Source organism: Pinus tabuliformis, chromosome 9 (assembly GCF_031772625.1).
Source record: "Pinus tabuliformis cultivar Carrire ecotype Pingquan chromosome 9, CPIR1, whole genome shotgun sequence".
Lineage (NCBI taxonomy): Eukaryota > Viridiplantae > Streptophyta > Pinopsida > Pinales > Pinaceae > Pinus > Pinus tabuliformis.
Genome location: NC_142307.1, coordinates 877,863,298 through 877,935,386, shown reverse-complemented (window position 1 = coordinate 877,935,386; position 72,089 = coordinate 877,863,298). Strand labels below are relative to the sequence as shown.

Genomic DNA, 72,089 nt, shown 5'->3' with positions numbered 1-72,089 from the left:
AAAATAGACAGATACATTCAGAATATTCACGTTTAGTGCAAATATGTAAAATGCAAAAGGGCAACCCTTACACTACAAGGTGGGTCAGTGCATCTCAAGAACTGAACCAATAAGAAGCAACCCTTGTAGCCACCAAGGAAAAGACATTGTTTTCAAACAAAAGATCAAGCAGTGTACGCATATTGCCTCATGATCTCAATAGAACAGGAGCTCTAGTAAAGCACATGTCCACATAATAGACTATCATTACAACACATTATCAAAAATAATACTCTCGTATTGTTCTGTTGATGAAAATTTCCATATAACAAAGTTCTGAATAGGATAAATTTACTTTCCGATTTAAAAATGGTTTATGAATGGAGCCTTCCATAACTTATTACTTAAATAGGAAAATGAAAAAAACAATGGCATCTCATCAATGACCCACTATATCAATTTGTACTCTGCCAAGTGAATGAAACAACACTAAAAATTATGGGCGTATGCTTTCTTCTCAATGAACCCGATTACAGAGGGCATTATGCATTAAAAAGATGTGAAATTTAAACAATATAGAAAGGCATAAACGATTTACAGTGTGCCACAACAGAAAAGCTAAGATTAGTGACATGAACATGTCATCAGATTAAATACTTCAGAATGTGAAGAACACATAAGTCAACTGCCATACTTTGTTATTAAAAACATAAAAACAACAAACCAACGAGGCTACAAGTACTTGAAGTTTGATCATAACACTTCTGAATCCTTTGTATTGACATATGTTGACTCTCTTTTATTAGGAATTCCTGTGTATTGCCATATATTTACTTTCTCATCTACCAATACACCATCAGATGAGGAATCCCAAGCACAATCAGAGAGAGGGCCTTTCATCTACAAGGATGCCACAAGATAAGGAATTCCAAGCACAATCGAGGAGAGGGCAAGCAGGCATGAACACCTCATAATACCTCTTGGGATGACAAGTTGGCCGAAGAATCATAGTATATTGAATCTTATATTTTACCATCGACTAATCTTCACAACTAATGTGGAATTGTGGAATTGTAGAAACTCTTCCAAGAAACCACAAAATAAGTATCTGTCACACATCGATTAAAAAGGGTACACTGAACAAAAAGACATAATCTAGTTTAGTGCATCTAGTGTCCACATATATAATAGACAAATTTGTTGTATTGAGGTGGTGTATAGTTGGAAAATATAATAATTCAAGTCATTTTGCAACTATCAAGTATCATACAACATCAATATAACAGTAAGGTAAGCTAGTAAATATAACATTAAAATGGGTTGACTGGTATGTTTTAATCAATACCACCATCCATAGTAAGAACCATTTTAATCAAAACCAGGGCTTTTCTCTTGGATCAACGCTTTTCTCTCAGCTTTCAATTAGAAATAGATTTCATGTTGAAAATAGATTTTCAAAAAGTGGTTGACCAAATTGCAACTTATCCAAAATCAATGTTCAGAATAAATTCAATACAAGATGCATGTGTGTCCTCGGAGGGTAGAGATCCTAACAAGGTCTCCCACGAATCTATAAACATGATATTATTTTAGTCTCTGTCATGCATCTCCATGAAAGAAATAAAGAAATTACTAAGCAGAAACAATATAAATAGAATAATAGTGTTGTACTTCAATATGGTCTCAACTGGTAGCTAAATGTAACGTAGTTGCACCTCGGCTATTTTTGCACCAAATAACCACATTGAGAGGATGGTGGTTGACTTCCTTAACAACTCTGTTAAGATCTGCGAGCATCTTCCTTTTAATTCCTTGCGTTTTTAGCTCTATAAAGATCTGCTCGCTTTTTCCTCTTGATCCCCTAGATTTCAGGTGAAAACAGAAAACAGAGATCACATTTCCTTCTCATCACCCCTTCTAAGTGACTCTTCTCTTCTCCCATTCCTCCAAATTCTCCTTGCCAATGGAAAACTAGGTCTTGGTAGAGTTTGAGCATTGGAAACAAGAGGATGGGCCAATATTTGTCTATCCAATGGGCAAAGTGCCTGGGCTGGGATTCAAACCCTCGGACGTGATTCCAGGATTCTCAGGTTTCCTCCAATTTCTCCTTCCTAATGGAAAAGTAGGGCTAATTAGAGTTTGGGCATTGCCCAGATTGGTCTATCCAACGGGCAAAGTGGCTGAAGTGGAATTGAAAACCTGGGATGTTTGCTTCTCCTTCTTGATCCCCTAGTTTTCAGGTGAAAACAGAAAACATAGATGATGCCGACATTTCCTTCTTAGCACCCCTTCTCAGTGACCCTCTTCTCTTCTTCTCCCATTCCTCCAAATTTCTGCTTGATAATAGAAAACGAGGGGTTGATTGGGTTTGAGCAATGGACACGAGAGGATAGGCCAATATTGGTCAATCCAAAAGACAAAATGTCTGGGGTGAATATCAAACCAAAGACGTGACTCTAGGATTTTCAGGTTTCCTCCAAATTCCTCACCGCTAATGGAATACTTGGGTTTCACATTGCTAATGTCAGGATTCTCAGGTGATTCTCAGGTTTCCTCCAAATTTCTCCTTGCCAGGATTGCAGCATAGGCCCAGATTGGTCATTCTAATGGGCAAAGTGACTGGAGTGGAACTGAAACCCTGGAACATTGTCCCAGGATTCTCAGGTAAAGCATATATACTGGAATGGGGGACGAGATTTGAACCTGAACTAATTGTGATGCTTATACACTGGAATGCGAGAGGAGATCTGAACCTGAGCTAATTGTCATGTTTAATATACTGGAATAGGGGCAGACATTTGAACCTGAGCTAATTGAGATAAACTGTCACATATCTACCACAAAACCACAGCCTAATCTTGCCCAATAAAACCAATCATCTAGTTAAGTAGCCTAATTGCACAATCTTTGTTTATAGAAAGATTTCTAAAAAATAAATAAAAGATAATGAACTTTCTCTACGTAGCAAAATTGCTTTGTCACCAAAGCCTGGAACAAAGATTAAGAGGTTAGGAAATCCACAATACATTTTATTAAAAAGACATTTTCCATTCGGCTAGAAAAATGTCCATAAAAACCTAAAGAAAGAAGAAATGAGAACCAATCCAACTGTGTATTATACATAATTAATTTACTGTAAATTTCTCACATAGAATCTATCCTGCTAGACTTAAATTAACAACTAACAGCAATCAGTAGACTTCTAATCATTGATAATGATGATTCCAACCTGTGTCTAGAAGAGGGGAGATCTACATAGAGGGCAATTGTAGTTCTCATAGTCGATCCACTTATCCAAACACTCCATATGGAAAACATGGCCACATTTAGCTAGCCGGCTAGAAGAGGGGAGATCTACATAGAGGGCAACTGAGTAACCATCTCACTCATTTTTTAACGATTCGAGAATGAACCGTATGATGGTTTACCCTCCGGAATAGAGCACATCATATTTTCCATTAAACTTAAAACATATGTACATAAATCACATTCCAGTGCAAAACAAATACATATACGTGACTCCAGGATTTTCAGGTTTCCTCCAAATTCCTCACTGCTAATGGAATACTTGGGTTTCACATTGCTAATGTCAGGATTCTCAGGTTTCCTCCAAATTTCTCCTTGCCAGGATTGCAGCATAGGCCCAGATTGGTCATTCCAACGGGAAAAGTGACTGGAGTGGAATTGAAACCCTGGAACATTGTCCCAGGATTCTCAGGTAAAGCATATATACTGGAATGGGGGACGAGATTTGAACCTGAACTAATTGTGATGCTTATACACCGGAATGCGAGAGGAGATCTGAACCTGAGCTAATTGTCATGCTTAATATACTGGAATAGGGGAGGACATTTGAACCTGAGCTAATTGAGATAAACTGTCACATATCTACCACAAAATCACAGCCTAATCTTGCCCAATAAAACCAATTGTCTAGATAAGTAGCCTAATTGCAAAATCTTTGTTTATAAAAATATTTCTAAAAAGTAAATAAAAGATAATGACCTTTCTCTACGTAGCAAAATTGCTTTGTCACCAAAGTCTGGAACAAAGATTAAGAGGTTAGGAAATCCACAATACATTTTATTAAAAAGACATTTTCCATTCGGCCAGCAAAATGTCCATAAAAACCTAAAGAAAGAAGAAATGAGAACCAATCTAACTGTCTATTATACATAATTAATTTACTGTAAATTTCTCACATAGAATCTATCCTGTTAGACTTAAATTAACAACTAACAGCAATCAGTAGACTTCTAATCATTGATAATGATGATTCCAACCTGTGTCTAGAAGAGGGGAGATCTACATAGAGGGAAACTGTAGTTCTCATAGTCGATCCACTTATCCAAACACTCCATATGGAAAACATGGCCACATTTAGCTAGCCGGCTAGAAGAGGGGAGATCTACACAGAGGGCAACTGAGTAACCTTCTCACTCATTTTTTAACGATTCGAGAACAAACCGTACGAGGGTTTACCCTTCGAAACAGAGCACAGCATATTTTCCATTAAACTTAAAACATATGTACATAAATCACATTCCAATGCAAAACAAATACATATACGTGACTCCAGGATTTTCAGGTTTCCTCCAAATTCCTCACTGCTAATGGAATACTTGGGTTTCACATTGCTAATGTCAGGATTCTCATGTGATTCTCAGGTTTCCTCCAAATTTTTCCTTGCCAGGATTGCAGCATAGGCCCAGATTGGTCATTCCAACAGGCAAAGTGACTGGAGTGGAAAAGAAACCCTGGAACGTTGTCCCAGGATTCTCAGGTAAAGCATATATACTGGAATGGGGGACGAGATTTGAACCTGAACTAATTGTGATGCTTATACACTGGAATGCGAGAGGAGATCTGAACCTAAGCCAATTGTCATGCTTAATATACTGGAATAGGGGAGGACATTTGAACCTGAGCTAATTGAGATAAACTGTCACATATCTACCACAAAATCATAGCCTAATCTTGCCCAATAAAACCAATCGTCTAGATAAGTAGCCTAATTGCACAATCTTTGTTTATAAAAAGATTTCTAAAAAATAAATAAAAGATAATGACCTTTCTCTACGTAGCAAAATTGCTTTGTCACCAAAGTCCGGAACAAAGATTAAGAGGTCAGGAAATCCACAATACATTTTATTAAAAAGACATTTTCCATTCTGCCAGCAAAATGTCCATAAAAACCTAAAGAAAGAATAAATGAGAACCAATCCAACTGTCTATTATACATAATTAATTTACTGTAAATTTCTGACATAGAATCTATCCTGCTGGACTTAAATTAACAACTAACAGCAATCAGTAGACTTCTAATCATTGATAATGATGATTCCAACCTGTGTTTAGAAGAGGGGAGATCTACACAGAGGCAACTGTAGTTCTTATAGTCGATCCACTTATCCAAACACTCCATATGGAAAACATGGCCACATTTAGCTAGTAGGCTAGAAGAGGGGAGATCTACATAGAGGGCAACTGAGTAACCATCTCACTCATTTTTTAATGATTCGAGAACTAACCGTACGAGGGTTTACCCTCCGGAACAGAGCACAACATATTTTCCATTAAACTTAAAACATATGTACATAAATCACATTCCAATGCAAAAAAAATACATATACGTGACTCCAGGATTTTCAGGTTTCCTCCAAATTCCTCACTACTAATGGAATACTTGGGTTTCACATTGCTAATGTTAGGATTCTCAGGTGATTCTCAGGTTTCCTCCAAATTTCTCCTTGCCAGGATTGCAGCATAGGCCCAGATTGTTCATTCCAACGGGCAAAGTGACTGGAGTGGAATTGAAACCTCTCCTCGAGCTCCGCGACCCTGCTGGTTGATGTGCTCTGGCTGGTAACAGCCTTGGGCTGTTTCTCTGTCTTTGTCCATGGATCGCTGGAGGATCAAATTTGCGCTGCACATTCGCTATCCGAATATCTCCCCTCGAGCTCCGCGACCCTGCTGGATGATGTGCTCTGGCTGGTAACAGCCCTGGGCTATTTCTCTGTCTCTGGCTCCGTCCATGGATCGTTGGAGGATCAAATTTGCGCTACTCAAGCGGTTACATAATCGAATAACTCAACATGGCTCAATCGTCTAACATATCATCTAATGGTGCAAAGTCATGACATGTAGGCAGAGAGCAAAGTTGATTTCAGAGGGAACACCTTACGGCGTAAAAATACTAAATTAAAAGAAATCTCAAATGACATTTTTTTCCTTTTTCCTAAATTAAATTTATAATAACTATTAACCATTGTTATTGTTCTTATTTAATTAACTTAAGCAACATTTTACGGCAATCACAAATGTAAGTCTACGAGGTAACCAATGGAATGCATCTTTTAACTCTTTTTTGTTAAATGGTTTCGTGAAGATTGTGATTCGTATGAGAGCATTTTTTGGTTTTCTCATTCATGAATCTATAAATTGTAAAATTCCTTTGTATTGATAATTTAATTTAAATTATTTTTTAAATATTTTTCATTAAATTCACTTAATTTTGTAATTTTTTTAATTATTAAAATTATATTTATTATTAAATTTATTTTTAAAATTTTTTAATTATTAAAATTTATATTTATCATTAATTTTATTTTTTTAATTAAGTTTTAAATGATGTAGATTGTTTTAGAATTAGGCAAAAAATTTAATGACAATGTTCTATTATGTATAAAAAAAAATTGTGAGCTTGGTAGTATTTCTTTTTTCTATTAATTTCCTATAAGCAAATAGTAAGATATGTTTATCAAAATATGTTTGGTGATCTCAACCTGTCCGAAGGAAACCAGGTCTATTGGCCACCGATCAGTGTCAAAAGCTGTCCAAAATTGAAACAATTTGATTCTTATCATCTAAGCTACGTTTGTTGTTATATCTACTATATACTTAATGTTTGTAAAGTAAATGTTATTCAACATAATATCAAAATTTAATTGTTTGTCTCGTTGCTTCAGTCATCTGATGATTCTTCACACTTGACCAAGGCGCTTCACTCTACAACAGTGTCTAGATTTGCTTTTCCATTCTCTTTAAGCAGAGGTTTTGGTGATATTGCTGCATTTGCACTGACTGGATTTCCTGTTGGATATCTTTTAAGCTTGGTTCCTCTTGTCTGTCCCCCTTTGGCTCTTCTTTGTCCTTATAAGTTATCATTTCCCTGCCTAGAAGATTTTTCATTACCCATTATTGTTGTATGGTTTGCCTGAATCGTGTTTTGTGACCTCGAGTATGGCCTGGGTCATTAATTATTGGCTCCCAATCTGCTCTTGGGATTTCTTCATTTTCCATGTTAGCATTTAATTTTGCTTCCCATGATGCTATGACTGCCTTTACTTCTGTTGGGGTTCCTACATGGTAGGCATGCATTAAATTCTACATGCTCTCCTCTCTCGTTCTTCTTTCTCTCTTTCTCTATGGTTTGCTCGCTGATGCCTCCGAGCCCTTCATTTTCTGGTTTGCCTTCTTTCCTACTCTTCTGTCACATTTTCATCCTTGTTACCCTCCTGCTTTTACCATCTTTTCCTTCCTCTATTTCCTACGGTCCCTGCACTCCTGCAACCTTACTTGTTTTAGTTGCCGGAGCTTCGAATACTGGAGAGCACCGAACTTAATACTACCTATAATGTGAACCAATAATAAATCATTAAAGCTAGTAATAATTTTAATTTGCCATTCCTTTTTTATCTGAGTTTCAACATTATCACTTTTGGTTTTCTTCTCAGCCACCCTATTGCCCCCAGATTGCAACCACTCAGTTATTGCCTCTCGCCTCATCTCTATGCCCCCCATGATTCTCATTCCCTAGGTTCTCCACAGGTGTCCCCCTCCTCTCTTATGATCTAGCGGGCTAGGGGTTATCTTACTGTTTTTAGGGGAGTGTATATTTTTCAGCCATTCTGCTACAGGGACAGACCCCTTATTAGATTTTCGAGGTTGTAGCTTCCCTAGAATTCCATCACTAACCGGTTTCCTCACTAATTGCTCTTTCTCCGACCTTGCAAAGCCCTTTTGGTCTGGAATTGTCCCTTCTCTAACCCACTTAACCTTTTTCCTGTCCCAGTGATATGAGTATCTCACCCGACAACAGGCAATCCTCACCAGGCTTGTTTGCCAATTCCAGTTCCTTGCTCTCTCCCCTCCCTGTTCCAGGAGGCAACAACTCCCCCGAAAGCTCTCAAAGGCCTCTAAGATTTTTTTCAGCTCAGTTCTGTAACCATTTCTAATGACAGGCATCCTTATTTTCGCCCTAGGTTTTGGCTTCCTTCCAAGCCTCTCATAGGTCTCGAATTCCCCCCCCCCCCCACAATCCAGGAATACCATCCAATTATACCCAAACACAATTAATATTAAATTATACTTGTTTACACAAAATTTTCCATTTCTTTCCACGACTAAGAAACCAAACATCCTTATTTTAATCCAGGACTATCTAGGCTCCTCACAGGGCTCATTTTTTTGCCCCCACCCTTCTAGGAATACTATCAATTTAGACCCATGCAATATTAACAAGCAATTATACTTGAATTCACAACATTTTTCATTTCTTTCCACTGCTAAGAGACTATGCATTCTTTTCTTAACACAAAACCAACATTTTCCTATTTCATTCAACCCCTGTCTCCTTATTTTCCAAACTCTCCTCCAATTGCATGACATTTTTACCAGATCAACACAGAGGGGAGCTTCGGTTACATACTGATTGATGCTACCGAATTCCAGTTGCTAGTCATCACACCCCTTCTCTCAGCGTTCACCAGCTTCTCTGTCTGCTCGTTCTCCCTCAGCTCAATGCATGCATTCTTGCAGTTGCCTTGCCACCTTTCTTTCCTAATTACTCACCCACCTACCTATTCTCATTACCAAGGCGCCCTCCACTTGTCGCTTTTCCATGTCCTCCTCGCCTTCCTTCGTGTCAACTCCTCGGTTGATGCGCCCACTACCCCTCCATTTGCTGTCCTCCATCATATTCTTACACTTTCCGGTTGCCCTAGCTGTCTCCTGTTTTCCATCTACATTCGCTGTCTGTTCGGCCCTCCTTCCACCTGTCCTTCCCTTATTCCATCTGGCTCCCATTTCCCTACACACCCCGATTGGGGATTCTTTCCTTTCTCCCTCTCTTTTCTTAGAGTTTCCATGAGACTATTCATTCCTTTTGTTTGATTTATTTCGTCTCCTGGTATATCCAGGTCCCTTCCGAGTTTGCCACATCCCCAATTTGCTAAGAAGTCTACTGTCACGTTTTCAGATCGTCGGACATGTGTCGGGATGATGTAGTCTATCCCTTGTATTAGGCTTCCTATTTCCTGAACTAATCTTGCCGTTCTCCAATTTTGGCTTATCTTTTCCCATTGGGTTCCTTGCTGGAGTTTTTTCAATATGTCTATCACCAATGTTGAGTCTCCTTCCACCACCATCTTCTGGAATTTTTCTCTTCGAGCAATTTCTAATCCTTGTTTAAGCGCATAGAGTTCCGCTTCATTGTTGCTCGCTATTCCATAATCCATTGCAAACAACTAGACGATTTTGCCCAGGTGGTCACTGAATACTCCTCCTGAGCCTGCTGCTCCCAGATCTCCTTTGGCTACACCGTCAAAGTTTAGTTTTATGAAATCCGTCGGGGGAAACACAAAGAAGGCTAAGGATTCTCGAGGTGCAGGTTTCAGTTCCTAGGAGTCAGGCATCAGCATTCACAGACTCAAAGTTAACATCTCCATTATTCAACGCTCCTGTGGTGTGGTTTCTCAATCTTCTGGGTATCATTTCTTAGCGAGAACCGTTTCTCGAATATTCTATACTGTCATTTCCCATAACTCCATTTATGTTTTCTTTTCCCCTTTAAAAATTCTCTGGTTCCTCTCTTTCCACACCGCCCACAGGAGAAATCCTAGGGAGATATTCTAGGCTCGGTTCAAGATGGGACTCTAGTATATTCTCTTTCTCCAATTTTCCATTGTTGTTTTTGTGCTTGACTGATCCCTATCTATGTGGCCAAAGAGGATTTCATACTTCTGCCATAGGACATTGTTGTAATTACAGGCATTCAGGAGGTGTTCCATCATTTCCGTTTGTCCTTCGCATGTGCAGCAAACCGATGGACCTTGCATCCCCCTTACCTGTAATTGGTCCCATATGGGAAACCCCTATTGTTGTTGGTGTTTTGCTCATAGATAATATCCTTCTTGGATAGTGAACATTCCTTTTATTCTACATCCCCACCTTATAATATCTGATCCTTCCGCACTCACTATTCTTTTGGAGTCCATCTCCTTATCGTAGGCTACCCACTGTATAGAATATGGTGCTTCTGGCCAGTGTTGTCTACTCTTCCATTTTCTCCATAGTACTCCTGTTTCCGTTTCCTAGAAGCTTCTCATGGTCTGATTTGCTCGGCTGTTTGTATTTAAGAATATTTCCGCTAGATCTTGCCTGTTGAACAGTTTTTCTCTCTGCTGCCAAGCCTTTTGCCAGAACTTAGCTTTATCTCCTCCCTTAATTTCCCAGAAGCTATGGTTTCTTTACTACGTATAAATCTTGAATCATTATGTTGAGATATGTTTCTTTTAACTCAATATAAAAGAGATATGCTTAATATAAAATAATACATGATATTTTTCTAAATAATAAACATTAATAACAAAATCATAACTTAATGTGAACCTATATCTATGACTATGATAGTGATGGTTATGTTTTGATAAGTTAACTTAAAAGCCACTAACGGACCAAAGACTTTTATAAAGGACATATACAATAGGCCTCAAGAGGTTTGAACTCACTCAATTGAGAAAAGACTTTTATAAAGGACAAATACAATAGGCCTCAAGAGGTTTGAACTCACTCAATTGAGAAAACAAATTGTTCACCAAACCACTCAAGCCAAGATTCTTTTACTAATTTATATATATATATATTAGAATTTGAGGCAATCTTAATAAAGTATCTTGTCTTTCATGTTAATTATCTTGTGTTTGTACATTAAGTACCTAATCATCTAGGAAAGTCAACCTTTTATAAGAAGGATGGGATATGACACATTGCTTTAATTTTTAAGATTATTAAACATTCCTTAATTTACTTGATCTTTATCCAAGATTCTCTAGAGACGTTGTAGGTCTAAACTTCACATCCATATAACAAAATATAAGTAACAAGAGTTTTGAAAATGACTTATTTTTTTTATCTTGCAACTAGAGGTTCACTAATTCATAGTTGTTCTCATCAAAATAGGCTTTCCACTATCCATTGTTGTTTTTGTCAATGATTGCACCAAGAGGCACATTCTACATCCCAATACGGCCATGATGTGTAAGTATGCCACGCCCTCAAAAAAGAATAAAACTAGTTTTTACTAATGTCAGCCAAAACAATAGCTTGAATCTTAAATTATATATAAATTTTTAATCTTATTAATGGACTAAGATTAATTATTGAAATATAACTATGTATTATTATACATAATTTGAATAGATAATAAATTATCTCATGCATTTAATAGTTCGTTTATCATATACATGAATTTGAATGGATCATAAATTTACCTTTAACAAAAAAATTTGCCATGTTTAAAATTCTAAATGAGGTAAAATATTAAACATCTTTACTCAGATTTACTAAAGCTAATAACATCTCTTAAATCAAAGGAAAATGGTATATTCAACACAAAGAATCGAAAATCCTGCTCCAAAATATTTTAATATTTCTTTTGATTAAATATTTGTAAAATGAATATTTAAAGGGTAAAAAGATATCCTATGGATATATTAAAGTCTTTAAAGACATAAATATTTCCACATCAAAGTTCTAATATTTTGAAAATATTAATTTGATGTAGTTTTATTATAATTTTTGTTATCATGCCATAAAAACATTATTAAATTTAATATTTATATTATTAAATTTAATGACTTTGGATTAATACAATATTAAATCTAATATGATATTCAATTTGTTATATTATAATATGTCATGATATATGATAACTCTAGATATATATATGGAGGGAAGAACAAAGACATAACGCGATAGAGATGGAGAGATAGAGGGAGTGACAAGGGAGACATGGAGATAAAATGAAGAAAGACATAAAGAGAGAAGAGTGGAGGGAGAGAGAAAGGGGGGGGGTGACAAGGGAGAGATGGAGAGATTGTGTCTATGTTTTGGGGTGAGATAGAGACAAAGAAGGAGAGATGGAAGGAAGGGGGAAGAGAAGAAGAGAGACAAAGAGAGAGAGGGAGATAGTGACAGGGTTGGAGGGTGAAGAGAGAGAGAGGGGGGAGAGATAGAGGGAGGTGAGAGAGAAAGGAAGAGAGAGAGAGAACATGAGAGAGAGAAGGAGAGAGGGAGGGAGAGAGAAATGGAGTTGGAGGGAAAGAGAGAGGGAGGTAAGAAGAGATGCATAGAGAGAGAAAGGTGGAGAGAGAGAGTGAAGGGGAAGAGAGAGGGAGAGGAAGAGGGAGGGAGAGATATATAGATATGGAGAAAGAGTGTGTATGTTTTGGGGGTGATATAGAGAGACAAAGGAGAGGCAAAGGAAGATAGAGATATAGATGAGAGGTGAAGAGAGGGAAGAAGAGAGAGATAGAGGGAGGGAGGGAGCGAGAGATAGATATATATGGAGAGTGTGTGTGTGTGTGTGTTTGGGGGGTCGAGGTAGAGAAACAAAGAAGGAGAGATAGAGGGAGATATAGATATAGATGGAGGGGAGAGAGGGAAGAATATTTCTTGTACTATATGCATTGATTTCTAATTATATTTGATTGTTTGCACTAGATGCATTGATTTCAGTTTAGATGTTGATTTCTAATCCTATTTGATTGCTTGCTCTAAATGCATTGATTTCAACATAGATGGTGATTTCTAATCTTATTTGATTTCTTGCACTAGATGCATTGATTTTAGTGTAGATGTTGATTTCTAATTATATTTGATTGCTTGCACTAGATGTATTGATTGATCTCAATTTAGATGTTGGTTTCAAATCTTATTTGATTGCTTGCATTGTATGCATTGGTTTCAATGTAGATGTTGTTTTCTAAGATTCCTATTTGATTGTTTGCATTAGATGGATTAGATGTTGTTAATCTTAAGACTGTAAATTATTACAAATATTTTTCAAGATTAGAATGATGGGGGAGAGAGGGAAGAAGATTTCTTACACTAGATGCATTGATTTCAATGTAGATGATGATTTCTAATCCTATCTGATTGCTTGCACTAGATGCATTGATTTTAGTGTAGATGTTGGTTTCTAATTATATTTGATTGCTTGCACTAGATGCATTGATTTCAATGTAGATGTTGGTTTCTAATCATATTTGATTGCTTGCACTAGATGCATGGATTTCAGTGTAGATGTGGATTTCTAATCTTATTTGATTGCTTGCACTAGATGCATGGATTTCAGTGTAGATGTGGATTTATAATCCTATGTGATTGCTTGCACTGGATGCATGGATTTTAGTGTAGATCTAGATGTCTAATCCTATTTGATTTCTTGTACTAGATGCATTGATTTCAGTGTAGATGTCGCTTTCTAATATCATTTGATTGCTTGCATTAGACACATTGATTTCAGTGTAGATCTTGTTTTCTAATCCTATTTGATTGTTTGCATTATATGTTGTTAACCTTGAGGCTGTATATTATTAAAAAAATATATTTTTCAAGATATATTTAGTAATAGGTAGAGGGGCACTACTAAGAAATAATTAGCTATCAAAAGTTGCGATACCTAGAATTAAAATGAAAAAGATGTGCATAATCAATCCTCCCGCAAAGTGCAAATTAATCCTTAACAAGATCATCTCCCTTCTTCATCACTAATTAATTACTAATAGACAATTAATATATTCAAAAATTACTAATACAGTAATTGCATACAATGACGTATTCAAATATTTATAAGAGGAAAATGTATATTTATAAAGATCAAAGCAAATCAAAATATTATTGGAGGAGATGTGATAATTGTTTAGAGAAACAAATAATGTAAAGATTTTATAAATTTGTCCACTCATTAAAAAAATTTCAAAAATACTTATTTCCTGACTTTGCAAAATAGGCTATAGATAAAAAAAAATCATTAAAATATTTTTGAAGGAAATAAATTATTTCAAACATAAACAAAGAAACAAATTATTTCAAGAGTAATCTTGACGCAGTGAATTATTAAAACTACTCTTCAAAATATATTTTTGTAAAATTTGGAGGAGCACTATTTAGAATTAATTAGTTTTCAAAAGTTGTGATACCTAATATTAAATGAAATAGATGTGCAATATCGATATTTGGAGGAGCACTATTTTAGAATTAATTAGTTTCCAAAAGTTGTGATACCTAAAATTAAATGAAATAGATGTGCAATATCAATCCTTGCAAACTACTGACAAGATTGTCTCCCTTCTTCATCACCAACTAATTACTAATAAACAATTACACACACATATAAAAATATAACACAACAATTGTAACATTCACAAACATTACCATCCAAATCCAAACACATAAATACACAAACCACTCAACGTATCTAAACACAAACATACAAACCATTCAATAAAAGCAACACAAACCAAAATAAAGAAGAGAATGATATGGTCATGCCAAACAAAGAAAACATAATGTGAAGTTTGAATTTTATCTCAAACATTTACATAATAATGATAATCTAAAAATGTGACATTGTTGACATCAAGTGGAACCAGCTTAGATCCATCTAACACTCGATCTATCATGTGCTGAGAGGGATCAAATCCCTTGAGGCGCAAATCTTTTCTCAAGTCCTACACACCAAAAAGAAGGTGTGCACCCTCAAGTTTGCACCTCGAGGGATTTGATCGCTCTCGGCGCATGATAGATTATGGATCTAAGTTGGTATAATCACACTTAAGATTATGATGCATGCACCGAGAGGGATCAAATCCCTTGAGGTGCAAACCTTTTCTCAAGTCCTACACACCAAAAAGAAGGTGTGCACCCTCAGGTTTGCACATCGAGGGATTTGATCGCTCTCGGCGCATGATAGATTATGGATCTAAGTTGGTATAATCACACTTAAGATTATGATGAAGGTTAACTTTGATAAATTTGTATGAGATAACTTTTTTTAAGTTATTGTCATATACAAAATTAGTGTAAGTGGTTCTTTTGGATTTGATTATCATAACCCTTATTTTGTTAATATTTACTTTCATACTCACTATATGATATAAATCCTTGGGAATTTTTAATTGCTTGTTAGGATCAAAGAGACATTTTGCAATAAGAACAAATATCATTAATGTAAAGAAGAAAGATAATACTCACTCCAACTAAAGTTGTGAAAGCACAACTCACTCCTTTGAAACATCCTTCTAATACAAAAAAAAATAACATCCTTCCACTACAAAAATAAAAATAAAACAATTTTCAGCAACTTTATATTACAATTAATTTCTTATCAACAACTCATAATATTCTTAAATTTAACAATAACATTCTCATATAACTTTATAATAACAACTTTCAAATCAAATTATTTTTTTTCGTTTTTCCAATCTATTTTAAAAAATAATTTTGAATATTATATTAAAAAACTTCTGTAAAATCAACCAAATATTATAAAAAAATAACTTTATTATTAAAACGGTTTTTTCATAAAATCCCAAATTATTTTTTTAAATAATTTAATTTTAATTTTAATTTTTATTAAACAAATATAATTTTTTTTTTTTTCCAATTGCAAACTTCAATGATATATTAATATAAAAATATTAAATTAAAAAAATTTCAAATGACCTTGTTAAAATGAAATTTCAAATGATTTTTTAAAAATGAAATTTGTAATAATAATTATTCTTATTTAGTTAACTTAAACAGGCAACCACAAACGTAAGTCTACGATGTAAGCCATGGAAGTATCTTTTAACTGTTTTTTTGTTAAATGGTTTCGCGACGATTGCGATTCGTACGAGGTTGAGTTTTTTTCCTTTTCATAAATGTTATTAATAAAATATATTTCTTATATTTATATTAATTTTTGGTTAAAAAAAAATTATAATTAAAATAATTATAAGTGATTGAAGGTTTATACAGTTATTTATTTATATAGTTAATTTTTGGTTAAAATTTTTTATAATTAAAATAATTATAAGTGATTGAAGGTTTATACAGTTATTTATATAGTTAATTTTTGGTTAAAAAAAATTATAACTAAAATAATTATAAGTGATTGAAGGTTTATACAGTTATTTATATAGTTAGAGATTTCTGGAAAAAAAAAAACACTATGTAATGATTTTTCATATATCCAATATTTCAATGATTATTCCATCTTTCATCGCACATTAAAGATAGTTACAAAATTCTTTTATATTCATAATTTTTAATAAAGTAATTTAAATTAGTTTTTATTTTTTTTAATTGATTTCCTTTAATTTTGTAATATATTTTTAATTATTAAAATTTAATAATATGTGAATTTAGAATTATTATTAATTTTGAATTTTAATTAAGTTTTGAATGATTGATTTAAAATTAAGTAAATTTTTTAATAATATTGTTTTACCATAGATAAGTGTCTTAAATATTATGTTGAAATATGTTTTTTTGATGATGATGATAATGGTTAACGTTCACTGAGACCAAACTTTGGTCTATTGGACCTAAAGAAACAAATTATTCAGTTTGATTTAAGGTTTTATTCATATGCTCAAAAAGCTTGGAGAGAAGCTTCCCAAGCTCATTGTAATTTTGACAACATAAAAGGCTAGGAAGGTCAGTATTGCAACAAAGATTTTGAAACTAAGATCTAATGTGGTTATACGCGGGGGCACTGTAAGAGGAAGTGATTTTCATCCTCAATGTTCGTATTCTCACAGAGATGGCATAACCTTTCTATCCATGGTGTTTTAGGAACTGCCTAACGACCCGTTTCACTATGGAGCTCATTAGAGTTCGTTCTAATCTTAGCTATATTAATTTTCTTCTTTGAGCTAGTTAAAACAGAGAGATACTTTTGATCTTCTATGGTGGGGTTGATGACCTCCTTATAATATCTTAATTTTCTTTTAGCTGCTAAATCTTTCTCACACCACATTTTTTCTTTGAACTTAGAAGTAACAATATTTTTAATGTTATTAATGTTTTGCAATGCAACATTCTCGTCGATCTCCCAATGGTTTAACCAGGCCCTAGTGTCTTTATACCAACCTTGTTTGAGCCTTAGGTGGTTTCGGCTGGAATTTAAAGCTAGCTTAGGAAGTCTATGGTGTCCTATGTTATTGAGTTTGTGCTACAGAAGCCTAGTCATAGCTAGGCTCTCAATAGGGGAAAGACCCACTTCTATAAGGAGAATAGGATAGGGTGTGTTGCTTTTAATTTTGAGGTTATAGGTTATAAAACGACTCTGGATTTGCTCAATCTTTCTCCAGGATGCTCTAGAGATGCTACAACCTCAAATCTCACATCCATATAAGATAACCAGAGTGACTAAAGTTTCAAAGAGGAACTTCTTTCTATCCCACATTACGAGGTTTGTTGTTTTACAATTATTTTCAAGACCAAAATAAACTTTCCATCCCCCATTAATCCTTTTCTCAATGCTATAGTTCCAGTTGACCTTGTGATGAATATCAATTCCTAGGTACTTGTAGGAAGACACCTCCTCCAAGTTACTATTGTCATACATAAAATTAGCGTAAGTGTCCTTCTTGGATTTGATAATCATAACTTTTGTTTTGTCAGTGTTAACAATCATACCCATGATAGAGCAAAAATCCTTAAGAAGTATATGTGCTTAATATATAATTAGTATATAACATTTTTTTAAATAATAAATATTAATAACAAGACTATAATTTAATGTGGAACTTAATTTTGTGTTAACATCTGGTTAAATCAAATTTAGTTTATCAAATTATAGTATATATATAATTTATTTATGTGGTCAAAATGCGTTAAGTTTGGATAAGTTACCTTAATTTTTGTGTTAACATTTAGTTAAATCAAATTTAGTTTATCAAATCATGGTAATATATATATATATATATATATATATATATATCTATCTATGTGGTCAAAATGCCTTAAGTTTGGATAAGTAAAAAATATTTTATTTTGATATCAATTGATTTGCTTTTTAATAGTTAATAGTTTCTCTTTAGCACATATAAAGTTTAAGTGGGCCTAATGATTTAGAAGACGTGCTTTCTCCTAAAAGATTACAAGTTCAAAACTAAAAAGATATAATATGTATGCCTCACTAAACTTAACAATCAAATATATATTTGTATTATTTTAATAATATTAACTTTCTTCTATATATTAATTAAATAAAATTCCTACACCACTTCCTAAAAATTCTTTTATTTTTTAATTAACATTAAATCACTTCCTAAATCTTACTCAATATTAATAAATAGAAAATCTTTTATTTTATTTTCAAAATTATCATTATTTATATATTCTATTTATAATTATTATTTTAATATATATACTTATTTTTTTAATTAAAATTTTAATTTACTTATTTATAAATAACTATAAATGAGATTTTTATAATAAAAATTAATGTCATTATTTATTTAATAAATATATTTATAAAATAAAATAAAATTATTAAATAAATTTATAATGATAATTCATTTATAAAAATTTACTAATAAATATTTAGTAATTAATATAAATGAATTAATTTATTTTTTAATAATTTTATATTTTATTATATTTTTTTTATAAATATATTTTTTTCTATGAATCTCATAAAATTAATTAAATCTAATTTGAGAGTAGAATTATATTCTTATTTAAAAATTTTCCACTTCATAAATGACATCTGTCTGTTTTTACCAATTCCAAGAATAGAATTATATTCTTATTTAAAAATTTTCCACTTCATAAATGACATCTCTCTGTTTTTACCAATACCAAACAAGGTTGAGGGATTGGATGCCCTAGGCCAGCAAAGGTCATGAAAATCTGCCAGTGCCGTGAAGGAGCCGTTAAAACTAAATTCTATTTCCCCAACAAACAGAGCATATTGACAAAACGATGGGAATTTCATTGCTTTATCTTTCCCCGGAGCCAATCGGCGAGTAAAGAGTGTAGTGTTCCGCGCTCCAAATTCTAAAAGCAATTGCAATTCAGAGAGTTTGGTAAAACCCATCTGCCACACCTACTCTGTTTCTTCAATCCGTATGCGATTTTCAAAAGCTCGTCGGATCTGTCGGGCAATGAAAGTCCAAGCGTGGGTCTCTGCCGGTTAGGTATGAGGATCTTATATCCGTGTGCTCGTTAGCAATAATTCCAGCTCAATTCCCAAGGCACACTAATATACAGTGTACAAGCAGTCTATACATCGTTTCTGTGCCAAACCAACTTGGGGAAATGTGTATACAAAAGTACCCTGGAGCCTTGAATTCTTCTAACAACCCACAGCGAGTACCGCAGTGAATCCATAAATGACAGTGCTCTGGTAATCAATGCGATCATCAATGCTTCCCAACACACGTTTTCTTCATTCAATGAAGCCATAACTTCACTGAAAAACGCAATAAATTCAATTCAGAATTGCAGACACGATTGGAAATCAGTCGTCTGTTATTTATTTCCTTCATTGACTCTACATTTATCTTCGGAAGTTCAGAGCGAGTTAAAGTGGAGGGTCGCGAGAAAAGAGCAATCAATCATGGGGAGCTTCCATAATGAATTCTGCACAGTTGAAGTGGGAGGCGGAATTAATCTCCAAGCGAGACTATTTAAACCCACATCCGTGAAAAACAGTAGCCTTGTTATAGTGTTTGTCCACCCATATACGGTATTGGGTGGCTGCCAAGGGCTTCTTAAAGGCATGGCTGGGAAGTTGGCTGAGAAGGGCTATACAACTTTGACTTTTGATATGCGGGGAGCAGGTAGATCTACAGGGAAATCCTCATGGACTGGTTCATCAGAGGTACATGATGTTGTCGCTATCTGCAGATGGGCTTCTCAAAACATCCCAACTGAAAGAATACTTTTGGTTGGATCTTCTGCAGGTACTCTCATTTATCTTATTTATCTTCTTCAATTTTTAGCTTTCTGGAGATGTGCGTTAGTCAATAAGATCCCTTAATTGAATAAAATTATCAGTCGCAAGTAATCGTTGAATATACATTTCTGGTTAGCCACCTTGTATTTGATGTGAATATTGCTGTATTAAAGAGATGCTTCGCTTGAAAAATTCCAATTAGTCTTCTGAAAAACCACTGAGGTACGAGTAGATCTCAATTAGAGGAGAAACAGCGATTGGCATGAGTTTTGCATTTGGCTGTTATCATTTGCATCTTGATTTTTGTACAGAATGGAAGTAAATCCAGCTTCTGGCATTTATTATGTTTTCCTCGGGATTTTTTACTTCCGCGATGCCCAAAGGATTGCGTAAACCAGCACTAACAAAATGCTGGGAACTTGTTAAAGTTTGAGTCATATCAAGTGTCTTTTCTATAACTTTCACACAATTCCTTGTGCTTTTGTATGTTCTACTTCAGGTAGCAATGATTCTGTTTCTGAATGGTGCATGAAGAATCGGTTCTACTTGTCAATTTTGCAAAAATGGGACAATTTTGTCTCATTTCCATTCATATATTATTAGGGTTGGTTGGCCTAGTATGTTTTAACATCATTAGCTCTAGTTAGCTGTTAATCCTGATCTGTATTGATTCCTATGGTTTTAACTTTACCAAAAAGTATAGTATTGAAGAGCGTGAATACGCATAGCTAGACTTTCCCTCGATGAAAAGGGCATTGCAGGAACATTCGGTATGTTGTTTTAGCATGATTAGCACTAGTTAACTTTGTTAACCGTGATTTTGTATTAACAATGCCTGGTTAACCTCATTTCTGTGGACAGTGACGGGTTAACCCTCGTTGGTATTGGTCTATGATAACATTAGCTGGGTTAACTGAGAAGTTGGCATTAGGGAACACTAATGACTAGAGGTGGAGACTTAGTAGATGAAAGGATCATCATGGTAAGTTTTTGTTTACATGCTTCAACAGGATGGGCTCTGGTCAGCTTTGTTATTCAGATCTGTATTGATAGGTATAGTTGGTGAAACTTTATGGAAATGTTGACACTGGGAACAATAATAGGTACCACTAAACTCCATAGATGAAAAGGCCAGTGCAGTAGCGTTTGATATTAAATCTTTATTGAGGGTGCAGAGTCTCGATAATAGGCCAAAGTATGTGCAGCTCTGGGACCTAAGTAACTGAACCCTTGGGTTCTTCTACTGTAGGACCAAGTTAATCCTTTTTTTTTTTCTGAAGAGTCATGCCTTTAACTTTCTTGATCTGTAAATGAGGCATTATGTTATTCTGTCCTTTTTATTAAGGATGTAGTTCTTTCTTTGAATGACTGCCCCTGATTGTTTTATAGGTATACCATATAGTTGTACTAATGGTCATAAAAGTTCTATATTTGGTAGGTTTACCTTTGGAAACGGGTATGTTATATATATTGTACAGTATCCTGTGGGTTCAAAAAACAGATTTCTGGTTTTCGAGTAGGATTTCATAATTCCTTAGGTTTAAGAGAGAATGAAAATTAGAAACAGAGTCGACATGTAGTATGTACTATTATGTAAAAAAATGTTGAAGTCTATGGTATATACCATGATTTATTATTGGTTTTTCTATTAGTTTTCAGAGTAGAACATGTGAGATTCATGCACGAATAAAATCAGAGTCATATCATATACTTAATACATAATGTCAAGTTGAACTTAAAAGTAGTTGTGAAACTGTGATATCTTTGCGATAACTCCTCTCTCAAAATGAAAATCAATCCTTCCAAGCTGGAAAAAGCCCTCCTCTATGCTGAAAACCTAATCCTTCCATGCTGTTGTGTGGGAAATTCAGATCTCTTGGTCATCCCCATTTGTCGAGGACACTTTTGGAATATATGGGACATTCTGGGCAGTCCCGTGTACCAATTCTTGGACAACCCTATGTAACGAGGACCCTTGGGACATATCCTCCTGTAACACATGCTTTAATTTGTTAAAGCAACTATAAAAGATTAGAACATACCAAACAACATATTTTAAAGCATAAATCTCTACATTAACTTGTTAAGGTATTACTTGAGAAGGTTCAAATCATAAAGAAATGTACAGGTGAATAAAATGATGACAGCAACTCGAACTACTAGATTGATTTAAGAGCTTCTTGGGATGAAAGAAAGATGTAAACCCCAGTTCACATGTTCTTAATTATCAATACTTTCATGATGAGGCTCCTCTTTGATAGTACTCTTATCATAATACCATATCAGTATTGGTGATCTACAAATCTGGATCAGGCTTTTAACTGATACCTAATTTCAAATTTATTAATATGAGATTTGGTAGTGTCTTGGGGAATTTTATTCTTGATTTTGTTGGATACTTTCTTAATTGAGTTTTAGTTCAGTGCAAATTGTGGAAATGCTTTGGATGTGTTGTAATATTGTTATCCTAGTGAAGCATCAACATTATTAGAAGTATTGTTATGTTCATATTTTAGAATAAAGATCCCTAGTTGTGAAATCCATAAATGAACCTCTTAGAAGACCATTTCTAATCAACCCTGAAGGGCCTCAATTTTAACTTAAAAAGTCACTCTGAGTTGAAATTATTTTTTGAAGCGTGACAAATGAGATTGATTAAGGGCTCTCTTAGAAAGCCATTAAGTTGAGTCTCCATCTCAAAAGTCCTTGGAAGTGAAGTTGCATGGTATGGGGAGAGGGGTACATGCTGGAAACGTGACCCCTGCTTCGTTCCCCACTAATTCCCCATCAAAAAAAGAAAGCTATGTGATTTGGTAGGGTTTTGGGGAATTTTATTCTTGATTTTGTTGGATACTTTCTTGATTGGGTTTCAGTTTAATGTAAATTGTGGAAACCTTTGGATGTGTTAATATTGTTATCCTAGTGATGCATCAACATTATTAGAAGTATTGTTATGTTCATATTTTAGAATAAAGATCCCTAGTTGTGAAATCCATAAATGAACCTCCTAGAAGACCATTTCTAATCAACTCTGAAGGGCCTCAATTTTAACTTAAAAAGTCACTCTGAGTTGGAATTATTTTTTGAAGTGTGACAAATGCCTTGGAGATTGATTGAGGGCTCTCTTAGAAGCGAAGTTGCATGGTATGGGGAGAGGGGTGCATGCTGGAAACATGACCCCTGCCTCATCCCCCACCAATTCCCCATCAAAAAAGAAAAAAAGACAAAAAAAAAATTGAAATAGGCAAACAATATCTGTCTGTCTATCTATAAATATAAAAATAGCACAAGAAGAAAGGATACTTGAGTAAGAAAATTTAAATGTAGCTCCATGCTGTCCAAAATGCACAGAGCATGCTTGTTGTAGCTGTAGAAAACACTTTTGCTTGAATTTGTTGAAGAAAATGTGAAGAAATGAAGCGTGGAACAATGTTGTTGCTCACAACTTTCTTCTGGTTGTGACTACAAAACCAGATCACAATGCTTCACACACAACAGAAGTGCTTCTTGTTTGTGTAGGAGATACCTTTGCTCAAACAGTCTGGAAGAAAGTGTGAGGAAAGAATAAGAGGTAAATTGTGTTTAGAACAAAGATGTCAGGGTTTTCTAGAAGCTTATTCAATGTGAAATCAGTGTCAAAATTTATGTCAATGCCAATTTAAAGCACTTGGGCAGGTTCCTATGGTCATTTTCCCTGTCAAAACACAGTTAAACCAGGTGAAGACTTGCCCATTTTGCCTTGAAATGCCACTTGGCATTTAGATGGCATTTGAGAGTTGTGAAACACTATTTGAAATGTTTTATGGCATTTCATAGGCATAACTGCTTGAGATTTGTGGTAACAACTGAAAAAGGTTACAGTCATCCTTATATCTAGGGCACTCGTTAAAAAACTCCAATCATATACTAATATTAAATTACCCTTGTATCCCTCAAGCATGGAGCACTTTACTTCTTATTGTCTCTTTGACCTTGGAGAATATGCCAGCTGCCTTGTATCCCTTAAAGCTTGGGTATTCTTCTTCATGTTAACCAACTCCTCGTAAAAAGGATCTCAAGTGCAAGCTACAGCTTCCTCAAAATGTGGCCACCTACAGGCTCCAAAAGGGGTGCATTAAAGTAGTGATCCATGTGCACAGGATGGAGTGCTCCTCCATCCTGATGAAAATGTTCTTTTCAAATCTGGGTACAGAAATCAGATCTGAACCAGTGTTCTGATATAACTATTGGCTGAAAATAAGGTTTGCTTAGCACCTCTGCATAATATCACCAATATCCAAAAAAGGTAACTGCTTTAACTTTGTAAGTCATTTTTGTAGGCCGTAAGCAACACCTAAATCATGATTATAGACCTTCAAAAATGAGTTATGCCTTTGAAACCTGATGAAAATGTTCTTTTCAAATCTGGGTACAGAAATCAGATCTGAACCAGTGTTCTGATATAACTATTGGCTGAAAATAAGGTTTGCTTAGCACCTCTGCATAATATCACCAATATCCAAAAAAGGTAACTGCTTTAACTTTGTAAGTCATTTTTGTAGGCCGTAAGCAACACCTAAATCATGATTATAGACCTTCAAAAATGAGTTATGCCTTTGAAACCTGATGAAAATGTTCTTTTCAAATCTGGGTACAGAAATCAGATCTGAACCAGTGTTCTGATATAACTATTGGCTGAAAATAAGGTTTGCTTAGCACCTCTGCATAATATCACCAATATCCGAAAAAGGTAACTGCTTTAACTTTGTAAGTCATTTTTGTAGGCCGTAAGCAACACCTAAATCATGATTATAGACCTGACAGGGGTTACAGTCCTTCTAAGGAAGGGTTTTTCCCTGTTACTATATGCTGGCTTGGTTAATATCTCATAGAATTCATTTGCCATATGATGGATGAAAATATAGGAGTGCTGGCATAAACTAGAAATTTGTAGTGTGTGTGTAAAGATCCACAGGATCCACTTTTGTATCTGCTCTTGCTGATGTTAAAGATGTGCCAGAAGAAGGTATAAAGTGAACAATTTCCAGCAAAGTGTATCGATGTGGACAGATTGCATGCTATTATAAGCTACAACAATAAGGTCAGCTCAGAAACAAATTTTGGACATTATTTCAGTTCAACAATCACAAATAATCCCCTCCTTAGCCAGTGATGTTCCTTGGTCAAGCTTTCTGGAGGAAGGTAAAACAAAACTTCCTTAAGTGGTAGTCATGGCTACTTGCACACCCAATCATAGAATAGCTGGGTCTAAAATCAACTATGGAAAGTTTTGGATGGAATCCTGAGAAGAGGATGGTATAAGTGATGCAATTATGTACAGACAGTTGCACTGGTGCACTGACTTCTTATACCTGAAGCCTGGCAAATGGGACATCCCTTGCAAGGATGGAAAAATAATTAGCCTAAAGACCTCAAAACCTTTAAGCTTCACACATTATCCACAGTAATGCAGATATGTTGATATTTCCAATGCCTCGTAGATGGTTGTATGCTGTCTTGTAGCTGCATACAATGCTTCCTTGTGCAGCCTGTTTGCATCTTTTATTTGCATCAAGAGGAACTTTTTTACTTCTCTGTGCTGGTTATTTCTCCACGTAGGAAACAATTCACTTACTGCTGGTAGCATACTGGAAAATGAGACTCAACACCTGGGCCAATAACGTGCTGGGAACAATTTTTTTGGTGCCCACCTCCACCTTTTGTTGAAATGTAACAATTTCTTAATTCTTGCATTCAAGTGGAGAATGTCCAAGTCTAGAAAGACGCGAAGGGTTGAACTCATTGTGAAAATGAAGGAAGAGACAGATCAAGACCAAACATTTGGTTAATAATTGTCATTCTAAACTTGATCAATGACGACTTGTGCATATATAATGAGGCATTATTTAGTGACAGCCATCAAATTAAGATTCTCTTGGGCTGTTGCATTGTTGACCATGGTGGCATAAAAAGCTTGACTTATAGGACCAATTTCAACAATAATGCTTGCCCCAAATTGCCATCCACAGCACTATACACCTTGTTTGAATCAAGGAAAATGGGTAGCCTACAAAGTTTGTGATTGCACGATCAACATAATCACAAAGCCCTTCATTTACATGGTTGGTTGTGACATGTTTCTACAAGATTGTTGTGATCTTCTGTTGGGTAGAAGATATAAGGGCATTCAACATGCCATTTATGGTGTATATCAAAACACTTATGGATTGAACAAAGGCAAGCAAGGTTTACCTCTTCCAATCTTCATAGGCCTCTTTCCATTTTTCATCAATGTTGTAATTATGCCAAGAAACATGAAGTTTTCTAAAAGTTGGGTGGGGGAGATTCCCATTATGTAGTGTTTTTGCTTTATGAGACATTGGGTGTAAATGTTAGTTTTCATAAAATAAAAAGTTATTGTAGATGCATCTTAACTTCAAAACTATGAAACACACTTTAAGGTTTTTGATCCATCCCAAAACTTAATTGATTTGGGGTTAAGATGGATCTACACTAGTAATATTTTCCATAACTACAAAGTAGTATGCTATTGTATGGTGAGATAAGTCACAAATCAATAATCTTCCCATGCATCATCTCCTAAAGAAATGCAAGATTGATCAGTATCCACTTTGTATATTCCAATGGTTTGATCATCTTAGTAGTTCTTAATTTATGATAGACTTTCTTGTTCATTTCAGCAAAAAATTATGTAATAAACAAGGAGAAATTAATGGCACAATTGCAATAGGATTAAAACACACCAAGAAACTCGAAATTTAGTCTTGGAAAAACTTGCAAGAATGATGTTAAATTGATACAAAACTTGTTCCTTAATTGTTCACATAATGATACAAGTATAGAGGATTAAATCACTATAGAGCTTCAAAGTACAATGGTTTGGACTTCAAACTTATACAACAAACCTCTTACTTCCTCTATTTTATGTCTATTTCTTTGGTGATCTTTGCCTAATTATGGAAATTGTGTCCCCTCATGAATTTGAACCCTTCGTCAATCTCCCCTCACGAATTTGAACCTCTCATTAATCTCTTCTCTCTATATATAACTTCCTTGGCATTTCTTCATTGCTACCACCAAGAATCCACCTATATATCTAAGAACCCTGTACTCCATTGGTGTAACTCCTTGCTTGGTGTCATTGCCCACATGGCGTCTAATGTTCATGATCAGGGGAGGACATATTGTACAAAACTTGATTTGGTTTCTTTCTTATTCCTTTGTTCAATGGAGGTTTCAAAGCTCTTGCTTTGTGGTTATGGGGTTTGGTTATGAGAAAGCTTGTTGAGCATGAGTCCTTCCTTGTCGAGCATAGGCTATTAAGAAAATGATATAAATTTTTGTTTTTAGTTGATTATTTCTCTTTCTTGGGGAATTTTCTCCCTTTACTTAGTGGTCCTACCAAATCCTTTTCTCAATGCTTGGATTTTTAGCTTTCATCTATTTTTGAATAACATAACCCTTATTTTCTTACCGAGGATAGGTTGTCGTGCAAGGAAACTAATGTTTCTTGGCCATAGGAGTTTCTCTTGGTCATCAAATTTTTCCATCCAAGTTTTTCCAACTCTTGTGTTTTTCTCTCTATTAGGGTGCTTATAAACCACATCCAAAGGTGAAGGTGGTAAATATCCAAAGCAAGCTTTGGAAGGTGACTTGTTTGTGGAAGTGTGAATTACCATATTGTACGAATTTAGTAAAGATGAATGTAGATTAAGTTCTCATTCCAGGGTCTTAGATGGTTTTCATAAGATGTAAAGCAATCGTGTGAAGAGACAAGAAGTATTGAGTCTCCTACAACACTCTAAAGTGCTATATCTTCCTTGGAGAACAACTTGGAAGCTATTTTCAAAACAATGAAAGGCCTCCACTACTTAATCAACCATACAAATAAAGTAAACAATAATATTTGGTATGGAAGATGAAGCGTGTGTTATGATGTGCTCTCCTTATAGTTATTTTTGTTGTTAACCACTTCCACTCTTGAGGTGTGGTTGAGGATAAACCAAGAAAAAAGTAGTGATATATATATATATATGGGCCAATCTTGCAAGCGGTATTAGAGTTGGGTTGACCCATGGTATTTCCAATTCTATAAAACAAACTTTACCACTTCAGGGAACTCATCATATTTTATGATGGCTTCGAGGAAAACTTCAGGCACTAGTGAGACTTCAAATTCAGAAATAGTTGTTTCAGTGAAAAAATTGGATGCAAAACTTGAAGCAAGGCTTAACGAGAAGGATTCAGAGATTCAACAACTCAAGGTTGAAATCAATGCATTAAAAAATGGCAGTTGAGGGTTCACCAACCCCAACTCTCACTCATCAAATCCATGGACATGCCAATCATTTAATGCAAGCTGATTCAACACTTTTGCACAGAGGTTTAAATTACTAATTCTTAGGTTCGTGAAGATCAGATCAAGAGGGCACAGGATGTATTAACAAAATCAAAAGTTATTTTAATTATCATAATGTTTATGATGATGAAGAAAAACTTATCATTGCATTAATGCACGTAGATAAATTAGCTTGTGATTTGTTCTTATTATGGAACTCCAAATCACAAGGTCTAGCTAGAGATTGTGACACGTTCAAAAACATTTCCAAGATCTAGAAGAATATGAAAATCTCAACAAACTCTCTCAATTGCAACAAAGGCACAATAGAAGTATATTTTAATGAACTATGTCTATTAGCTACACATGTCACAAACTTGTGAGCCAAATGTTTATTGCATATCACCGTGATAGGCTTGAAACCATAAATGCAAAATCAGCTCAAATTACTAGATCATAAGGATATTGAGCAGGCTAGGCAAAAATCCAAAATTATCGAGGAAAATCTCTTATTTGTTCAATAATTTCTTAACCCCTAGACTACGAAGCCAAGTTCAAAGTGCATTCCCCCTCATCTAAGAGACTCACCATTAGATAAAAAGAAAGATAAGAATTGATGTTTCACATGCAGCTCATTCAATTGGTGTTTGGGACATAAATGTAAGAACAAAAGATTCTTTCTATGTGAATAAAACGACAGTTATTTACGTGATAGTGATGAAGAAGAAGTTGGGGACTCATCTTCTTCCAAGGAGACTACAGAGAATGAAGAATCTAACAAATCGAATACTATGAAAAAACTTTCTATAGTTAAGCATTCCCAAACTCTCAAGGTCTTTGGATATATTAAGGAAACTAAAGTAACAATACTTATAGATAGTGGTAGCTTGCACAATTTTATAGCCATGACTACTGCAAGGAAATGGAGCCTATTTGTCTACAATACATTTGACTTTGAAGTCACAATTCCAAGGGATATGACTACTTCTTGGGATGGGAAATGTAATAAGGTAGAATTTTCCATTGAGGATTACAAGTTCATAACTCCAATATATGCCATGGTGATTGGATGAGTGAACATTGTATGGGGATCCCAATGGTTGGCCTTCATTAGGATGGTAAGATTGAATCTTCAGAAGAATTTCCTAAAATTCTATAAAAGTGGAAAAAAATACAAATTCTAGGGAACCAACAACCTATCCACCCAAATAGCATCATCTAGCAAAATGAAGAAAATGACTTGGAAAGGAGTCCAAGCCTATATTTTACGTTGTTGTTCAACGGAAGGAATTTATGATACAACAAAATATCTCAATCATCTTGATACGATGCTTGAAAAATACGATACTATCTTCCAAGACTTACCTTGTGGCCTTCCTCCAATATAATGAGGAGATCATATCATGCTACATAGAGCTCATTTAAGGATCAACTCTAGTTAGGAGAAAGACCTACAGGCAATCTCATCAACATACAATCGAAATTGAGTGCTTGGTTGAAACATTATTAGACTATGATATAATAAACCAAAACAAAAGCGTGTATTCAACATTGGTCATACTAGTGAGGAAAAAAATGGCTCCTATAGATTGCATTGATTATCATGTGTTGAATAAAATAACCACCAAATATCAAGAAAAGAAGGGCATGCTACATTATGCACAATTTCAGCAATCATTCATTCATGAATTTTCAATGTTCAAGCTAAATATGCGAAAAATGAAAAGATCGAAACAATAATTAAGGAAATCAATAACAATGTGGGTTCACACTCCAAGTGCACATGGGAGAAGTAGAACGATATACTCTAGTATAAAAGAAGAATATATTTTCCTAATACTTTGAAAATATAAATCCCAAGAGAGAATCACGACTCTCCATTTGTAGGACATGTTGGATTTTTCAAAACATACTATAATATCGAACATTCCTTCTTCTGGAAAGGAATGAGGGGTGAGATTTAGAGATATGTGGTAGAATGTGATACACGTCAAAAACGAAAGTTTGAATTAGTGGCATCTCCAGGTCTTCTTCAACCCTAACATATCCTAGATCAAAAATGGGTTGAGTTATCAACATCACGTCTCCCTTTGTTGAAAGGAAAAGATAGCATAATTTTTATTGTGGATCAATTAACTAAATATGTCCACTTCATTGGAATTTCATTGAGAGCTAAGGTTAGTCAAATCACTATATCTATGTGAAAAATATTTGTATAAATTCCACATCTCTTCCCAAAAATGATCATTAGTAACAGGGACCCCAATTTATTGGCAATTCTTGGAAGGAATTGTTCAAACCATGTAGAAACCACAGTAACGATTAGCACTTCATACCATCCTCATATTGATGAACAAATTGAAGTGGTTAATAAGTGCCTTGAGGGTTACCTTGGGAATCTTGTGAATGGCTTACAATCTTAGTGGCACAGTAGGCTACATCTTGCAGAATTGTGGTACGACACCATGTACCACATGTCAGCCAAAATGACTCCATTTGAAGCCTATATGGTATCCTCTGCTATCAGTAAAATAATATGTTTTCTCCAAATTCAAGGCTCTTGCTATAAAAGACTACTTAGTGACTTCTAAAGAAATCCTTCATATCTGAAAAAGTCATCTCGAGCAATCCAATAATCGAATAAAGCAACAATTTGGTTTGAAAAGATCTGATTCTGAATTTGAAGTAGGGGAGTGGGTGTTTTTTAAATTGCAACCATACAAGCAAAAATCACCCAAAAACTACAAAAGTTATGATCTTATGCCCATGTTTTATGGCCCTTATCAAGTCTGAAGGAGAGTTGGTCAAGTAATGTATGCTCTAAACATCCCAAACAAAGGGAACTTACATGATGTTTTCCATGTTCATGTTTGAACACAAAGTTGGGTCCAACAACTCTGATATAGACCCAACTTTCCTTTTTCGATGAAGAAGGGGAACTAATATGAAAGCTTGAAGAATACTCAAAGTCAAAGTCCAAAGCTATTCGTTCAAGAAGTATTGATGAGTAGCTTATCAAGTGGAAGAATCTATGTAAAGACAAAACCACCTAGTAAAATGAAGACTTTATCTCAAGGCATTCATACTTGCCCATGCTTTTGAGGTCGAAGCATTTCAAGGAGGGGCGACTTGTAATAAACCAAATATAATTATATAATAATGATTGTAATCTCTCAGGTAGACATACCTGCATGAAAGGTTATGTCCCAAATTCCAATGTTAAGCAGATGGTATAATATTGCCATTGGCCATTGTAAAGATCCTCATAGAAAATATACGCTTTAATTGTTTAATAAACCAAAATAAGCAAGCAGTCTTTTAATTGTTTGCTTGCCTGCACTAAATTTCTCTTGCATATGGACTTTATAAGTCTGAAAAACAGAAAAATGAAACACACCATTCCGTTTCAGATTAAGGACCTTTTGACTTCATACTCTGATGCATTTGAGGATCCCAAGGACAATGGCTGTTCTCCCATTCAGTCTTATTTGTGGAGCAGCCACTACCTAAATATTGTGTGGATAGGACCTTTATAATGGAATGTGTAGATTTATATTAATTAGTAGTAACTCAAATCAGCTTATGAATGAATGGCACAAGCACCAACCTAACATTACTGTCATTGTGACCTAGGTTGAAGACCTTTGGTGCATTATTATTCATGAATGGCGATCTTATATCTGGATATCTACAAATCCAAACGCAGGCTTTTGATTTATCGAAAGAATGCTTTGGAAACCAAATTTGGTCTTTATCAATATGGACCGATGGTTAATTGTGCCTTTTGTCTTGGTTAATACAGTTGCCAGTTTTATGTGGCTTATCAATGGCATCTTTCATCCTTATCTTTGGCAGTTTGTTGTCGTCTATATGATTGAATTCTTAATCTTAAGTAAGACTTGAGAAAATCAATTACATGTGTAACTTGTTCTTGATCTTGTTTTTTAACATGAATTCAATGTAAAACTCGATATATCTCTTCAGACTGGTCACAAACTTCTTTCACTTATAAGTTATCTTGGTTTCCTTGTTGATTCTGAACAAATCCATGGGGACTTGAGAATGTTTTGAAGAATTTTCCCAAACCAACAGTTTGTATTTGTCATTTTGCCACATTTTCTCATCTCTTAAATCAGCTCACCAAGAGCAATACTCCATTCACAGGGGGACCTTATTTAGATAAAACATTCCAACACTCAAAAGGATCCTTTATGCACAAAGCCTATACCTACACTTCTTGATGTACAACAGTCTATTGAGGTTGGGACTGATGCCTCTGACTTTACAGTGGGAGTTGTTCTAGAAGCGGGGGACGACATGCAGTAGCATATTATTCAGGGATAATTTCTGAAGTTACTTTTTGTTTGTTTTTTGTTTGTGACTAGTGGAATTGGAAATTGGGGTGGTCTCGTACTCGTGTGACATGGGGTCGATTCCATCTGCTACCACTATAACCACAAGGTGCTCTATGTCTGTGCCTAACATGGACATGGGCTAATCGGGGGATTGAACCAAGGACCTCGTAATACATAACATGTTTACATGCTTTGCCAAGTGAGCTGCCCCCAGGTGTTAATTTTTGAAATTGAATTAATTCTGGTGCTAATGACAAATATTTTTATGCACTTGTTTAAGCATTAAATACCTCCTTGACAAAGGAACAGCATCCACTGCCACAGTGCACACCAATCACCTCCCTCATCAGTCTTTGAATTTACAGTCCAGGATCTAGGAACATTGCCGCACGAGTCAGTGATGGCTGAAAAGTTCAACTCATCCATCATTGAAACAAACTTTAATGCGTTTGTAAATGGGCTTTGTATCTTCAGTGTTCACAGTTTCAGGTAGAACTGTAACACAGAAATAAACAGCGAGGCAGTTGACTTTGTTGACCACTCCATTGTACAAGTACTATCATCTCTGTGCATACACTTGCTACCATTTTGGACTATAGGGTCAGTAGTTATGGGATTTGGAAATATATAATATAGTTTATTGGGCTGTGGTCTAGTGGTTGAGACGGTGTGTGACAACACTAGTGACTCAGGTTTAAATCCCAACTGGAAGAGAGCCCTGGATTGCAAGTGGTTGAGTTAGACAGGGTTCTTATGAAGCCTTAATTTAAAGAAAAGGGGAATGGAAAATATCTCTATGCTACTTATATTGATTGCATTCTCGAGGCCCCCTAAGCTTTCTTTGCTCATGTGTGGAACTGGACATCAATAGAGCGTTTTTATTTCCTTCGCTTTGTGCTGCTATTTCCTGTTTCAGATCTATTCTTTCATCTGTGCATGAATTGACGCAGATCAGTCAAGTAGGTTTCTTAGGATTTCACCATGCAAATATTCTCGGGTTTTCACCACACAAAAAGGGGTGTCATATAAAATGAATCAACATTATCTATTAGGGCGCTACTCAAGCAATTGTTTAAAAAGGCTCGTCTTTCCTTTTATGGAGGACACTTTGGTGGGCCTTGCAGCACATCCAAAATATTTCTACTGGCCTGCTATGCATAAAGATGCGGGTGCTTTCATCCACAAATGCTTATTATGCAGCAAGTACAAGTTCAGTTGGAAGATTGGTCTGTATCCTGTGCCACGATGCCCTCTGGAATTCATCTTTATTGACTTCCACCTGTGGCTTACTGGTGTCCCAAAGCTAACATTATTTGCAAAAGTTTCTTAGGTTTTCACCGCACAGAAGGGGTGTTCTATAAAATGAATTAATAGTCTCTATTAGGACACTAAAGCAATTCTTTAAGAATGTTTGGATTTCCTTTTGTGGAGGATACTTACGTAGGTATTGCAGCATATCCAAAGATATTTCCACTGGCCTGCTATACATAGAGATGTGGATAATTACATCCACAAATGCTTATTATGCAGCAAGTCCAAGTTCAATTGGAATATTGGTCCGCATCATACTACATGTGCCAAGATGTCCTTTAGAATCCATCTTTATTGACATCCACCTGTGGCGTACTGGTGTCCCAAAGTTAATAGGATTCTATTAGTAGTGTGGAATCTTGCACAAGACCATCTTGATGTCTCGTTCCTAATTTGTAAATATTATAATCTATAATCTCTCATCAACTTGATACTCGTTTCTCTCAAAATTTAATATAATGAACAAGTATCAGGAATATTAAGATGTGAACGGTATAAAAATAGACCTATAACATAACACTGGTGTTATTAAAGATATCCTTTTAGTTTGGACGAGCTATAAACTAGGGATTGGCAAATAGAATGACACTTTCTGAAATGTCACTAGGGGCATTTTTTGTTTACTGTATCAAGAGTTCAAAAATTATAGGTTTTTTCATTTTAAGTTCTTTCCATAACATTTCCGCACGGAGAACTGGAAGACAATTTGTGTCTCATCAGATGTGACACTTTCTGAAATGTCACTAGGGGCATTTTTTGTTTACTGTATCAAGAGTTCAAAAATTATAGGTTTTTTCATTTTAAGTTCTTTCCATAACATTTCCGCACGGAGAACTGGAAGACAATTTGTGTCTCATCAGATGTGCATCTCATGCAAAGTGATTTTCTTTCTACGCACGATCATTTACTGGTCATTGGTAGGTGTTGGGACCATAATTATCAATTTATCGGCTTTTCAAGCCTTTCTATACCTTCAGGATGATTTTAGAGCTGTTTGTACTTTTTATGCAAATTGGGTAATGTGTTTTTTCGAATTTTATTTGTTTGTGTGTGCATCAAGTGTCAAATATTTTATTGAGAGTAAAGCTTTTATAATTGTATTATCATTTCTGTGCATATTTTGAGGGACATTTCTTTTGCAGGTGCCCCTATTGCCGGTTCTGCTGTTGACCAAGTTCCACAAGTTGTGGGCTATGTTAGTTTAGGATATCCTTTTGGTGTGCGGCTGCGTCAATACTCTTTGGGAAGCACCACAAAGCTATTTTACAGTCTCCAAAACCAAAGCTTTTTGTGATGGGCACAAATGATGGGTTCACCAGTGTAAAACAGCTGGAAAATAAGCTGAAGATGGCAGCTGGCCGTGTTGAAACTCATCTTGTACCCGGGGCAGGTCATTTTCAAATGGAAGGTCCTGTCTATGATGAACGAATGGCAGATTTGATTGATAATTTTGCCACAACTTTGTAGATGAAAATGGTTGATCAAAGGCAGTATTGCATCCATTCCCTTCTTGCAAAGTGAAGCCTAGCAGATGCAAGAATGGCACATCCTGTCCGCTTCAGGTGATGTTTGAAAGGTTGAGATCTGACATACTTGGTATCATATACTTGTTAGTGTGGCTGGTTAGGATGCGACAGCTATATAGGGAAAGCACTTTTGCAAATGCGTCATGTTGTTCAGTCGAGAAACATTTGATTCTTTTACTGCTTGACTTGATTTGATTCTTTATGCCCCTTTGGTATAGTGTTTATTGAGTAAAAGACAACACTCGTTAAAGATAGTGTTACTGATTAACAGTGAGTGTCAATATCTCGTCTTGTTCTCGATTTCAAGTGTAAATGTATATTTTTTAAATGTACTCGATGGAAAATGTTTGAATAATTTTGGTGATCTAATAATTGCCCATTATGCAAAATTTACATCTATTAGCATCAGAGATTGTTTTTGGCATTACTCAAGCTTCTTCAAAACCCAATTAATAATATGGTGTTAGGCTCTCTCGAGTCTCAATTTAATTCACTGGTAAACACAGACATTCATCTTTGGCATGCCTACAAACAGTGTTCATCATGGGGTGGGAGTCTGTATGGCAATTGGTTTTGGTTAAAAATGTGGATGTGGGTTTGATGAAAAATATGATATGCAGTGTTTTAAGCTTAAGATATTATGGAAGTGGGTGGCAGTGACAATTAAATTGTAATTACAACGATGTTGTCATAGTATGCATTTTTATTGAATGAGTTCCGCTTTCAAACAAGAAATTGTTGTTGATACCTAAGAATTCAGTCTAATGGAATCAATCACTGAAGTTACCTTGCAGATCCTCTTGTTAATAGTTCTGCATGGCTGTTGCATTTCACAAGAATCCAGTCTAACATACCAAGCCAATACCCCTGGACATCGTAGACACACAGAGAAAGGAAATAATTGAGACCATAAACACACAAAGGCAAGGATATAGAGGTCCAGTCCTCAATCTTGATATTTAGATTCTCTAAGCAAATGAAGAATTGAACTTGTACATTCTTTAGTTTGCACAAGTTAATGGAAAATTAGTATAGTCCCCATGTAGTCAGTCATATCACATAAGTAAAGCACTGCCACAAGCTACATTCTTCTTGATCTTACAAAGAAGACATGGCATGTTCTATCTGAAATCTCGCAACCTAATGATAAATTGTGACTCTAGGGCTCACACTTCTCAAAATCGCAGATGCCTAACAAATGAATAGTTTGGAACAAGATTTGCAAAATATGAGTTCAGATTCCCCCTCTCCCCATGGAGGCCTAGTCCATGGGTATTGTGAAAATTTCAAGTCTGAAATCCTATTATAGCAACTGGAATTAATTCTTCTAATTGTTAATTAATTAACAATTTATTTGCTACGGTAAATATCAAACAAATCACACTGCAACTTTCACAAAAATATTGCGGAAACAAGAACACTAGAAAATGAGAAATATGTTAGCACACACACATAAAAATTGACACATTTGGTTTTGGACAAAAATCCGTGGAATATCCCAACATGGGAAAGCTGGTGCAACAGTTGAGGGTTTTTATTATTATGCAATAGTGAAATTCTCAGTACAATCTATGGATGCCCAACTGACAATACAAACAACAAAATAATCTAGCCGAAATATTAGTGAGGCAAGTGCCTCAACACAACGCCTGATCCTGCTCCGACAACTAACAAATCTAGGCAGTTGTATAGCCTCTGCGTGAGCCTTTGCGCAGTGCTTGTGTAGACCCCAACTCGCTAAGCTTGGAACTGCGAGAAAAACGATGTCCTGGTTGACTCTGCGTCTGGGAGAAATTCGCTTGGCCTCCTAGAGAATTTCTGGACCAACAACTATTGAATCTTTCTCTCCTTCAACAAAATTGATCTCCCTCTGAGGCCTTCTGCGCTGCCTTTGCACAACTCCATTGGGAAATATGACTCTTTTGTTGCCGACTCTCTGGATCTGGAAAAGCTCTTCCCCGCACTCACTGTCCCTGCCCCTTTCTATCTTTTCTCCCCTTCCGAAGCTCGAACTCTTCCGGCAACAACTACTTTCTGGAAAAAGTCGAACTCTCAAAGGCAATCGATCTTTGTGTGTATGTGTTCTCCATCGACTTCTTATAATCTTCTGTTGGGACTCCAAAAATGAAGATTAAAACTTAATCAAGGGCTAAGATCATATCGGAGTCGATCTGCGTGAGTTTCTAGATGATTCACACCTTATCTCAATTAATTTTGATTAATTAATCTCTTTTCCCAAGTTTAGAATTAGGAAATAATTAAAAATAAGTTAATAAACTAATTGAGATACTTCTAGGTGGAATTTCGAGAAATGATTTCTGGGTTATGGATAACTCTTGTGTTTTAGCCTTTCCAAAAGGTTTCGAGATTAGAACACCTCCGATGTTACAAAATCTAACGAGTATCATTATAGTAATTGTTGAAGGGTTTTAAGATTTCGAGTCTTGACACGTTACATTGTTTAAATTTATGCAGGTGATAGTATTCCCTTTGCATGATGATAAGAAATATGTGTCTGAGCTGGATGGAGACTGTTGTCCGTGTACTTGAGCAAGGTATATACATGAGACCTAAGGGTTGGACCTTTCAAGAACTGATGTTATGCTATTCTCTGGGAAAATCTTGTGGGAAGGATACCTGTTTTTTTATTTTGTGCCTTTTTTGTTTCTTTGTGATGTTTTATGGGGTTCAAAGCCTGATTTCCTCTTTAAAAATTCCTTGGCAATCCATCCACTTGTGACATTTCTCAAACTAGCCATGAGAGCATCATCTTTGATGAGCAGTTGGAGATGTGCTTTCTCGTTGCTAGTTAGCTTGATTAAATTTGAAAGGATTGTTTTATTACATGGCATCTTCCCAACCTTTAACAGGATTGGATTTCATTGGCTCCATTTATTTTATCAAGTGGCTCAGGGATCTTTTTCAGAGTTTTGTCCTACTTGATTATTTAATCTGAAATCTCACAATGCTATATTGTGCATCGCTACTTTCGAGGCATAGTTGGTCTACTTTCGGGGAATGTTGACTTCTCTAAAAAGATGAATGCTGTGGCAAATTCTTCGGAAGACCTACAATCTGGCATAGTATTATTCAATACATTTCATTGAGTGGACATCTACACTTGAGTTACATCCTTTTTAAAGCCCAAGATTCCACCATTCTTGAGTGTTATCTCATGCCTTCTCCTTTATTGCTTATTAAGAGCTGCGTTTGATCGTCTTGAATACATACTATGTTGAAAGTATGAATGCAAGTATTACTAGCATAAATCTCTTCTAACTTCAGATGCGTGAAGCATCTAAAGAGATCAAATAAAATCATTCTATAAAAGCATTTGCCTGTCGAGCTATTCGTTTCCTACTCAAAAAGTCTTTTGCATGGGAACCACTGGTAAATTGTAATGCATCATAATCGAGGTGGCGCACTGACCACATGCTTGCCCTTGCATGTCACTTGCCATATCATAGCCCTTCCTGCCCTCTCCTCTCCTTCCAAGGCTCTTGCCATATCATATACCGAAGTCCCTTCTGGTTTCCTCTATCCCAAGAGAAACAAGTTCCATGTATTTTATATTATTTATGCTTTTGAGTTACATGCTGTCTATGATCCATATACTAATACCATGTTTACTTGGGTCTCGAATCCCATCAATTCAAGGGAAACGCTTTAATCCTCCAAAGTGAGCCAACATGTTAAATAGTGAGGCCCCTAGCTCCCAGCAGTGCAACATTTCATGTTCCACTATCTACTTTTAAAATTCACATGTTTTTTAACTTACAATGGCAGGTTTTTATAAGTTGACACATTGGGATATTGGGAAAAATTATTTGCATTATAATCGTAGTGTTGGAAAGAGGGCCAGGATAAGGCATTAATACCCTCACCCCCAAGAATACGTTGACCTTGGATTGTCTCTTTTACAGTCTGGTATATATAGTAACATCAAGTCTTCTTGCATTTCTTTAGCTTTTTCCAGAATTGGATTATAGGAAGCTGGTGTCCATGGCAATTCAGTTTATTGGTAAGACCATTGGCAAGGTGGTCATCATGTTAGCTAAGTCTTTTCTTGTCAGTTCTATCCATATGGCACCATGTTTTTTGATACCATGGATCCAGACTTCTTGATGGGATATATCTTATATACTTTCCAAGCATGATCTAAAATTTGTAGACACTCAAATGACCAAAGTCAAAGGTTGTCAAATGCAATAGCGTGTAACTTATTTGCTCTTTTAGTATTATAGGTCAGTTAACAAGGATAATGCTGCTAACAAGGATAATAATTTTGTTTAGAAGCCCATAACATTTGGGGAAGAAGCATTGACAACTGATTTCATCAAAATCCAGAAAGCTACACAAAAGACAAGGATGCGAATAGGAGATAATCATTAACAATTTGGCAGCAAGGATAATAATTTTGTTTAGAAGCCCGTAACATTTGGGGAAGAAGCATCGACAACTGATTTTCATCAAAATTCAGAAAGCTACACAAAAGACAAGGATGCGAATAAGGAGATAATCATTAACAATTTGTTCATTTTTCAAAACTCATGTCTATTGCTTGTTCAGCCGAACTCAAAAAGCTACACCAAGACAAGAAAGCAAATAGGAAATATCATTAGCAATTTGTTAACCAGTAAAACATTAATTCGTCATCCAAATAAGAAATGTCAATGGGCACTTTCTGCATAAGTTGTTATTGGGGAATTCATTTGATTCAAATCAAACCTATTGATTGGCATTTGGTATCACTTTAATTCCTCATCCGAATAAGAAATGTCAGTGGGCACTTTCTTCATAAGTTGTTATTGGGGAATTCATATCATTCAAATCAAAGCTCTTGATTGGCATTTGGTATCCGCAATTTTTATAATTGGTGAAAGTTGGAATGACGATAAAGATTAAAGGCAAATCGTATTTATACTATTAGAGCTCAAAGTAATTGATGAATTTAGCTGAAACGTGCTTTACCCATCAGACACTCGCAGAGCTAGTTGGTGTTGTGGATAAACCCATTGTTATTGATTCAAAAGTTTTAATAAGAACTTCCTTGAGCATGGGTACTTAAGTGCATCCTACGGTTATTCTTTGTAACTCAGTTCAATAGCAATTCCTTATTAGGAACATTTTTTTTTTAAATTTTGTAATGTGTAGTTTAAATCTTCTACGTTTTAGGTTTTTTCTGAACATATTTTCTGGTCAATATTGTCCAAAATCCAATAGCGATTGGCTGGAATCACAAGTTTAAGCTATGAAATCTGCATAATCTAAGTGCTACAAGAAATTTCATGCAGAATCTATTTATACATTCAAAAACTTATTTTAAATAACAAAAAAACAATTTCATAAAAACAAATTATTATCAAATTCCAGCAAAATAGAAAAGAAAAAAAGAAAGGCAAAACATAAGAGTTAGACTGCACCTTTTTGAATCATGTTGTAATTGGTATTAATTTGTTTCCCAACTTCAAACTTCTCTTTTGCAGAGCCCTGTTCTCCGTCATTGTTTTGCTTTTCCATGCCTTCGCGCTTTTTATGCTCTTTTCTAATGGGTCCCTGTTGTCGATTTTGCTTTTCTATGCCTTGGCTGCTTTTTAGGTGGGGCTCTGTTGTCGACTACTGTTTTGCTTTCCTATGCCTTTGCTTTTTTAGCATCCAAAAAGATAGCCACGCGTTTAATTCTCTCTCACTTTCTAAGGATGGAGCTGTCTGCAAGCTTGCATTCTTTTCATCATGTCTTGTGAACCTCTAGATCATGAATACTTTTCTGGAAATGATTGAGAATTTTATTGGTGATTAAGCTGGAAAACTTTTCAGTCGTATATTAGAAAACATCGTTCTGGAATTGGTTCCATTTTTGGTTTCTTCATAAATATTTTTAAATTATTAGTTGGAATTCAGGCTATGTTGGAACTTTCCAACATTGTTTGTTCTGAATCTTCTCAGATCTTGAACTCCTGTATACGAACAGCTCTCTTTCTAAATCTAAACGCGCGCCCCTTAAATCTTTCTCGCTAACGCTTTTCTCCGATGACTACGATTAACGATGAGACTGTAACGTGCATCCCTCCACGATTCTGTTGGAAAAAAGGTTTAACAAAATATTTAAACAAATATTTTTCATGGACGGTTTTTAATAATGATAATAATAATAATAAAATCTATAAAAATATGTTTAAACCTACTTTCATCAGAAGAGGATAAAATTGAACTCTAATCTTATTCTTTTATATTCTTTAAAAATTAACGTCTTCAAAGATTGATGGGGTTCTTACGAAGCACTCTTTGATCTGGGTTTTGAATATGGATTCTTTCATTTCTTTTGGTTTGTTTGTTTATTTTAATGTTTGGTGTTGGAGTATGTAATTTTTATTTGTCTTATGTATATTATATTTTGCTGTTTTGATGATGGTTTATGATTAAGTAGAGATGGGTTTTATGTAGTCGTTAAGATGTTGGTAGGTCTAGTTGGATGTGAAGTATTCTCTCCAACTAGTTAGCTTTTTAACTTGGTGTGTGAATGAAATATTCATTCAACCGATAGATTGTGTTCAATATAGTTTGACTATATTAAAACAAAGTGGTTTATTTATATGTGTTAGGTAAGGGTTTGGTAACTACGAATTAATTATTGATATTTGCATTAGGAAATTATTGATATATACATTGAAGAGAGATGTTATGAAATCAAACAAAAAAATAGAAAAGATAGATGAATGCCTTGGAAATAAGCCTTTTCGAAGGAGCAACCTCCTTTACATTACACAAATGAATAATTCTTAGATGATACAAATGACAAGACTTTCTTTTTATATATAAGAGTCTAAGGGGTTATAATATAATTATAGTCGGCATAACAATAATAATGTAAGGGCATAATAATAACAATAGTGGGTTTCTATGGGGCATAATAATAACAATATGAGGACTACATGGGCACAACAATATAATAAGAGAGTTGTACTAATAACAATAAGGGGTTACATTAGTAATATAGGGACCTAACATGCCCTTCTCATTCAAAAAATGTTGTCCTCATCGCTTGAGTAGTTTTTGATGCTTCTGTATAAATTTTTTGTCTTCCCATGTGGAATCTTCAGCGAGTAAGTTCTTCCACTTGAAGAGATACTCTGAAATTGATAGAGTCCGTAGCTGTTCGGTTCTTGTTTATGTGACTGCTCCAAGTTCCAATATGTTTTTTCTTTCCTTGTCAAGTTCTGGAAATATTGTTTGAACTAAGACTTTCTGCAACTTTTGAATGAGTGGCTACACTTCTTCGTCTTTCTTCCATTCATCCCTTGCTCTGTTTATTCAATCTGGTTGGATAATAGAAATAGCACAAAACATCGCTTCCACATCTTCATCCTTTCTTGAGAATGCTTTTGCCACAACATTTTGCTTTTCTTTTTTGTAGATGATTTCAAAGTCATAACCCAACATTTTTGAGACCCATTTTTGTTGCTCTTCAGAGGATAATCTTTGTTCTAAAAAGCATTTAAGACTATCATGATCCGTTTTTACCTTGAAGTGTCTTCACAATAAGTAGGGTCGTCATTTCCTAAGTGCATGTAATATTGTCAACATTTCCTTCTCATAAATAACTTTGTGTAAATACTTTCTTTTGATTGGACGACTTTCGAAAGCAATGGGTCTTTCATCTTGCATTAAAACAACACCAATTCCATTTCTTGAAGCATCACATTCCACAATAAAAGTTTTTGTGAAGTCTGGCATAGCTAAGATTGGTGTTTGGCACATGCCTCTTTAAGATGTTCGAAGGCCTTTATTGCTTCCGAAGTCCATGAAAATGCATCTTTCTTCAATAATGTTGTTAGAGGTGCTACTATTCTCCCATAATTCTTAACAAACTTGCGATAATACCCTGTTAACTCGAGAAATCTTCACAGATGCTTTATGGATGTGAGAATTTTCCATTCCTTAATGACTTTAATTTTGCTAAGGTCTACTCTAACACCTTCATGATATACAATATGACCCATATATTCCACCTCTTGTACTCCAAATAAACATTTGAAGCTTTTTGCATATAATTGTTTCTCCTCCAATAGTTTGAGCACCTTGTCGACATGTTGACCTTGATTTTTTCAATACTCGCTGTAAATTAGTATATCATCAAAAAATACTAACACAAATTTTCTAAGGGTTTGAAAATGGAATTCATCAAACCTTGAAATGTAGGAGGTGCATTGGTAAGGCTAAAAGGCATGACCAAAAATTCATAAAAACCCTCATGAGTTCTAAATGCTGTTTTCGGAATGTCTTCAGTCTTCATTCTGATTTGATGTTATCTTGAACGAAGATCCAACTTGGTGAAGTAAATTGATCCATGCAATTCATCCAATAATTCATCAATGATAGGAATGGGAAATTTATTTTTAATAGTGAGCTTGTTGAGCTCCCTATAATCCGGACACGTGCGATGATCCATCCTTCTTGTGCACCAATACTACTAGAGCAGAGAAATAATTTTGACTAGGTTGAATTATACCAGCGTCTAGCATTTCTGCAACCATATGTTCAATTTCACTCTTTTGGGCATAGGGATATCTGTACGGCTCGATGTTTGGAGGAACACTTCCTGGAATCAAATGAATAGCATGATCATGATTACGAATAGGTGGGAGGCCTTTGAGAGTTTCAAATACAATGGAATGATTGTCCAAGACTTTTTGGAGATATGGAGAAATAGATAATTTCGATGTGGGAACCACCTCTAACGAACATAATTGTGCAATTACGCCTCGTTGTTTCTTCTTTAGAAGCTTTGTCATACAGTTAGAGTTGATTATCTTTCCTGGTTTCCCTGCAATACCCCTTAATTCAATTTTCTTTCTTTTCGCACAAAATTTCATGAAAAGTTATTAAAAATTAAAAACTATTGTACCCAAGGATTGTAGCCATTGGACTCCTAGTACAACATCAACACCACCCATTGGAATGGAAAGCATTGGGCTATTCAAAACATATTCTACCATGGATAACTTGATATTATGGCACTTTCCAGAGTAATTTATGGTTCCTCCACTTGTAACCATCATTTGACACTCTGATGCTGGATATAGGAAGCAATTCAATTCCTTGGCTATTTTACAATGAATAAAATTATGGGTACTTCCTGAATCAATCAACATTATTACCTTTTTCTTCTTGATTTGTCTTTCTATCTTGATAGTTTGAGGAGTGGTAATTCCAGCCAATGCATTACACAATATGGTTGGATTCATTTATTCTTTATCTAGGGTTTGTTTCTGGAGTATATATTTTTCTTTTGACATTTCTTATTCTTTTTCTTCCTCTCCTTCATAATCTATGTAGAATAATTTCTTCTCAGCACACTTATGACTTTTAGTGTATTTTCTATCACAACTGTAACAAAGCCTTTTTGCTCTTTTTTCTTCCAATTGTTGTGGTGTCAACCTTGTAGGTTGTGGAAGGCTAGGGGTAACAATACTTTTATCTTTATAGTTGTGAGTGGTAGGCTTCTTGGTTGCCATAATTTTGCTTTCCATTTTTCTTACTCCCTGAATGCCTTCTCCAATGAATCAGGGTCCCAAAGGCGAACCTCATGTTGGATATTATCCTTTAAATTCCCTATGAACACATCAATCCTATGCTCTCTTCTGGGATATCTTTTACCCTTATGTTCAATTTTTGAAAGTCCTTAATGTGCTCCATCATTAAAACTTTTTGTTTGAGATTTATCAATTGGCTAAAAAAGGTGTTGCTTTTGTATCCTCATAATGCGCTATCATTTCTTTCGTAAAAATTTCCCAAGTGACAATTTGTTTACGAGAGAAAATCCATTGATACCATACAAACTGATTTGGTTCCAAATATAAAATTGCAATACATACATTTTGTGTGTTTCGCACATTATGGAGATCGAAAAATTGTTCCATCTGTAGTAACCATTTTTTGGGATCTTTGCCATCAAAATTCCTCATATCGATTTTTTGAAGTGGGTCTTCAATCCAACATTAAAGTCTATGAAATTATGATTAACATTTATTTTGTTCTCATCATGAGTTTCCTTTACTGCCTTTCACCATTAGTAACCATTTTTTGTAGCAACTTATTCAAATTTACCTTCAATTCTTCCATCTTAGCGTCCATGCCATTCATCTTAGCTTCCACGCCATCCATCTTAACTTGCACAACATTCATATTAGCTTCCACGACATTCATCTTGGCTTTAGTTACCTTTTGTGAGAGTGAAATTTGTTGTACTTCGTCTTGTAATTTTCATATATCATGTTGCATTTCTTCTTCTTCTTCATGAGTAATGCTAGAGCTTTCAGGTTGCATACTAGGTGTTCCCATTTTCTTTCTTCGAAACATCAATTAATGCTAATAACTTTTCACTATTCCCTTTGAATTCCTTCAAACTATTTTTTCAAACCAATTTTATGAAAAATTTAAAAAAAACTACACATCTTTTTTTCATTTTGTAAGAGCTCGATATTGAATTTGTTGTATCTCTGTAACTACAAATCTCTAATATCTGAAATCGTGTCTTGCAGTAACCCTTTGATTCCTTTTTCTGACCCCGCAAGTCTGATCAAGATTGGATTCTCCAAGGAAAAGTTATGCCAAATCTCCCACGGTGCCCAGATTATATACTAGTTCAATATAGCAAAGTTGTATGTAGTGCCATGTGTCACTGTTTCGAACTTAGTACGTGAAACTGATATACAGAAAACTACAGGCCGTCCTGTTTCTGAAACTTCTTACAAAATTTCAATCTGATGCTCAGAACAAAAGTTATGACGATTTTCCCCAGGTTGCCTATTTGGAATGTAATTCTGGGGTCTGCAAAAACTCTAACTTCCTCAGATCATATCTCTAAAAATATATCGAGGAAAGCTCTGAAATTCGGAACCGAAGTTCAGAACGATTTCGGCTCAAATGGGTTTTTTTTAGCTTCTGAAACGTTGCAGAAAAAAGTTATAGCAAAAATGCCATGATAACTTCTTTGGAGCAGCGAAACCTTAGAATCCAAAGCTTTGATACCAAATGCTATGAAACCAACTCACAAAAAGATAGAAAAGATAGATGAACGCCTTAGAAATAAGCCTCTTTGAGGGGGCAACCTCTTTAACATTGCACAAATGAACAATTATTGGATGATACAAATGACAAGATCCCCTTTCTATATATAGGAGTTTAAGGGGTCATAATATAATCAGAGCCGACATAACAATAATTATGTGAGGGCACAATAATAACAATAGTGAGCTTCTATGGGGCACAATAATAACAATATGGGGACTACATGGGCACAAAAATATAATAATGAGATTGTAATAATAATAATAAGGGTTACACTAGTAGTATAGGAACCTAATAAGAGACTATAATTTCAAATTCCAGTGTCTCTTCACTTTCCTTCTTTTCCTATTTACAATATTTACATAAATTTTCCAAACCCAAAGATTAGGTGTCACATCCCCCCTAATTTGAAAGGATGTTGGTGAGTCCAAGCATTCAAACTCCAATGTCTCTTCACCTTCTTTTTTTTCCTATTTACAATATTTACATAAATTTTCTAATTCGAAAGATTAGGTGTCAACATTCCCCCCCGCAAATTTGAAGGGATGTTGGCGAGTCCAAGAATCACTCTGAATCTTTCAAACAATTCTCTTCCAAGTGCTTTGGTGAAGATGTCTACAATCTTCTCATTTATGGAACAATACCATAGACGAATAGTCTTGGCTTCAACGTGATGTCGAATTAGATGATATTTTGTATTAATGTGCTTGGCTCGATCATGGAACTTTGGGTTATTGGCCAACTTTATTGCAAAAGTGTTGTCAATAAAAAGAGCAATTGAATGTACTTGTTTTTCCTACAATCTTTCAGAATTTTCTTGAGCCACACAATTTCTTTCGCTACTTCAACTGCGGCCGCATATTCAACCTCAATTGTGGAATTTGTTGGAATTGATTGTTTGCGTGACGTATAGGAGACAACCCCTGATCCAAGACTCATAACATAATTTAAAGTAGATACTATAGTTTTTTTATCTCCATCAAAATCCGAATCAGAATATCCAATCAAGCTGAAGTCCCAAGTCTTGAGTTCCCCTCAAGTACTTCAGGACTCTTTTTACAGTAGACCAATGACCCTCATAAGGCTTTTGCATAACCTTGGAGAGGATTCCAACAATAAATGAAATGTTTGGTCTAGTAGTAGTTAGGTAGTTGAAACTCCCTATGAGTTGTTTGTACTATGTTGCATTCTCAAATTCTTTTCCTTCAATGGATAGGAGCTTTAAATTCTGTTCCATTGGAGTAGTCAAAACATTGCATTCATCCATGCCAACCCTGTTCAACAGATCTCCAATGTACTTCTTTTGAGTGAGGAATATAAAATTCAAATGTTGAGTTACTTCAATACCAAGATAGTAATATGTTATTTCAATACCTTTCCTTAGTTCTTTATTTATGGATGCAATGTAGTTCTCATTGTTCCTTGTCATCAGAAGATCATCTACATACACCACAAGATATACCACTGTTCTACCAACTTTCTTGACAAACAAAGTTGCATTATCAAGATCACAGTGTTTGAAATTGAGTGTAAGAAGATGCTTAGTCAATTTGTCATACCAGATTGTAGTGCTTGTTTGAGGCCATACAATGATTTGAAAAGCTTACATACTTTGTGTCCCTAACCTTTCACGACAAATCCTTCTGGTAGGGAAATAAAAACATTTTCTTTCAAATCTCCATTCAAGAAAACAATTTTTACATCCCATTTGATGAACTTTCCAATCATTTTGAGCTTCCAAGGCAAAGAGCGTCCAAATGATAGCCCCATTTTGCTGTGGGGGCAAAAGTTTCTTCATAATAGAATCTTTCCTTCTATGCAAAACCCTTTTCCACGAGCTTAAATTTATGTTTGTCCAGTGAGCCATTTGCTTTATACTTGAATGGAAGTTGGTTCAAATATGTAGACAAATTTAGTTCACAATCATAAGAAACATACATATCAATAGGTGTTAATTTTGGGTATGTTTTATGATTAGAGCAATTTATTTCAATTCTCACAGTTAGCTCAATATCTTTTCTAGATTAGTAATCACATCAGCATTAAAGTAAACTACAGATGGAACATAAATATAAATCACAGAAGACAAGCCAAGACAAGAGGACACAAGATGTGGCGCTAGCCAGGGACAAACCCCAATGTGGGGAAACCCTTTATCAATTCCTTTTTTATGTTCTTCAATAGTTCAACAGGTAGAGAGAGAGATAGTACATTTACAACAGAAGTCAACACTTTGACTTATCTAGATAAGAGAAGAGATCATCTCTAGGAAGATGATACATGAGATCAGATGAAGACATGCTGCTTCAACTGATTCTCCAAGGTGACTCCTTCACCTCTTATTGTGCTCCATCTCGTTATCATGCTGCACCTGACTGTGCTGTACCATGCTGCACCCATCATCACAATGCTGGACCTCATGACTGTTGCACCTTATGCTGCACTGTTGTCCCATGTGCCATGGTTGAACCATGTTGTCATACTGCGTGTCTCATGTGCTTGCAGCACCATGCTTGCCACCGCTGACCATGTTGTCCATGCTTGCCGCTGTACCATGTGCCTTCTGCGATATCACAACTGCTGTCCCACTTTGCTTTGCCATACTTTGCAGCTGTCCCATATGTCTTAAGCATACCTGGCTGCTGTTCATGTGTCTTAGCAGCACCATGTCACTTCGCTGTCCCATGCATGTTAGCAACACTATGTTTGCTTGCTACCCGATGCATGTTAGCAACACTATGTTTGTTGTCCCATGCATGTTAACAACACTATGTCACCTTGTTGTCCCATGCATGCTAACAAAACTATATTTGCTTGCTGTCCCATGCATGTTAGCAGCACTATGTCACCTTGCTATCTTATTAGTACTGCTGTCCCAACATAGTCGCTATACCTTGCTGCTGTCCTATGTGACTTTGCAGCACTATGTAGCCTGTTGTCCATGCATCTTTCCAGTGCCATGTAGCCCAGCGATATATTTACTTTGTTGCACTAGTTTGCAACACCATGTAACCTTGCTGCCATGTGTTGTTTCACCACGCTGCACCACCAAACTGCGTCACTGGATAGGGCATCACCTTACAACCTTTATCTTCCATACAAATCAATAAGGCAACCTTCTAAAGATTGTGGTTCTCCAAGAGGATAACCCTCCATACCTACGCTATTTCTTTAGGCCTTGTTTGACTGTGGTTAAGGCCCCGCTGTCCCTTCAATTCCTTCATATTGTGGCTAAGGTCACACTGTCCCTTCAGCGCCTTTACAGTCTAGGGCATCCTCCACACTGTTCCTTTGACCCCTTATATTGCGGCTAAGACTCTGCTGTCCACACAATTGTTCCTCAGCCTAATCTACCTAGCATTATGCACTTGGAACAACCCTTACTTACCACGTTGTCACCTACAACAAACCCTCACTGCGGCCCATAAACATGACTGCGTTAGGGCTGAATTAGATCAGCATTTAGGGCTGGATTAGACCAACGTTTAGGGTAGCATTAGGGCACCCTTTAGTCTGCTTCTAGGGCTGCCTTCTATCTGCGTCTAGGACAACCTATTTTCCTCCAACATCTAGGGCTTCCACTAAAACCCAAGACAAGTGGAGAGAGAAATCAAGATAGAAGTGTGTGTAAGAAATGACTCTCAAGTCATCTCCTTTTATACTAAAACGTTGAGCGCATGGGTTTATTTGGCTGCTGGCCGACCTTGATGAATTGTCTTATAAAACAAATAAATTCATAACTCCATGAATACTTATTGGAATTGGATCATGTTTAGATCAATCCTACACTTCTCAATGAAAGGGATCTAAGAAAAATATCAGTTGCCATAAATAAGATGACCCACATGGAGTTTGGCCATAGTTTCCAATTTTAACACTCCCTCTCAACTAGGGAGAACTCCATCCATTGATCCATATGTCTGACTGTACTATCTCTGCCATCAGTGCCCTGCACGGCTCTGCTGAACCATGAAGAAGAATAATTGATCGAGAATGTCTCATACCATTCTATACTGACCCGGAGTCAGTTTTATTGATCCCAAATCAATATCACAAGAGAGTGTCTCAAACCACTCACGTTGATCCCAGATCAATGGAGGTCATCCTAGCATAGGGAGTACTGTAGATACAACGATGCATCCATCGATAGTACTACTATGGTCCCTAACTCCATTTCCCTACTCATTGGCCAGATGAGAGGTACTTCCCATGAGTCCCAGACTGCATGGGTAGGATGCCTTGACAAGAGAACCATTCATCCTATCCCTAAGTCACCTTGGGGTATCACAAGGGAAGGCTGAGCCATTCACCTTGTACACAACGCACCATTAGGGGAGGGTGAGTCGCCCTATGGTCGCGTGTTGCTCCAGTAAGTACCCCAAGCCCCCTGGAGCTCCCAAAGCTTAATGCATGCAACATGCAGGACCCTCATAAGAGGGTCTCTCAATGACTCCAAGTCGTTCGGGAAAGTCACGAATTTGACCTTTCCCTGGGGCTTTGACATAATGTCTGTGACCTGTACATCAGTTTCAATGCGATGGAGCCTCCTCGCTCATCGACGTACCATATCCCTGATAAGGTAATATCTGATGTCTATCTGCTGGAGCAATCATAGAATACAGGATTTCTCAACAATTGAATCCCCCCTGGTTGACATAGAAGATCACGGTGGTATCCATCATGTGTACAAACAACTCACTGAAGAGATTCCACAACTAGATAGCTTCATACGAGATCGTACTCGTAGCTATGTATTCGGTCTCGGCAATGCTTATAGCAACCGACTTCTGCTTCCTGCTCATCCATGATATCGAAGCAGAATCCAAAGAGAACTAGCAATCAAAAGTTCTCTTGCGATCCTCCACACTGCCTTCCTAGTCAGCGTTCGAATAATCATGCAGCTTCACATTTCCGATAGTGTATCTAAACTTAGGAGAGATTGTGCCGTGAAGATATCTTAGAAGATTCTTGGCACCAATCCAGTGAGGCACAACCATATATGAGCTCATCATGCTAACTGGAAAATATATGTCCGGACGAAAGTTCACCAAGAACATCAACGCGAATGAATATGAAACTCAGAGGCATTTCCCAAATTTGGTCTGACATCACTACCATATAACTTTTGAAAGTTAAGATCCTCGAGGTAGTCACGGGCTTGCAGTTTAACGTTCCACATTCGGAATTCAACTCCCTCTTACTTCTGCAAATGAAAGGGTCTGCACCTATTAGAAATAGCGTCGTTAGAAGGTGCTGGTATGAGAGGTTTATCATTCACAACCTTCGAGCAATGGTTTGGATCGGTTTCACTCTAGTGAATCTCAGCGTCATCAGACAACTATCAATCCTCTCATACTATGCCTGGGGTGTTTTGCTTCAAGCCATAGAGGGATTTCTTTCACCTGTATACATGAGATTCCCTATCATGAATCTCAAACTCCTCAGGTTGTTCCAAACCTGTGGACCTGCTACATAAGGGGAATGGTCCCCTTGTAAGATTTTCCTTCGATACATCTTAGACATGTACCTTCATGCTCTTCTTGAATTTAGGCATTCCTGTCACCATCTGACTCACATCGGGTAGGGCCCCATAAGTAGATCTCTGGTGTTATAGATAAGATATGTCAATTGACATGATCCCCAATGGACCATCCTGAAACTTGATACGAATTGCCAACCCTGAACCCATGAGAAAAAGAATCTTTGAAAATTCTATTTTCAAACACGTACTTTTCCATTGATGAATGCCACCCTGAAACCTTTGACTTCCATTGTCGAAATGGACACCAGGTTCTTCTTGTGATCAGGTACATAAAATAGATTCTGTAAATGAATCGAGTTACACTCATTCAATTGAGGGGTAACATTTCCTACACCTTTTCCGGGATAGGTGGCATCGGCTCCAAGTATAATCCCACGATTGTTTCGAACTCTTACCAAATTTGAGAGAGCACCCTTCTATCCGATGAAGTGCCTTGAAGCACTATAATCAATAAGCCAGATTCCCACAGAATTTGAAGGAGAGGGCCAATACAAGATAACACTTCTTTATCTTATCAGAAACAACATTTGATTCTTCATCCCTGGGGTTCATTGCTTTTTCTGAAGAGTCAACCATTTCCTTGATACCTGCATTCCCTGTCATTCCTCTGATCATTGAAGATGTCCCTGGAATGATTGTTATCATCATCAAGTGATGTGTTCCTACCATTCGAACACTCCTTCACACAATGGACAAACTGATTTCAAACAAGGCATCTGTCTTTCTTTCCACCCTTAGATCTAGGCTTCCCATTGAAGTGATCTTTAGGCCTTTAGAAACTTCCGCTCCACCATTATGATAATATTCTCTTTTTCGACTTCGCCCTTGGTGAATTTGAAGAGGGATGAGGAATCCATTGATCCTTTTGTCCTTTCCCAACTGTCTTCGGTGATTGCTCTTTCACTCTTGCTTGGGCTTTGTCTTCACCTCAGCTCTGATACCATGTTAATTTTAGGTATGTTCTATTTAGAGCAATTTATTTCAATTTTCACAGCTAGCTCAATATCTTTTCCAGATTAGCAATCACATCAGTGTTAAAGTAAACTGCAGATAGAACATAAACATAAATCGCATAAGACAAGCCAAGACAAGAGGACAGAAGATGTGGCGCTAGCCAGGGACAAACCCCAATGTGGGGAACCCTTTATCAATTCTTCTTTTATGTTCTTCAATAGTTCAACAGAGAGAGAGAGAGAGAGATAGTACATTTACAAAAGAAGTCAACACTTTGACTTATCTAGATAAGAGAAGAGATCATCTCCAAGAAGATGATACATGAGATCAGTTGAAGACATGTTGCTTCAACTGATTCTCCAAGGTGACTCCTTCACCTCTCATTGTGATGCATTTCATTATCATGCTGCACCTCACCGTGCTGCACCATGCTGCGTCCCCATCACATTGCTGGACCTCATGACTGCTGCACCTTATGCTACACTGCTGTCCCATGTGCCATGGTTGAACCATGTTGTCATACTGCATGTCTCATGTGCTTGCAGCACCATGCTTGCCACTACTGTCCATGCTATCCATGCTTGCTGTTGTACCATGCTTGCTATTGTACCATGTGCCTTCTGCCATATCACAACCGCTGTTCCACTTTGCTTTGCCATACCTTGCAGCTGTCCCATATTTCTTAGCATACCTCGCTGCTGTCCATGTGTCTTAGCAGCGCCATGTCACCTTGCTGTCCCATGCATGTTAGTAGCACTATGTTTGCTGTCCCATGCATGTTAGCAACACTATGTCACCTCACTGTCCCATGCATGTTAACAACACTATGTTTGCTTGTTGTCCCATGCATGTTAGCAACACTATGTTTGCTTTCCCATGCATGTTAGTAGCACTATGTCACCTTGCTGTTCTATTAGTAATGCTGTCCCAACATAGTTGCTATACCTAGCTGTTGTCCTATGTGACTTTGCAACACTAAGTAGCCTGCTGTCCATGCAACTTGCCAACACCATGTAGCCCAACGGTATATTTACTTTGTTGCACTAGTTTGCAGCACCATGTAAGCTTGTTGCCATGTGTTGTTTCACCACGCTGCACTACTACACTGCATCACTGGATAGGGCATCACCCTACAACCTTTATCTTCCATACAAATCAGCGAGGCAGCCTTCTAAAGACTGCGGTTCTCCAAGGGGATAACCTTCCATACCTACGCTATTTCTTTAGGCCTTGTTTGACTGCGGTTAAGGCCACGATGTCCCTTCAGCTCCTTCATATTGTGGCTAAGGTCACGTTGTCCCTTCAACCCCTTTACATTGTCTAGGGCAGCATCCACACTATTCCTTTTACCCTTTATATTGTGGCTAAGACTCCGTTGTCCACATAACTGTTCCTCGGCCTAATCTGCCCATCATTATGCACTTGGAACAACCCCTACTTACCATGCTATCACCTACAACAAACCCTCACTACAGCCCATAAACTTCACTGCATTAGGGCTGAATTAGATCAACGTTTAGGGCTGGATTAGACTAGCGTTTAGGGAGGCCTTTAGGTCTACGTTAGGGCACCCTTTAATCTACGTCTAGGGCTGCCTTCTATCTGTGTCTAAGGCTGCCTTCCATCTACATCTAAGGCAACCTCTTTTCCTCCATTGTCTAGGTCTTCCACTCCTAGATTTCTCTTCCAATAAAACCCAAGACAAGTGGAGAGAGAAATCAAGATAGAAGTGTGTGTAAAAAATGACTCTCAAGTCATCTCCTTTTATGCTAAAACATTGAGCACATGTGGGGTTTTTTTGGTTGCTGGCCGACCTTGACGGATTGTCTTATACTTATCGGAATCGGATGATCTTTAGATCAATCCTACACCTCTCAATGAAAGGGATCCAGGTAAAATATCAACTGCCATAAATAAGATGACTCACATGGAATTTGGCCTTAGTTTCCAATTTTAACAATAGGTGAATCAAAATCGTCTATATCACATCCATTCTCTCTGGCAAAGCTTCTTGTCTCTATCTTTCCAGCCTCGTCAGGACGAACACTTTCAAGTGTTTTTGTGAGCCATTTTGGAGGACTTTTCTGATATGGCCCAGGTTGCTCAGTTGACTGAGATGGGGATGAATGAAGGTTTAGCCTCCCAATGCTCTCAATCACATCACTCAAAGTGTCTTATTGATCAGTGGTTGGAGCTTCATGAGGTGGAGAGAGTGTTTTAGAAGGAGATTCTACAGATTGATCCAGTATAGGGATCCCCCCTTCAAGATGTAGAATCTCATTATTGAACTCTTGAAAAGTTTTTGCATGCCCGAATATGTCCAAGCGATCAAGCTGTTGCTCAACAACATTTTAAGTCTTGGAAGAGCCAAGAAAGATTACATCTATGAATATTATAAATTTCTTTTTTATTTCATCATATAGACTCTATGCTTTGGAGGTATTTGAGTACCCCAAGAAGATACATTTTAAACTCCTTGCACCAAGTTTGTTTATTTTTTCCTTAAGTATGAAGGGATAATAGGTGGGACCAAAAACCCTGAGATGCCTCACCGAAGGAATGTAACCATACCGCATTTCATAGGGAGTCTTTGCTTTTGAGGGCAAGAGATGGACACCTATTCTTAATATACACAACACATAGAAGTGCATCAACCCAAAACACCAGCTTAACATTCTTGAAAAATGTTATTGAACGTACCATATTTAGATTTTCCTTTTCATTATTTTAGCGACATCGTTTTGTTGGCGATTACAAGGCACAATTGTTTGATGTTTGATCTCATGCTGGTGAAGATAGTTTTCAAATTCATTTGAAGTATATGCTTTTCCATTATCAGTAAAAATAGAGCCAATATGAGATTGTGTATCATTTTCAATCCATGTATGAAAGTTCTTGAATGTTTCAAAAACTTCATATTTGTTTTTCAATAAATAAACCCAACACATTTTGGTGTAATCATCAATAAATGTCATAATGTATTTATTATCATTTGCAAAAGGAACAAACATAGGGCCACATAAATAAAAATTAATGAATTCAATCTTTCTCTGTGCTCTGGAATGATAATCATAAAAAAAATATTTGTTGTGCTTTTGTAAGATACAAGCATCACATTGCTTAAGTTTCCTAGGAATTGTTGGCAAACTAGTAACACCATTTTCTTCAACAAATGAAGGTTGTCATGGTTCAAATGTCCAAATATAGCATGCCATAAAAGACTTGATGGAAGTGTACCTTCATCATAGTGATAACTATATGAATTTATTTGTGCACGAGCAGAGGTTCCTTACAACTTCAATAGTCTTTTTTCTTTTATCTTAGTCATGACAAGTGAGTTGTCTGATGTTTTTTTGACCTCAAATTTGCCATCAAATATATGAATGGAGTGTCCTTGCTGGTGGTTGTGGATCAAAGACAACAATTTTCTCCTCAACTCTGGGAGGTAGAGAACATCATGTAAAATAAAGTCCGAAAGACCAGACGATTTGAACTTGATGGTGCCAAGCCTTGATGGTTTGAATTTTTGACTTGTTTGCAAATTAGACTGCTCCATCAACATTGTCAATGAATTCTTCAAAGAAATTTGTTTTAAAAGTCATGTGGCAAATTGCTCCTGAATCACGCATCCATGCATCTTCCCATGAAGCAAGTGAAGCATTAAATACATCTTCAATCGCTCCAATATTGCATTGTGCTACAACATAATGAGTGGATTCAGGTGCTTTACCTTTCCCTTTATCTTATTATTTTACTTTCTCTTCCTCCCTTTCCTGTCTAATCTTGTCCCATGAGAGATTACATGTAAAATAATTAGGTCCATTTTATTACACTGTATGCAATGAAGATCAGGGCTTTCTCCTTGGAAATGTCTGCCCCCTGCCTCTAAAATTCTTCTTCCTCTTCCTCTTCGATGACTTCTTCCTCTAGAAGAATCTTGTGCTCGATTCTTCTCTTTTTGTGCAAGGCATACAAATTCTTCAAAATACTAAGCAATTGCCCTCTTCTTCCCTATATATATATATTATTTTATTTTATTTATTTATTTATTTATATTTATATTTATATTTATTATTTTATTTATTTATTTATTTATTTTTTTCAGAAAACTTCTCCATAAAAGAGTCAAAGGAAATATCTTTAAGTTTTCCACTAGCTTGTAATGACTCAAGACAATGAGAATAAGTGAGATACAATGCTCTGACAAAAACAGTGAGAGGAACATCTGCTTTGAAACCAATGGCTTTTATATCATGCATAACAACTCTTATCTCAAAGCCTAAGGAAAGGGGATCATCATGCTTCAATTCTAAATTAAATGGTTTGATCTTCAATTGATCAACTTCAAGCTCATAGTGTGTGTCATATAAATCTTTCAGCTTCTTTAAAGCACCAAAAACATCTGCAAAATGAGTAATATGATGACTCACCTCTTCATTGATTGATGCTGCAATCAAGGCATATGCCTTGTTGTTCTTGTTCTCCCAGATGGAAATCTCTTTGTCAGAAGTGAGTTTTTGAGGAAGATTGCCTCCTTCTCTTTCACAAACTCTTTTCCACAACTCATTGAAAATCAAGGTGTGCTTTATCTTCTTGGACCACTCATGGTAGGTTTCTTTGCCGATGGAACTACTCCCACTATGGAGATGAGTGAATGCATCATATAATCTCATATGGGCCCAAAATACTTGCAATAAAAAAATTGGCTATGTCTTGAAAAAGGCATCAACTAAGGATGCAAGCTCTCAATATTCATATACCATCCATATATCACGCAATATATATTATATACCATATGGCCTTTTAAAAAACTCAATGCACAACGAATGGAACAATAAGCATACCATACCAAAACGACTAACGCATACCATATAAATCAAATATTGAATATGTATCACTGCAATCGAACACATGGTCGTATATACCACGATCCTTTTACCACGACCTCGACGTATATACCACGACTTTCAACAAAAAATATGCAACACAACCCTTCTCAATGCACAGGTCACGACCTTCGTGGAAAAATATATACAATTCAATGCACAATTCGAACCTTTCAATGCACCATTTAAGCATGCAACACAACATACGTTTTCAATGCACCAAGCACATTACACAACACTCACGATAAGTCATTACATAGTTTCCAACACAAACCACTCACCATGAAATGCACCATGCCTCAAGTCACGACCATAATCAACACAGAGGAGCACGAACATCATAGTTACTCAATGGAACAATGCATAAGATGCAAAAAAATATAGAAGGGAAAGGGATAGAGGGTAAAGGGATCTCACATTTGTTTGAAGCAAGTTTATGCAATTAAAATTCGAAAGCAGTACTTTACATTATGCTACATGTCATGTTCCCTGCAATGAGGACAAAGACGATGGTAGGAATGTTCGCACCCACAACCATAACGCTGACAAGGTTAGGTGTATGGCTCAATTAAAATGAAAAATAATACGAACAAACATACGATGACAAAGATTTGTTAGATATGACAAACTACAAAAAAATGGCAGAAGGGAGTTACAAGGGCAGAAAGGGAGGCCAAAAATGAGGATATGATTTTGATACCATGCTAGGCCAAGCATTGGTAATTCTGAATGAATTGTTGAGATTTACAATAGGAGATTATTGATATATACATTGAAGGGGAACTCTTGGAATTCAAATTCCTGTGTCTCTTCACCTTTCTTTTTTTCCTATTTATAATATTTACATAAATTTCCTAATCCCGAAGATTAGGTGTCAACAATATGTATATAGTTATGCTTGATTAATATACAACTTTCAATTTTGGTGTGCAATAGGGTCTACTCTCCTATTTTAACATGGTATCAATGCTGAACTGGGCTTGACTTTCCCATAGGAGGGCCCAAGGAAATGAAAACTTGTGAAACATATGAGAGTATAGTAGTTTGTTGTGGTTGTTGCTTCAACTTGTTTGTGACATGATTTTATGTATATATGGTTTATCCATGGGATTATGCTGTTTGTCCATCCAATTTTTCTTTTGTTGATAGTACTTAAAACAAAGGAATCATAGATCTACAGTTGTAGCAATTGAAGGAGATCAATTCCCTTCACAAATTCCACCACACGAGTCTTATCAGTCTACTTGGCATCTACATTAAATAATCAGATTAGGATTGGTATCTTACTTTTGAGTACACGGAAAATGGATCATTGAGTGATTAGATCCACGATGCATGGTCATGAGCTAGGGGTTCAAATTTGACTTGGAACAAGAGACCGCAGATTGCCTTGGGCATGGTAAAGTTTGGATACAACGAGGTAGGGGTAGCTAGCTACTCAAAGTGAAATCGCTGGAGTAGTGAGCCCTTTGGAAGAGTAATCAAATATCTTGTGATTGAATTCTATACATGCTAGAATTGCACCAAGTGAAACAAGGCAATGGCTAGGTCCCTAAGGGTGCAAATAGATGAGAAAAGAAAAAAGGGGGTGATTACTTGCAAAGTTGATTCCATCGAGTAGTTCTGTCACATAAGGGAGATGCCATTCCATTGTCCATTGACCATAAGACTAACTGAGTAGACGAGATGGCCCATGTAGAGGCATCTGTGGAGGCATTTTGCATGTGGTTGTTTTTGGTGACGCGTGAACCAATTGTGGAAATTTTGGACATTGGAACAAGTGTTTGCTAAGAGTTATGCGCATATCATTATGGGTTGGACGAGGGAATTATGCGCATAAATGCCTCAAGACATTAAGAGATAAATATTAAGAAAACTAATCATTAAAGGGGAGTGTTGGAATATGTAACTCCTACTTCTCTTACTTGTGATTATATTTGGTTGTTTTGATTATTGTTTGTGATTAGGTTGAGATGGTCCTCTACGTAGAGCGTTTGTTTTTAGTCTCTAGGATGTTTATTTGATAGACAAATATTATCTCACTGACAAGACAAATCTCCCTAGACTTGGGAAACAAGTCTAGAAACAAACAGAGGAACACAAAACTCTCCAGGTTCATCAATATTAAATTATAGATGCAAGCAATGGAATGAGTAATCCATACTGTTTTTATTGAAATACTTGATGACGATGATCCTCGCTATTGTTAGATGCGACTTTCAATCTCATATTCTATGCTACGAATCAAGACCTACAAAGAGTCCACCAACAAATAGATAATCAAAGCACATGATATACAAATAATTTAATATAACCCATACAAGTGATCAAGGAATATTGTACCACACATTATAACAATGAAAAATGAATGTGAGAAAGAAATACAATTTGTATGAAATTGAATAAAAGGAGAATTACAAATAGGCCTTGATGTTCAAAGCCTCCTTCCAATGATCCTCTATCTAAACCTTGCAATAAAAAAATATCTAATGAATACTTGGACAACATGGAAGTATGGTTTAAGAGTAAAAAATGGCAACCCAATTCTCTTTTAGTGCATTGTACTTATAGGGAAAGGGTGGAAGTTGAGATCCATAAAGGAAAGGGTGAGATACACACTGGAAGGAATGAGATACATAATGGAAGGAATGAGATACATAATGGAAGGAAATATATCCATGATAGAAGGAGCTCAAGCCCAATCTCCACCGCTTTGAAATAGATACCATTCTCAAGGCTTCTAGAATAGAAGCTTCTTTTACCTTTCTTTATTTTTACCCATGTAAGAAGACCATCACACCTTCAACAAAAGAAAACTGCGATGGCATTGCTATTTGTTTATTATGCAAGATGCGACATTGCAGGTTGTGAATTGAGAACCCACAATGATCTCCAAAATGAGGGATTTTTAAGTATTTAATCCATGATTCTTATAGTTCATAGAGAAGTGTTTCTTCCATATTTCTTGGGGATTCAAGACAACAATTCATAAGATAGCGAAAGATCCAGATTTTGCATTATTTGCATGGATGTGACAAATTGATGTGTAACAAAATTTCCCCTGAAGTACAAAGTCAGGAAGGGTATGATGACGAAAGTGCTTTATCATGCAAATGTTGGAACCAAGGAATCACCAGTTGGAAACTTGCAAGTCAACAATCAAGAAATTACAGTATAATATCATCATATGGTCGTCATCATATGCGCATATCATGCCTTCAGAGATTATAAGTAGACCGATAGAGATGGATTTCGACACTCCTATCAAGGGAGGTCAAATGCTTGCATTGGGAGAATGGGTGGTAACCTTTGCTTCATTTTTCATATAGTGTCATGAGTATGGAGAGCCATCTTGAATGTATGTGGTGGGGTGAAATTGAGTGGATGGTTCAATACTTGTTTGACCTTGTGGGAGCTTATTTTCATTAACTTGAAGAGTGTTGAGGTAGCATTAGATGTTGACATTGATTAAGTTGCCTGCTGCATAGAGGGATACAATGAAGAGTTTTCCTATTGCTTGAAATCTCCAAGGGTTAGGACTAAAAAAACAATTCAAAGAAGATGGTTGCAACATATGTTGAATTTTGATGCTTTGTTGGAGAGCTTGCATTGTCTTTAGCAATCAAGGAATAAATATATCCCATGGATTCAATTTCATGACCTTCAATGATGAGAAATCAATGAGGGATGTCATGGATGAAATGAATGGAAAAGTGCTTTAGTACTATCGGAACTTATTATTATATTTTTTAATGCCTTGGAATCGAACGTTTTTGAAAAACAATTGTATTGAGCCTAGCTAACTCAATATGAAGTGTAGCAGTTATGTTAGAACTAAATACACTAACAAATTGTTGGTGAATCCAAGACAATAATTAAATCGAGAAAGAAGACCAGTGACAGACCATGACAAATGATAACATTGAAGCATAGATCCATTGAAGATGTGAGGAAAACATGTACAATGTGGAAGAATGGTATTCTCGTCATGTGTTATTAGCTCTTCTCTTGCCATAATTTATAGTTTTTTGATGTAAAATAATTCCTTTGTCTACTTAGAAGAAGGATTGTAGTTGGAAGGGAGTTCTAGTTACATGTTTTTCTCTATGAACTATTTTTCGAATGGTGTACTATAAGTCTTTAATGGTAGGTGCAAAGAATGTAAGATTGGCATTGATACATCTCGTATCCAATCTATTTTCCTAGAGAATTAGCAAGGACAACAAATGACACCCACGTATCTCGATAAATGGAAATATGTCCATAGGATGGTTAGTTGCTCAATTTTTATAGTGAGATTGGTGTTAGGCCCTAGAGTACAAGTTCATAGTTAATTTGAGGTATCAATAGTACTATTGATTTTCACCTAGTACATGTTTGAGATGAAATTTCTATGGGTGAAGGGAGGAGCATGAGCACTTTCTTGGTTCAAAAGTGAGTTGCATTATTCTCGCTTGAGAAACCAAGATTGATTATAGATTGAATTTTTTGAAGTGGAATAATGAGTTTATACCCATATTTATGTAACTTGTAAAGGGAATATCGTTATAAGACCTAGAGAGGAATGCATACCCCTTTGTCATGTGCCTTTGACGACTTGAATAATTTGGCCAGTTTAATTTAGTAACCTCTATTAGGGATCTCTTTAACACTTGGAGGAGCAGGCCATGCTTTGGCTAGATACTCTAGGAGTGAATCATATTGTTGGTTGTAGAGTTTGCTATAGAGTTTTTTAACACTTTGAGTGGAACATATTGGTTGTAGAATCTAGGAGGTGAAGTTTTACATTTACGAGGTGTGGGGGGGTTTCATTGAGAAGTTGATTGGACCATGTACACAAAGAGGAACCCCACTAGACTGACGGTTGCAGCGGTTAGGTACCCATGCATTATGGTGGATGGTTGTATCTTTATGTGGACGTCTATAGTTTGATGATGTTTGCATGATTGAGGTACATGGTGATAGTATGAAAATGGACCAGATGTGGATTTCATTGAAAAGGTTCTTCAATTCATGGTGCAACATTTACTGCAGAGAAGGAGATATTGAAGGCCTCAAGAGATTAAGAGATAAATATTAAGAAAACTAATCATTAAAGGGGAGTGTTGGGATATGTAACTCCTACTTCTCTTACTTGTGATTATATTTGGCTGTTTTGATTATTGTTCGTGATTAGGTTGAGATGGTCCTCTACGTAAAGCGTTTGTTTTTAGTCTCTAGGATGTTTATTTGATAGACAAATATTATCTCACTGACAAGACAAATCTCCCTAGACTTGGGAAATAAGTCTAGAAACAAACAGAGGAACACAAAACTCTCTAGGTTCATCAATATTAAATTATAGATGCAAGCAATGGAATGAGTAATCCATACTGTTTTTATTGAAATACTTGATGACGATGATCCTCGCTATTGTTAGATGCGACTTTCAATCTCATATTCTATGCTACGAATCAAGACCTACAAAGAGTCCACCAACAAATAGATAATCAAAGCACATGATATACAAATAATTTAATATAACCCATACAAGTGATCAAGGAATATTGTACCACACATTATAACAATGAAAAATGAATGTGAGAAAGAAATACAATTTGTATGAAATTGAATAAAAGGAGAATTACAAATAGGCCTTGATGTTCAAAGCCTCCTTCCAATGATCCTCTATCTAAACCTTGCAATAAAAAAATATCTAATGAATACTTGGACAACATGGAAGTATGGTTTAAGAGTAAAAAATGGCAACCCAATTCTCTTTTAGTGCATTGTACTTATAGGGAAAGGGTGGAAGTTGAGATCCATAAAGGAAAGGGTGAGATACACAATGGAAGGAATGAGATACATAATGGAAGGAATGAGATACATAATGGAAGGAAATATATCCATGATAGAAGGAGCTCAAGCCCAATCTCCACTGCTTTGAAATAGATACCATTCTCAAGGCTTCTAGAATAGAAGATTCTTTTACCTTTCTTTATTTTTACCCATTTAAGAAGACCATCACACCTTCAACAAAAGAAAACTGTGATGGCATTGCTATTTGTTTATTATGCAAGATGCGACATTGCAGGTTGTGAATTGAGAACCCACAATGATCTCCAAAATGAGGGATTTTTAAGTATTTAATCCATGATTCTTATAGTTCATAGAGAAGTGTTTCTTCCATATTTCTTGGGGATTCATGACAACAATTCATAAGATAGCGAAAGATCCAGATTTTGCATTATTTGCATGGATGTGACAAATTGATGTGTAACAAAATTTCCCCTGAAGTACAAAGTCAGGAAGGGTATGATGACGAAAGTGCTTTATCATGCAAATGTTGGAACCAAGGAATCACCAGTTGGAAACTTGCAAGTCAACAATCAAGAAATTATAGTATAATATCATCATATGGTCGTCATTGAGGTAGGCATTCTCATACTAAGAATATAAGTATCTCAAAAGTAAAATATGGAAATATGTAAAGATCCATATGAAAATGGAGTCATGGCCACCAAACATACATTGTGGATCCATGTTACAATCTTAAATACTCAAAACTCCACACAACTTGGATGTATCAGACAAGATCTAGGGTCTTCATCTCTAGCCATCCGTAGTATGAATCTAACCATGTGAATAAATGTATTGAAGTTGAACATGGTAGAAACCATATGATTACTTGTCAATGATGATGACCGTTAATGCGAGATAAACCACCAATAATGACAATGGCCTTCAAGGTACTCTAATATAATATTTGAGGTGTGAATAAATGATTCAAAGTCGAACACCCATGGAATCATTTGATTGAAAGTAAATGGTGAAAACCTGCCGTCGAAAGCGAGGAAAATTTCCATTGCGCCATGCAAGCTCCAAGGTACTAAAAGGGGGTTTCTAGATAAACTTCCTAGATGATAGGGATGACCGACACGATAAAAGCCTTTAAAGACTGCAAAGTGATTTTAACTAAGTTTGAACTTATTTTGAACATATTGATGACACGACAATTGACTTGCCAACATTTGACTCAAGTACGACCAAAGACCAATATGAAGACTTCCATTGAGGTATGATCAAATGAGAGGCAAATGGATTTCCCAACTCTGACACGAAAACATGACAGTGTCATCTTCAAGAGTGACTTAATGCCTTTTCAAGTACAATAGATGAATATTTCTTTCCCAATTTCGCCCGTCATTACTGGAAATTACCTCCTTATTTTTAGACAAGTTTGAGGAGGATAACATATGCTTGTCATTTAAGCTCATCCTTTACAGTATTTTTAATGAAACCTAGGAAGGAGTGGCTTGATCTCATCATGATTGATTTGTTCTACATTGTTTACGTTCTATGAGTCCAATGAAGGGGTAACTCTTTTTTTTTTTTTTTTTCACTTTTAGAGAGTTTGAAAAAGAAATAAAAAGGAAACTCCATAAGGTCTTTTTTCATAAATTTAGTTTCTCGAGACTAAAAAAATATAAAATAATATAAGATAACTCTTTTAGTCACGATTGACTAATGTATTCTTTCTTCGTAAATAATTTACTCAGTTCAAAAAAATGGTTAAACTTATACTGGGTAAATGTTCCTTCAAATACTTTTACGAGTGTGAATTGTTGGGAACGGGTACCTTGGGGGTCAATTTTGGGGTTAAAAACCAAAGTTTTGGGGCAGAAGGACCAAAGTTTGTATAAAGAAATGTAAAGTTTCCGCATTTTGTGGTTGCGGAGCGTGAAGATATCTAAAGTCAAAAAGGGTTTTCTGCGCTTAGTTTAGATAGGTTGTGTCGGCTTTCGAGATCCGCCCTTGGTTCGCGGATCATGATATTGTATAAAAAGGAGGTCCTAGAGGAGTCTAAAGAAAAAGAAGGTGAAGTAGAAGTACTTGAGGAGTTTGTAAAGAGCTAAGAGAGAGAGTCTTAGCGTAGGAGGAGGCTCTATTGTTGAGTGTGCAGAGGCCTAGGGTAGAAGTTCACAGTTGAGTGCGTAAACCCCTGCTGCTGTGTGCACAGGGCAGATAGAGTCTGTATTGAGAATCCGAATCATTAATAAAGAGAAGTATTCTGAAATTACTATGTATTTTTCTTCTATGGATCACATGTGATTATGTTATGTTAAGTTATGGGTTTATGTTATAATGCTAATTTGATGCGCGAATGTATATGCTTCTATCTGTTATATGAAGACAAATAATGATATATGCCTACATGAAGATAATCTTAACTGCATAATAAATTTGGCGAACACTTAAGATAATTCAGGAAATTATACAATGACATAGTAGCAAAGGCGCGTAAGCACCTAAGCCACTGGGTAGGGTTATGCGAAGGACAGTCATATACCTTCGCGAGGGTTCTAAGAGACGGAAGAGAAAGTACATCGATAAGCCCTAAAGGCTTATCGATCTGTGCGAAGGAAGGGTTAAGGTATAAAACCGACATCACGACCATCTCAGGGTGCGGAAACTTGGTTCGTGCATCCCCCCATACTGCTTCGGGTGAGACTTCGGTCTGCGCTCCGTGGATTGATGCTGAAAGGGCCAGTAGTGTAGGGATTTTCTTGGCTGACTAATGCTGAACTTGGGTCAAGGCCCATCAAGCCAACATATGGTTCCGTTGCTGGGACCAGGATCTACATAACGAGATGCGTGATGTCGCATCATTGGAATCTAACTAAGAAAAAGATCGAATATTGGTTGAATAGAAAGATCCATGAATTCACGGCACAAGAGAACATGAATCCGCGATTGACAAAAGAACAGTGGTTGGACAAATATTGTTGGAAATAATACTGAGAGGGGGGGTGAATCAGTATTATCTAATTCTTTTAATAAATCTTCCTTATTTGTTCTTTGAATTAGTTTTGCATGTCAGTACCATAAAATAATGAGCATGAACAAAGAAAACAGATAGTCACACCAAAGAACACAAGATGTAAGGTGGAAACCCAATGTGGGTGAAAACCACCTGCTGCAATCTGTCTCTATCTTCTTTCAAATTAGAAACTCCTTTTACAATGGTTTTGTACTGGTGCAGTCCTTTATCAATACGCAGGCTGCAACCTGCAGAGAGCTACAACTCTCTCTCGTTTTCCAGTCTCTCCTGGAAGGGAGCTACAACCCCCTACTTCTTTTCTTACAAGGACCACTTTTCATAAATTTTCAAACTGGATCCATAAGCATCAAATGATCATCAAGTATAAGAGAATCACCCAGTCAACTGTAGTAACCAGATCAACAATAATAGAACCAAACCCAGAACACAACAATGATAAACAGAGATTTTAAGAGAAGTAAGCAGCTTCACCCATGTACTGCCTGCTTACAGTAAGCACCCTGCTCAATTGCTCGCCTGCTTACGTACGCACCCTGCTCAACTGTTCGCCTGCTTACGTACGCACCCTGCTCAACTGCTCGCCTGCTTACATACGCACTGTATCCATTGAACTGCCTGCGGACCTCCGCACCTGCAACCCTTCTGTGCCTGCGTACTGGCGCACCTGAAACGCTTCGTTCCTGCGTATGTACGCACTTTTCTTTCGCTGTACCTGCGTACCTTCGGGCATAGATGATTTCAAGACTTCAGAAATAACCCAGACAGTCAGATCTACAGATCTGAACATGCGCCGAAGAGATCTCAATCCATCAGTAGATTCGCCTTATTTAGATCTAGACATTACTCCCAAGAGATCATAATATTTCAGATCTAGCCCTCATAAGATATTCAACACAAAACATGCTCAAGCCAAATGATCTCCTTTGCTTTATATAGGAAAGCTCTTCCTTAAATCATGGATCAATACCACGGGCCGACACCATAATAACACAAAACCGTCGGATAAATACCAAAGGTTAAACATAAGAAACCCCATGTGTGCTTTTCTCTGCCTTGAAATGTGTGCACTGGGGGTACGCACCTCCTGAACGGGATAACTACAGGTATGTACGCACGTTATGTAACACCGACCTGCGTGTACGCACCTTATGTAAGGTGTACCTGCGTACCCCTTATTTTCTTCAATATTTGATAGCTGATCATCAATCTCTGCTGCTGACTTGAAGTACTGTGATCTATCACCTGAATGGGTTGCCATCAAGGACAACACTTTAGCCATAATGCCAACAATCTCCCCCTTTGGACTTGATGGCAACCTCAAAACTTCTTCTTCATCCTCCCCCTTTGACATCAAGGGCAAAGGGTTATGCTCCCCCTAAGAACATGCTCCCCCTGAATATGAACCAGATCTGCAATGAAGAACCATAATCCACCATGAAAGAGATAGAGACATATTGCAGCTATTTCCAAGATCTCCTATTGAACATCCTCCATAATGCCAACAATGCATTATATGCTCCCCCTGAACCTGTACCATCAATCAGAAGAGGTTCAGCAATAAGATGATGGATCAACAACCCCCAGCTTTTGCCTGAGGTATTCAAAAGTGTCCCTGGGCAATGGTTTGGTGAGAATATCAGCAACTTGTTCCTTAGAAGGAACATACTCCAACTTGACCTTCTGTTCAAGCACTTGTTCCCGGAGAAAATGGTACTTGATTGGTATGTGCTTGGTTTTTGAATGCATAACAGGATTCTTTGAGATGCTGATTGAACTTGTGTTATCACATAAGATGGGGATTGGTGGTGCACAAGTGATTTGAAAATCCTCCAAAGTCTGCATCATCCAAAAGAGTTGGGTGCAACAAGATGCAGCAGCAACATATTCCGCTTCAGCTGTAGACAAGGCAATTGAACTCTGTTTCTTGCTGAACCAAGATACCAGTCTGGAGCCCATAAAGAACGCACCACCACTTGTGCTTTTCCTGTCATCCACGCTTCCGGCCCAATCTGCATCTGTATAAGCATGAAGTGTAAGATCTGTATCTCTAGGATACCATAAGCCATAATTTTGAGTCCCTTGAAGATATTTGAAAATTCTCTTCACTGCCTGAAGATGAGTCTCCTTCGGATTTGCCTGAAATCTTCCAACTATTCCAACTGCATGCATGATGTCCGGTCGGGTACCTGTCAAATAAAGTAAACTTCCAATCATAGATCTGTAGGTTGGTTGATGTACTGCTGCAGATTCATCATTTGCACTGAGGCTACATCCTGTGACCATGGGTGTACATACTGGTTTTGCATCTTCCATACCATATTTCTTCAAAATCTGTTTGAGATACTTGGTTTGAGATAAAAATATTCCTCCTTCTTTTTGTTGGATTTGCAAACCAAGGAAATATGTCAGTTCTCCTAGCAAGGACATTTCAAATTCTTTCTGCATGACCAAGGCAAAGCTTTGACTCATAGCTTCTTCATTGCTCCCAAAAATAATGTCATCTACATACACAACAAGTATTAGCAATTTGTCATTTTCAACTTTTATGTAAAGATTGCTATCTGCTGATCCTTTTGAAAAACCTTGTTGATGAAGATATTTGTCCAAACGATAGTACCAAGCCCTTGGAGCTTGTTTGAGACCATAGAGAGCCTTTTTCAATCTGCATACAAGATTTGGATCATTTCCAAGAATGAACCCATCTGGCTGTTCAATGTATACTTCTTCTTCCAAGTCTCCATTCAGAAAGGCTGATTTTACGTCCATTTGAAATACTTTGAAGTTTTGAAAACTTGAGAGAGCAAGGAACATTCAGATGGCCTCAAGTCTTGCAACAGGAGCAAAGGTTTCTTCAAAGTCTATTCCTTCTTGCTGCGCATACCCTTTACAAACAAGTCTGGCTTTGTTTCTAATTACTTCTCCATTTTCATTCAATTTATTTTTGAAGACCCATTTTGTTTCGATAACATTCTTATCCTTTGGTCTAGGAACCAGCTCCCAAGTGTTGTTCTTTTCGATCTGCTCAAGTTCTTCATCCATTGCTTTCACCCAACATTCATCTTTGCATGCCTCTTTCATATTTTGTGGTTCAGTAGAGGAGAGTAATGCCAAATAGCTTGAAGCTTCTGCAACTGTTCTTCTTGTTTGTACACCTGCTTCTTTCTGCCCCATAATCTGAGATTCTGGATGATTCTTCTGAACATATCTGGATGGAGTCTTTTCTTCTATTCTTGTTTGCTCCTCTGGTTCTTCTTGAGGTTCTTCTTCTTCATCATTCTGTCGTTGGGGGTAGCCTTCATCTTCTTCGATGTCTTCATGATGTACTTGCCTAGGAATGTATCCCTTCTCATCAACCACTACATCAATGCTGTCAACAATTCTGCCAAGTCTTTTATTGTAGCATTTGTATGCTTTGCTATGTGGAGAGTAACCAAGAAGAATGCCTTCATCTGCTCTAGGTTCAAGTTTGCCAAGCTGCTCATCAGTATTCTTGATATAGCATTTGCTCCCAAAGATTTTGAAGTGCTTTACCGAAGGAGTCCTACCACTCCAGAGCTCATGAGGAGTTTGAGTGCTGTTCACCCGGACATTTGTTTTTTTGAGAATAACAACCGCAGCATGTGCAGCTTCACCCCAGAAAGTTGCGGGAGTTCCTGACTCATCAAGCATAGCACGAGCCATTTGTTGGACTGTTATGTTCATTCTTTCCACAACTCCATTTTGCTGAGGGGTTCTTGCTGTAGAGAATTCTCTTCTTATCCCATGTTCTTCACAGAAATCGAAAAATTCATTTGAAGTAAATTCCCCACCTCTGTCGGATCTGAGGCACTTAATTTTGTGACCTGATTCATTTTCAACCAAGGCTTTGAAGGATTTGAATTTTTCGAATGCTTCATCTTTGTGCTTCATAAGTCCTAACCAGACAAACCTAGAGAAATCGTCAATGAATAATATCAAGTATTCTTCTCCTCGAGGTGTTCTTTTCCTGAAAGGATCGCGTGTATCTGTATGTACTAGCTCAAGAGGCATGCTAGCTGAACCTTCTTTCTCTGGAAAGTTAGTTCTGGTTTGTTTTCCAAACTGACATGATTTGCATATGGTGTTGTCAGGAATTTTGATATCTGGAAGATCGCGAACTGCCTGATATTTGCATGCTTTCCTTATTTGTGAAAAGCTTAGATGTCCCAACCTCCGATGCCATAACCAGTGCTCATCATCCTTGCTCAGATAGCATTGTTGTTGTCCTTCTTCAAATATGTACAGATTATTTGGAGTTCTTTTGCCTTTGATGACTATTTTACCTGTATCAAGATCACGAACAAGACATCCATTTGATCTAAATATAACCTCGGTTATTTGATCACACATCTGGCTGACACTTAGAAGATTATGCTTCAATCCATCAACATACAAAACATTTCCAGCCTTGACCTTTTCTTTTAACTGAGCAATGCCTTTTCCTTTTATAGTTGCAGGAGTATCATTTCCAAAAGAGACTTTCTTTCCTTTTTCTAGAGCAGAATATGACTCAAGTTTTTCTTTATCACCTGTCATATGCTTCGAACATCCACTGTCAATGTACCATAGATTTTCCTGTCCCTCTGCATAAAATGCTATCCCACATCTTTCTGTTTGTGGTTCCTTTATTCTCCATGTTTTGGTGCTTGAGGCTTGTTCCTTTTTCTGCTGAAACCTGCTCCTGCATTCAGAGTCTTCATGACCAAAGTTATTGCAAATAGAACATTCAACTTCATTTTCAAGAACCGAAAAGTTGTTATAGGTCCTTTTTGTAATCCCGATCATACTTCTTTGTTTTTGAGCTTCCCTAGTCATGATTGTTTTATATGCAACACATTGAGCTGCTTTGTGACCAAAGTTATGGCAAGAAAAGCATTGTCCATTGAAGAAACTTCTGCGGTTATCGAATCTACCAGCCAATTGATTGTAATTTCTATTGTCATCTATTCTTGAACCAAATTGAGAAGATTTTACCTGTGGCTGGTTGTAGCTTTTGTTCACCCTTAAGATGGATTGCCCCTAATAGTTTCTGTTTGTAATTCGTCCCTGCTTTACCTGATGATCTTCATTGTGCTTTTGCTCATTTCTTCTTGCTGCATCAAGATAACTTTTTGAGGTGGATGCTTGAGAAGTTTCTCCATTATAGCCCAGACCTGTCTTGTTTAGTGGAGACCGCTGCACATTGATAATCTCATCCAAAGTTTCAGATCCTTTGACAAACTTGAGATTAATAGCTTTTGTTTTCTCAATCTCTTTTCTAAGACCAACAATT

The 72,089-nt window shown here is 36.4% G+C and overlaps 1 protein-coding gene across 1 annotated transcript; it reads left to right on the top strand.

Annotated features, from left to right (window-relative positions):
• Positions 1-18,881: 18,881 nt before the first annotated feature.
• LOC149151587 (alpha/beta-Hydrolases superfamily protein) lies at positions 18,882-36,019 on the top strand. The gene is given in 3 exon segments (XM_089439381.1): positions 18,882-20,003; positions 35,143-35,222; positions 35,225-36,019. Coding segments are annotated over 3 exon segments (669 nt in total). The 5' UTR covers positions 18,882-19,657; the 3' UTR covers positions 35,468-36,019.
• Positions 36,020-72,089: the final 36,070 nt, after the last annotated feature.